Source organism: Erinaceus europaeus, chromosome 3 (assembly GCF_950295315.1).
Source record: "Erinaceus europaeus chromosome 3, mEriEur2.1, whole genome shotgun sequence".
Classification (NCBI taxonomy): Eukaryota; Metazoa; Chordata; class Mammalia; order Eulipotyphla; family Erinaceidae; genus Erinaceus; species Erinaceus europaeus.
Genome location: NC_080164.1, coordinates 129,487,862 through 129,559,950, shown reverse-complemented (window position 1 = coordinate 129,559,950; position 72,089 = coordinate 129,487,862). Strand labels below are relative to the sequence as shown.

At 40.1% G+C, this 72,089-nt stretch overlaps 1 protein-coding gene across 2 annotated transcripts; it reads right to left on the bottom strand.

Moving 5' to 3' along the window:
• Nucleotides 1–25,430: 25,430 nt before the first annotated feature.
• Nucleotides 25,431–50,677, bottom strand: FGF5 (fibroblast growth factor 5). 2 transcript variants are annotated; one of them, XM_007518502.2, is made up of 3 exons: nucleotides 50,193–50,677; nucleotides 42,615–42,718; nucleotides 25,431–27,858 (listed from the first exon to the last, which is right to left on the bottom strand). In XM_007518502.2, exons 1-3 carry the CDS (start codon nucleotides 50,530–50,532, stop codon nucleotides 27,511–27,513), a joined length of 792 nt encoding a protein of 263 aa, XP_007518564.1. In that variant the 5' UTR covers nucleotides 50,533–50,677; the 3' UTR covers nucleotides 25,431–27,510. The 2 variants fall into 2 exon arrangements, with proteins under 2 accessions (XP_007518564.1, XP_060043908.1); XM_060187925.1 differs by lacking the exon at nucleotides 42,615–42,718 and having other exon boundaries at nucleotides 27,696–27,858.
• Nucleotides 50,678–72,089: the final 21,412 nt, after the last annotated feature.

Genomic DNA, 72,089 nt, shown 5'->3' with positions numbered 1-72,089 from the left:
TAAAAGGAGTAATACAATAGGAAATTTTAACACAATACTTGGCTCATAGTAAATTCTCAACCAGACCTTAAAAATTTCCAATTTAGCGTATTTATCTGCAAGGCTTAACTAATAGTTTATATGATGCTCACATTTAATACTTGAGAGGCAATAGGAATCCATTATCCTAGTTTTTTCTCTATTTTTGGGCTATCTCTAAGACCAAAATTAAGAAAAATTAAGAAAAAAATTTTGACTAAAATTAAGAAAATTTTGTTGTGACACATATAGGTGATACTGTATATATGTATTTATATATTGAGGCCTATCAAAAGCATTTGAATGCAAATTAGTACTTCTAGATTAACCTATGCTGCAACATAAATTAAAAAATTCACAGGAGACTCATGAGATTTTCTTACTTAATGATACTTAAATACATGAGAGAGTAAAAGAGAAGAAAAGTAGGAAGAACAAGGAGTGGGAAAAGAAAGAAATGTTTTATGGTACAAAGAAAGAAATATTTACATCATTAAAATATAAGAAGGGTAGAGTCAGGAGTGATAAAGATAGAAGCTATGTCTGTCTCCTTTTTAAGTACTCAATTTAGAATCTGATCCCAGTATGGCTTCCAAAGCCAGCAGTTGAAATCAACCATGATGAATGGACCGTAATAATTGTGTGATACGCTTCATATGGTACCTCTCAGAATCACATACTGTCTGGAGCATCATTTATGAGAGGAGAGAAATGTGGTGCAGCCAAGCCCTTTTCAGTCTTCATTTGTAAGTTGGCTTCATCATAAAAAAGAATCATGAAATCAAATGTAAGCAGAGCTAACAGTCATCTGAAAGGAAAAAAAAAAAAAAAAAAAGCAGCCAAAGAAACCTTACTTCTTTTCAGCCAATTCCATGTCTTTCATGAAAATGTGTTTCTTTTGTTGTTGTTGCTGTGACTTCACCAGCCAGGATCAACTTTGGGGTGGGGGGAGAAAGAGAGAGAAAGAATAGTACTGAATCTTTCCCTCATCTTCCCCTCACCCACGTGACAGGGGCTGGATTGGAACTGGGTCCTACAGACATTCTTTTGGTGAGTAACCTCAAAATGTGGTTTTTACAGGTAACTCAATGATAACATCTAGTGTCTAATATGATTTTACAGTTGGAAAAGATAAAGTGAACATTTTTAACTCATAGTGTGAACACAATTCTGTCAATTCCTACATTTCTCTTTTCAGCCAATCAATCACAATGAGGTTGATAAATTAGCATTTCTAGATTCACCTATGCTGCAACATAAATAAAAATTCACAGGAGACTTGTGAGATTTTTTTTGTTTAATAATACTTGGAGATATGCTAGAGTTAAAGAGAGAGAGGAAAAGTAGGAAGAACAAGGAGTGAGAAAATAAAGAAACCTTTCATGTTACAAGAAAGAAATATTTACATCATTAAAATGTAAGAAGGATAGAATCAAACTCACTTATCAAAAAGTGAAAGGTTATCTTGAATAAATGGAAAGGTGCTGTCCAGTGGTCCCAGTTCAACAGTTGGCACTATGTGTACCAGAGTGGTACTCTGACGTCTCTTTCTGTCTCATGGGAAGCCTACTTCCCATATATAATGAATTTAAAAAATAAACAAATAAAAAAATCAATAACTGAAAAACTAAATGAAACAGGACTAAAGGATTGAGATCAGTATGCACTGTATTATGTTATCTCTTAATATATAAATGTATACATAGCCACTTTCTAAGAGGAGACTGAATAAAGCTTTTCTTTAGAGCTGGGAGAAACATATTGAACACAACTCAAAAGGTAACAGGTGCAGAACATTTCAGGTACTTGACCTAATGAGCTTTGCAATTGACACTTTCCCCCTCACACTGAAGACTACTGCAAAAGGGACAGGGGTCTTGGTTTCAAGGTATAAATGCTATGTGAGTATAGGCCCAGAAGCTCTGGGAAAGTTGATAAAAGATCTTAATAGGGACAGGGGCAGTCACTTTGTGATCTAGGGTCTCGTTGTCACAGAAGCTCTGATAGTACCACTAAATGGTTGCTCTTATCACTCACTGCTCAACTAAATTAAATCTCACAATGAAGAACTGTCAATGAAGTTTCTTTCTCCCTCATTTAAAAGTTTACAGGGTTCCAAACTCTACAGCAGTGATTCTCAACCCAGACCATAACTTTAGAATCATAAGGAGCTCTTAAAATTATGTAAGCCTGGAGCCCGCACTTTAAGACAATGAAATCAGAATCCAGGAGAAAAACCAAAGTAGGGGGTCTTACTGTTGAAACTGTTAAAAACCACCTTGGGGTGCAATCTTTTAAAATGCTCCCAAATGAGCCAACTATGCAGCCAGCACTGAGAATTCCCAGGATCTCCCACATCCAATCCTTCACATGCACCACCCGCAGGAACAACTGCACTGGGACAGACCAGAATCACAAAAAATCTCAGGTAAATATACCTTTGAACCTTTGTTTTCTCATTTTTTTCTTTAGAAAAAATAACTCTAAGCCATAAACTTCTAGTTCATCAGACTCCCTCAAAAGGCTTGCTTTAATACTTCTCTGGGACCCAGCCTAGGGTTCTTTTTTCTGTAGGTCCTGGCCTGTGACCAGAGACTTTGCATTTCTCAGGTTATATGTTGATGCCAGTCCAGGGACTACACTTTGAGATCCGTTACTCTGAGCACTTGCTAGAAGCTTACCAGGTCCCTTTTTCCCCCACAAGAAGATTCTTCACGTATACTCCCCAACCCCCTCCTGATTGAATGCTCTAGCAAGCATTCTCTCTCACTAGCATTAAAAAGCCTCTAGCAGATTTAGCTAGCTAGATTCTGTCACTTGCTTTTAGTTCTTAAAGAGCAACCAACCTTCTTCTCCTTAGAAATGTCAGATGCACTTTAACAGAGTGATTTTATAAAGACATGCAATTTTCCCCCTAAATGAGGTACAGCACAACTGTATTTACACTCTGATGCTGCTCATCTTTACCATGAAGATATGAGAGGACACACGTGTGTTACAGTTTGCTGCTTCTCACAAGACAAATACATGCATAAAAATCTGAATTTCCTCCTTGTGAATCAACTGATGCCAAATATATAATGAACCTGCTGCTAAGTAAATGGAAACTGGTGCCCAAAATCTAGGAATGCCAGGATAAACCCAATCAGAAAAAAAGAGAGAGAGTGTTTAAAATCTAGAATTAAAAAAAAGGATTTAATATTTACTGAATGCCTTCTACTGGCCAGAACATTACACACTCTTAATTCACAAGACACCAATCTGTGTCTCTCAGCAAGGCTTCCAGGTAATTCTTAGCCAGACTAGCATTTATTTCAGAACAATAAGACAATAAGAATTACAATTACTAAGGAAGTAGATATTTAACTGCTTATTTTTCTGAAATGAAAATAATTTAATGGTAATGAAAAACATTTTAATAAGGAGGAAAGTGAATGTAATCTTGGGGATAATAAAGGCCTGGGGTGGAGGGAGGCAATATACAGTGAAAAAATGCAGCCCCCAAAATAATTTTGATCCATACTCTCAGTGGGGGAGGGGGGGGATGACCAGAGGGCTCAGAACTCTAACTCCATCAAGAGCAGGAGAGAGGAGGAAAAATGGAGGGATATTTGGATATAGAAATAGGTATATACATGACTTGGAACAGATAGGAAGATGGAACTTTAAAAAATGGACAAATATATACAAATATAAACAGTTGTAGAAATAATAGTTAACATGTATCTGCAACTTTTGGAGAACTGCTGTAACTTCCAATGGAGGGACTGGGAAATTCAGAACTCTGGTGGTGGGAACAGTGTAGAATTGTATCCCTATTATCTTGTAATTTTGTAAATAAAAATTAAATCACAAATAAAAGAAAGAGAGAGAGAGAGAGAAGGAAATGCAGTAGTTGCCTGCCCCAAACAGGGATCTCTGTTACTCTGCTATGGGGTGCCCAAGCAGGATACAATAGGGAACCCCTTCTGGAGGGGTAGGAAAGAAATGTTTCAGAGACACAAAAGTTGAATGGATGACTTCCAGAATCTTTTCTCAACCAAGGGATTCTAGCCTTCTGGATGCTCACAGGATTGCCTCACAAGTGTGTCAGAAACAGAAGTGGGTTTACAGATGAAGTTAAGGAGAAATAATAAGCCGGGTTTGCAGGAGTGGGAGCAAGCAGGAGAGACAGCTCCCTGGGTCAGACAGATCTCAGCTTATTTCTTACAGTCACTTCCTAGCTGGTGATCTCAGGAAAATTGCTTAATCTAGCTCAGATTGTGTCCTTATCTACCAAAGGGGATAATTCATACCTACCTCAGAGAATTGTTGTGAGGATTAAGAGATAATGATGTGCTTGGCACCCAGTAGGAACTCAACTGTCCAAAGGCAGCTGGCAGGTTGGCTCTCCCTCAGGCATAATGGAAGTAGTCCTACTTTTTTTTTTTTTTTTTGGTAAGTAGAAGCTGTTCTAGATGAGCTGTTGCCTTTCATTGTCTGCTTTGTTCCAACAGGAATGATGAGAGAGAGAGGGAGAGAGGCGGGGGCGGGGGGACCTATAGAGGTCCTTGTCCTCCGCTGAGAGGAGTTGGGAACTGGTTCTGTATCAACCAGGTTCTCTCTTGCACACTACTCCCTAGCCTTCCAGTCTTTTGCCTCCAGAGCCTGTGTGGGTGCAGTGGGGTGCCGCCACTGGTGTGTTTATGTACTCCTCCAACTCTCAACTCTCTGCTTGGAGAGTCAGCCTTAATTAGTTACCTAGCATAACTCAGCATATCTGCGTTTTTAAGAAGTATCCTCTATCAACTTTAATGTCTCCTTTTCCCATTAAAACCAAACAACAGCAAACAGAGCTGAAAAAGACTGATTATTCAGGATGTAGGAGACTTAGGTCTCTCTCTCTCTCTTTCTCTCTCTCTCTCTCTCTCTCTCTCTCTCTCTCTCTCTCTTTTTCCCCCTTCAACTTGTCTGGTTAGAATTCTGAAAGCAACTGCTAAAGATACAAAGATGAACTCTCCATGCCAGTCATCTGTCAAGTGTAGCTAGGACTCAGCCAGCTACCGCATTAGGTTTTGGTTTCAAGCCACTCTAAATGATTTATTGTTTTTAAATTATTTACATGGCATTATTCCTTTCTTGTAAAATGCAAAAGTGCTGTCAGGAACAGCACAGCAGCAAGGTTATGAATGGTACTACAAGTAAATCAAGGTAATTAGAGGCTTCAAGTTGCAACTACTGACAAGTTCTCCACCAGCCACCACTTCACTGATGATAATAAAATTTGCATGATTTCCTGACATTATACTCACCACATATTTTCACTGCATGCTCACTGTAATTACTTAGGGCATGATCTCACGCTCATGGCAAGCAGAACTCTCACTGAACCCAGCATGGCTATTACAGATGCTTAGAAATGAAGCGATGGAATTAAGGGAAGAGTTCCCTAAATAGCTTTAGGGATCTGTGATGTATCAACTGAATTTTGACAGCTAGGAATAAGGGAAATATTCTCAACTACTCCTAGGCTACCATCAGATGGAATTAAAATGAGAGTAAAGTGTCTCGAGGAGTGTTTGCACTCTGAGTTTTTGACAACTGATTTTTGTCATTTCTTTTCTGCTTTTTTTTTGTTGTTGTTAAAAAACAAAATGTCAAAGGGGATTTAAATCCCTGTTATAAAAGTACATGTAGGCATAACTCTAGGCAAAACTATGAGAAGAAAAATTCTGTGTTGTTCTTCCAAGATCCATTTGAACAAGCAAAAAAAAAAAAAGAAAAGAAAAAAAAAAGAACTCTGGTGGTCACATCTATAAGTACAGGGTAATGAGTGTAGTAAGATTAGAAATATGTAATCTATACTCAACCTCCCATTTTATCGACTGCTTGGCGTAACTCATTCACACCCCCATGTAACTTTATACATTCCTCATGTGCAGGCTGAGCAAGCCAGATTTACATCTGATCATTTGTTCTTTTCTAATCCCTACAGCACCTTCATTACTGTATCAATAGAGAAGGGAAAGTTTCCATTTTGAAACAGTTAGCAGATAACAGGAGGTGAAAGGCATGCATACCATATAAATTAAAACTTGGGAGAGGGGAAAATATGAATTTGATTTTCAGTTCTCAGTTCTACTATGCGAAGATTTATATGACCTCTCTGTTTAGTTTTACCACTCTAAAAAGGAGGTTTATGGGTGGTTACTCTTTGCCACCTCTTGGTTGGGAATGCTGAAGAGATAAGGTGAATGGTCTCTGCCCATCACCTTCCATTTAAAGAGGAATGTTCAAGTGCAGGGGAACAGCATAATGGTTATGCAAAAAAAAAAAAAAAAAGACTCTCATGCTCAAGGCTCCAGAGTTTCAGGTTCAATCCTCTAGCCACACAGAAAAGGTAATGTCTTAATTAAGAGAAATTTAGGTATGAGAAAGACAAGGAACTTTACTTTCCAGAATTTAAGAGCACTTTATGAGGTCTGAACAGAGAAAGGATTTTTGGAATGAATCATCTCCCCACCACTACCACCGTGAAAAGCAGTTTGTAGCATCAAAATAAAAGCATCCTGAGGCCGTCAAATCCTGGGCAATGGGAGTTCCTGCTTCAACTCATAGTACTTCTAACCCAGTGCTATCTGCCTATATGTCCTGAAAGTAATGAATTTAGTAAGGATGCCCAGATCTTAGCCTGGCACTAGTCAGTTACAACTACAGTTACTGGATCTAACTGCTGAAGAAGTGTACAAGACAGATATCTCCTTTCTTTGTATGACTGCATTACAGAGTGGGGTCATGTTTGTAATGGTAAGGTATATGAACTTGTAGTAACATATATGCAGTCTTTACAAAAGTAGAATAAAAGTCCATTGTAAATAGTTTGTGTTAATTACACTAAAAGATTACATCAAGCTCTGCGGTAGGTTTACTCATCTTTAATTATATCCATTTTTAGACCAGTAGTAACTTCTGGAATGTGTTTAGTAATCCACTGAGGAGACTGACTCAGAGTCATAGAAGAAAGATATCCAGTGTGTCCAATTGTTGTGACTGTTAACTTCTATCATTTGTCACCCACACTTTAACATGAATAGGGAAGGCTTCAAAAGCACATAGTTCAAATGGCACAACTGCAAGCCTGAAGCGATTATGTAGATGTGACATGTTTTATGTTGAATCACACGAGTGGTCATAACTTCTGCTAAAAAATATGCGTCATTTTTCTTGAAGTGCCCTTTCCTTTGCCTCCTACTATATTTGAAAGACAAAACAGACTTTGTAGAATGTAGCACACTTTTGGTCTGCACATTTTCTTGTTGATAACAGAAGTGTTCTCATTTTTCCCACTCAAGATATGTGGAAAATTAGTGTTAATCCTCTCAGAGACTAGACCACAAGCTCTCAGAACATGGACCTCACTACTAAATGGATGCCTTATCCCCAAAAGATCTCAATACATCTTAAGGGCAGTTCCCATGCGGGCTATTCCCGTGATCCTCCTCTCTAGTGAACTGCCCCTGAGGCTACAGACTATGACCCACATAGTCAATGACTGCCACCTCTCCAGATTCAAAGGAGGTCTCGAAACTTTACATCAGGCTCAACCTGACGCTGTTAACTGGCTACAGAAGAAGGGCAAATGCTGAAGAAGAAGAAGAAGAAGAAGGAGGAGGAGGAGGAGGAGGAGGAGGAGGAGGAGGAGGAGGAGGAGGAGAAGGAGAAGAAGAAGTGAGAATTGGCACACACACATGAGTGCAAATACAAATACTGTCAGAGCTTATCACATCTAGTGAACATGATCCCATCTAGTAAGTCTTATGTATTTATTAAAATCCTTAATTATGAACGGTGCCTTAGAAACTATTTAATCAAACTTCCTATGAATCTAATAGTGCTTGAAAGTTTTGGTCCTCAATTAGGGTAATCTTTGGCATGAAGTGATGTTAACAAGAACCGTGAGAGCTGTCCTGCACAAAGGAAAATAAATGTTTTCTAACTTTTCAACTGCTTAGTAACTTTGTTTATTAAAGTAATCAGGCCTTACTGGTATGTCTTCTTTTCCCTCCCTGTCTGTTCCAGTAGCCTATAAATATTAAATAGGTCACATCTGAATGTGCCATATTCGAAGTATCAAGAACTCTGGCTTATTCCTATTTATTTCCTGTGCCCTTTATAAAAGGAGCTTGCAGAGGTCTATGGAGTTTAGTTTTGGAAGAAGCAAAAGAAGCAAAGGAATTCCTGATATCATTCAAAGTTTGTATTATACAGATGGTTGCATTCTTGCCCCCCCCCCCCAGCACTACTCAACTCTGGCTTATGGTAGTGCTGGGGATGGAACATAGGAACTTTGATGCCTCAGGAGTGACTCTTTTTGCATAACCATTACGTTATCTCCCTGGCCCTAGTTACATTCTAAATGCAGCCAATTAGGAAACTGGACTGAAGAAGCAGTAGAAAACTCCGCCAAGATGGTTCATTATTTTATGTTTCAAGATGACTGGACTAAGGAATGCCCAAAAAAACTGGTTAAACATTATCTCTGAGTGTGTCTGAGAGTGGATTTCCAGAGGAAATTAGCATTTGAGCATTAAAGATCACCCTATCCCATAGAAGAAAAAAACTATTCATCGAACAAACAAACAAACAAAAAATCTCTATTTGATCTGAAGCAGCCAATCCATCTTCTCCTTCTCTTGCTTATGATTACTCCTGGTTCTCAGACCTGTGAACTCTGATTGAGTGATAGAGATGGATTTCCCTGGTGTCCCACTTACAGAAAGAAGGTTGTGGGACTTCTCAGTTTCCATCGTTGACTAAGCCAATCCTTACAATAAATATCCTTGAATAGATAAACAGACAGAAAAGGAGATAGTTCTACTGGTTCTGTTTCTTTGGAGAATCACGACTAATATGCCAGCTCCCCGTGCTTGGAAACATTTCTAGCTAAACAAAGAAGCCCCATTAGGAAGTTCCACTGAGTGATCAGGGAGGTGACTCAATTTCAATCTCTGGCACCACAGGTATCAAAGCAGTATTCTGGCCTTTGGCCCCTCCCTTTCCTCCTCCTCTTCCTCTCACTCCTCCTCCTCCTCCTTCTTCTCTCTCTCTCTCTGTGTCTCTCTCTCCCTCTTATAAGACAATCTTTAAAAATGTTGCTCAGGTTCTTACAATTAATTCATGGTGGAACTGTGGCTAAGACACAGACTCCCATCTGTGAGTCTTGGCTCTTTCTACTGGAGAAAAAGAGACAGTATGTATGAAACTGCTAAAGGAAAAAATAAGACTTCTTTATCATTTTCACATATCTGCACATAGATCATGTTTGACAAATATCTGTTAATAGAATGCATGGTTTCTGGTGCCTAGTGGTGGCTCACCAGTAAGGTGCACATGTCATATATACAAAGACCTGGGTTCTAGCTTCCAGTTCCCAGCTGCAGGCAGGAAGCTCCAAGAGCAGTGAAACAGTGCTAGAGGTGTCTCTTTCCCTCTCTACTTCCCCCTTCTTAATTTCTCTCTGTCTCTATCCCAATTAAATAAATAAATAATAATAAATAAAATAGTTGTTAAATGCCCTTTACAATGAAAGCAGAAATAAATGTATAAATAAAAAGATTGAGGGAGTCAAGTGGTAGCACAGCGGGTTAAGTGCATGTGGCGTGAAGCACAAGGACAGGCTTAAGGATCCTGGTTAGAGCCCCCGGCTCCCCACCTACAGGGGAGTCACTTCACAAGCGGTGAAGCAGGTCTGCAGGTGTCTATCTTTTTCTCCTCCTCTCTGTCTTCCCCTTCTCTCTCCATTTCTCTGTCCTATCCAACAATGACATCAACAACAACAACAATAATTACAACAATAAAACAACAAAAGAAACAAAAGGGAATAAATAAAAGAAAGGATTGCATGATTTCTTAAGCATAAGTAAATAATTGTTTATATATTAATTAATCTATTTTATTATTTGCTATTAACTTCTGTGATTTGAAACTAGTATTTTTTTTTAATTTTTTATTATATTTATTTTATTTATTGGCTAGAGACAGCCAGAAGTCTAGAAGGAAGGGGTGATACAGAGGGAGAAACAGAAAGACACCTACAACATTGCTTCACCATTCACAAAGCTTTCCTCCTGCAGGTGGGGACTGGGGCTTGGACCCGGGTCCTTGCACATTGTTGCACGTGTGTTCAACCAGAGGTGCAACCACCTGGTCCCAAAACTAGTATTATTTAATAAGCTAATGTATACATTTCCAGTGGTACCATTTAATATTTCAATCTATACATCACTCTCAGGGACAGACTTTGGGTTTAAATTAACTAAGCCACTAAGCCCTACCCTTATAAGGGTAAATATAAGGCAAATACTTCCACACACTGACAATTTGCTTTGCAAATGAACAGGTAAAGAGAAATGATTATTATAAGGAGATGCAAGACAAATGTGTCTGACACAGAAAAGGGAGCTTTGTGATTTATGCTAATTGCTTCATTTGTTAAATAAGGATAATTTTTTCTAACCTTGTTTGTGTGAAGAGACAAGGTTAATTTATTTTAAAATAACACAACACATATTTATTTTTGGTGGGTGGGGGGAGGAACAGACTGACAGACCAGAACGAAGGCCTAAACCAGGGTTTGATGTATGCAAGTCCTATTCTTTACACACTGAGCCAATTCTCCAAGACTAATTTCTACTCTAAGACAATAAGCATTTCCACGAATCATTGTAATATGTAACACTGCATGATCAAACCCACAGATTTATGAGAAAACGGGTTATGAAAACAGTAGTCAAAAGTGTATTCGTGACATTTAGAAGACAGGAACCTGGTAAAATGACGTTTTTCTCATGTCAGTTAACTATATATATATATATATACATATAAACACTACAATGCAATATTTTAACTTTTAAGAGGTCTTATGTTTGCTTGTTCCCAGTGTAAAAAAGAAAAAGAAAAATGTGAAACAAAATCCTTATCCTAGAAGAGAAATAAAGAGGGTCAACAAAATAACTCTCCTGGATAGTGCCTCTGCTTTGTCATACACTCATCCAAGTTTAGAACTTGGCCTCACTGCATTGGGGGAAGCTTCAGTGCTGAAGTGCCCCCTCCACTTCTCAACAGCCAAAAGAAAGTCACTCTAAAGCCTGGAAGTCCTAGCAAGGACCAAAAGGGGTGAATAAAGAAGAAAGCAACAGAGGACAGAGATGGAAAGCACACACAAGCTTAGAGGATAGATGGTAAACTAAGGAGAGAGGCTCTGGGCTGAGTGCTGAGGGTGGGGCATTCTGAACTGGTGGGGGCATGTGAATAATTGTAGTTTGCCATTATTGTCAAGTGGTTTATATTAGCCTGCTTAGGTTGCCATAACAAAACACTGCAGGCTGGGTGACTTAAACAAGAGAAATTCATTTGCTCACAATTCTGTGGTTCCAATAAATTCAATTTCTGCTGAGGACTCTCTCCCTGGATTGCAGATGGCTGTGCTCTCTGTGTGTCCTCACACAGCCTTTTCATTGTGTGTGGGGTGGGGTGAGGGGGATTGCAGAAAGTTGGGGAGCTCAGACCTTGATGTCCTCTCCTCTTATAAGGATGCTCACTGATCCTTCTGGATTTGGACCGCTGTTACCTCACTTAAATTCATCATCTCTTTAGAGCCCTTGTCTCCAAAAATACCAGAAGTCAGTGGTCTAGCATATGGATTTGGTCACTAGATTACATTTTGCAGAAGGGTGAGTTGAACTTAAATATGAAGGTGCAGCACCACAGAATTAATGTGCTCACTGCAAGCAAGAAGAGTGTGTGTGTGTGTGTGTGGTGTGTGTGTGTGATTGATGTCAGGAATTTTCTTTCTTTCAATGATGCGGAGAGAGGGAGAGAGAGGGGGGAGGGGAGGAGAGGGGGGAGAGGGAGAGAGAGAGAACAACTGCGAAACTTTATTCAACATGGGTAGGGGCTGGACTCAAACCAGGACCATGCACATGGCAGAGCAGCCTATTCAGTGCGCCATTTTGCAAGCCCTATGTTGTGAACTCCTACACAACTTCATTCAGCTAAGATTCTCAGTATTTCTTGTGGATGAAATTGCATATAAACATACACAAAACTCCCATTATGTTTACAAGGTTCCTTTCTATATTAATGGAGCTTCAGTAAAACATTGCTTTCAGAACAAGTTTTCCAGTGTCGGGAAATTGTGAGGAGCTTCACAAAGCACCCTGAATTCCTGATACTATGGCTTATCTACATAATCATTGTTTTGCCTGAAAGATCCCCACCCATTCCATTCCTTTGATCTATCTTCTTTCTACCCTTGAGACCCTCCCTACCTGCAGGGTAATATTAATCCTACCAGTTAAAACCCTCACAACAGTTGCTAAGGAAGTTTCTACCTTCCCAGCCCCCTTTTGCCTTTATCTGCCCCTTTCCTAGCAATTTCCATTTACCACTTCTGGGTCTGCTCTTTAAAAAGCCTGGGCTCTCTGATCAATATATACATTGCATTGTCTCACCACCACATGTCTGTTCCTGAGTCATCTCTCTCGCATAATTGAGTGAGTAGCAGCTCAGGCTGGCTCCAGTCGAGTTCTCTCCAACCCAGAGAGCATGTACCTGGGAAGAGGCACCCCCACGCTAGCCCAGCATTCCAGCACCATTAACAGTGTCCTTTCATTTAGTCAAGGGCCTCCTGTGAGCCGGTCCCTTTGCTTGGTACCAGTGACACTGCTGTGAAGATGGCAAACAAGGTGGCTGTTCTCTGGAGGTCATTTACATTCTGTTGGGGCAACGTGTAAACCCCCAAATAGCAAGGGGACCAAGTTATGTGAAAAATCCTCTAAAGAGCCTAAACAGGGATAAAATGGGGCAACTTGGGAGAAAGCTTTGAAACAGAGTCATCAGAGAAGGCATCTCTGAAAAGAGAGAAGCTAAGTTGGTGATGAACATTCCAGACCATGTGGTGATAGCAGAATGAGTGAGGGTGAAGAATATGAGGTATGATAAGGGAGTAAGACAAGTTCCATTCTAGTGGGCTGGGGGAGCTACCAAAGGGTCCTGAGAGGGCCTGGGTGGTGGTGCACCTGGTTAAGCACACACACATTACTATACTCAAGGACTCCAGTTCAAGCCCCCAGCCCCCACCTGCAAGGGTGAAGCTTCACAAGTAGTGAAGCAGAGCTATAGATGTCTTTCTTTCTCCCACTTTATTCCCCCTTCTTTCTCAATTTCTCACTGTCTCTATCAAATAATAAATATAATTTTAAAAATAAATAAAAACAGTTAAAAAGCAAAATAAAACAAAGGATCCTGAGCAGGACAGTGATGTGACTTAATAATACATTTACAGTATCATTCTGATTTCTCTGTAAAATCCACCCCAGTGGGAAGAAGGGAGCCCTGTTTATTACTTTGTGGAAGTCTTACAGTAGTTCAACCAGTTTGGGAGCAAGAGTTGGACTTTGGACATGTGGGGTCGGAAATTCATGTTAGATATCTAAGCAGCAGAGTAGAGTTGGCAGGTGACTGTGTGAACTTGAACTCTGGAGAGGTTGAGTTTATAGACATAAATTTAGGAGTCATCAGCATGCAGGTGGAGTTGAAAGCAAAGGTGAGGTACTGGGAAGTAGCACACCTCATTAAGCACAAGGACAAAGACCCAGGCTCAAGACCCCAGTCCCCACCTGCAGGAGGGAAGCTTCATTTATATCCTTCCCCTCTCAATTTCTCTCTGTCCTATCAAATAAAATCCTTTTTAAATGCAAAAAAAATAAAGATAAAGCAAAAATGAGATCACATAGAAAGTGACAGCAGAGAAGATCCAAACACTGGGCCCCAGAGTCCTTCATGGTTTAGAGGGCAGATTAAGAGCCAGTCAAGGAGCAGCCTCTAAGTCAGCAGAAAGGGCACAGCTATGTGCTTCTTTGGGGGGAAAAAAAAGGATGCTTCATGGGGGCCAGGAGATAGATAACTCACTGAGTAGAGCACATGGCTTGCCTTATGTGGGCTCCTGGTTCTAGCGCCAGTGTCACAAGGGAACTATATGGACTATGCTAGGGCAGTTCCAGAGGTGGTGGACAGACTCTATAGTGTCTCTCCTCTCCATCTGTTTCTCCCTCCCTTCTCTGTATCTCTAAAGTAGATTAATTAGAAAATTGACCTGACCAGAAGTGCTAGATTTATCATGCAGGCATTAAGCCCTAAAAATAACTGTAGTGCAAAAATTGAAAGAGAGACAGAGAAAGAAAGAAAATAAGAAAGAAGGAAGGGAGGGAGGGAGGGAGGGAGGGAGGGAGGGAGGGAGGGATGAAAAAGAAAAGAGAATTACCTTGGGGAAGGCCACTGAGCGAACTTAAGTCTTCATTAAAAAAGGAGGGAGTTGTCAACTTTTTAAAGTACTGTCAGAAATGTTGGCATTAATAGAAAAATTATCTCATTCCCTCTGTAATTTAGGAAAATATACTTTATTAGGCTTTTGTATGATATACACAAACATAAACACATGGCTAATACCTTAGATAGAGGACTGAAAAGTTAATGCCTCAGATCACACTTTGGAGAAATGGCATTTTCTTTTTCTTTTTCCTTTTTAAAATTTTTATTTATTAATTTTTTAATTGATTCATTATCGGATAGAGAGAAATTGAGAGCAGAGGGGGATATAGTGAGGGAAAAAGAGAGATACCTTCAGATCTGCTTCATCAGGTTTTCCTTTAAAATTATTATTTTCTTTTTAGAAATCTTTCTCTAGTTAGGGCAAACACTTTAGGTAAATACTCAATAAATAATTCACTATTTAGAATGTTACTAATTAACTAATATTAATTAATAAATGGAAGCAAGGTTTTGTCATTTAAAGGCATCCCCTCCTTATCTTGCAAGGTCTTTCCTAACTCTCAGATGCCTCAAATGTAGGTATATACTTCAAATCCCACCCCCATTCACCTCAGGCACTACTGCAATGTGAAGTCTTCATATGAATGTCTGTGAATTTAGTCTTTTGCTCTGGCTAATCTGATGTTAATTTGTCTGCTCCTCACAACAGAGGAAAATGCAGAGGGGTGGGAAATTTTCCTCCTTGCAATGACAGTACATAAAGGTCTTTATGTCCATGGGAACGCAAACATATTGATATGGCCCCCTAATGTGAAGGGTAGATAGGCTTTTTTCTTTCTTTTTTGTTTGTTTGTTTGTTTATTTATTTATTTATTGGATAGAGGCAGCCAGAAATAGAGGGGGAAGGGGGTGATAGAGAGGGAGAGAGACAGAGAGACACCTGCAACACTGCTTCATCACTTGTGAAGTTTTCCCCCTGCAGGTGGGGACTGGGGGCTTGAACCAGGGTCCTTGTGTAATGTAACATGTGCATTCAACCAGGTGCACCACCACCCAGCCCAGAAAGGCTTTTTCTTTTGTCTTATTTTTCTTTCTTTCTTTCTTTCTTTCTTTCTTTCTTTCTTTCTTTCTTTCTTTCTTTTTTTCTTTCTCTATTTCTTTCTTTCTTTCAATTGTTATTATATTTTATTAGTAGTTTACAAGATTATAAGATAATGGGGTATAATTCTTTTTTTATTTTTTTATTTATAAAAAGAAACACTGACCAAAACCATAGGATAAGAGGGGTACAACTCCACACAATTCCTACCACCAGAACTCCATATCCCATCCCATCCCATCCCTGATAGCTTTCCTATTCTTTAACCCTCTGGGAATGGACCAAGGGACATTACGGGGTGCAGAAGGTGGATAGTCTGGCTTCTGTAATTGCTTCCCTACTGAACATGGGCATTGACAAGTTGATCCGTACTCCCAGCCTGTCTCTCTCTTTCCTTAGTGGGGCAGGGCTCTTGGGAAGTGGGGCTCCAGGACACATTGGTGGGGTCGTCTGCCTAGGGAAGTCAGATTGGCATTTGGAACCCGGTGGCTGAAAGAAGAGTTAACATATAAAGCCAAACAAGTTGTTGACTAATCATGAACCTAAAGGTTGGAATATTGCAGATGAAGATATGGGGTCTCCATTTTGAAGATAGCTAGTAGGCCTATTTTAGTTATATTCCAAAGGGTCCATGACTATACTAGTTTTTTCTGAGCCTGACTTCTGATGTGCAGGTGGACCCAAATTATTGTCTGGGGAGATAATGTCGTGGCTGGAAAAAGAACCAGAAAGCTGGATCAGGGAAGAAAGTAGCTCCCAAATATGGGAAAGGGGTATAAATATTGTTGACTGTAAATCACAATGATTTTATGTGATCTGGGGCCCATATTCAGCTTAGGAGCCTGTGTAACCTCTGTATCCCTTTCATCCGCTTTTCTGTTTTGGGTTTTTTTTGTTGTTGTTGTTGTTGTTTGCTTCTTTTTGGATAGAGACAAATTGAGATGAGAGGGGGAGATAGAAAGGGAGAGAGGAGAAAGACGGTCAACTTCACCACTTGTGAAGCTTCCCCCCAGCAGGTGAGGACTGGAGTCTTGAACCCAGGTCACATTGTAACATGTGCACTCAAATTGGTGTGTCATCCAACCCCTCTTTTCTTTTCCTTTCTTTTCTCTCTCTTTCTCTCTCTCTCTCTCTCTCTCCCCCTCTCTTCCTTTTTCTGTCACCAGGATTTTCTCTGGGGTTCCACATTTGCATGATGCCTCTACTCTCAGCAGACATTTTTTTTATTTATTATCATTTTTTTCTTTCTCTTTAAAAATAAGAAAGAAAGAAATTGAGTTGAGAGGGAGCTAGAGAGATGACTGCAGCACTGCTTCAGTGCTCATATAGCTTCCCCCGCACACATACAGATTGGGACCATGGATTTGAATCTTGGTCTTTGTACCTAGCAATGTACATGCTCAACGGGGTATGCTACAGCTCATCTGTAGACATTTTGTTTTTGAGATAAAGGGTGAGAACAGAGAGTGAAGGAGTGATAGAGGAGAGGTGCAAGGGACTTGAACCCAGGTTCTTACACAGAGTAGTAAAGCAGTAGGTGCCCAGAGAAAAACAGGACATGGCTGTCACCCTCAAGATGCTTCTAGTCTGGATAGGAAGACAGTGTCAAACCAACAAGCCCTATCCGGGCTATAGTGGAGGGCGGTAGGGCTTGTGCTCTGTAAGCAACCATATTAGTTTTAGTAGCATGGTTATAGGAATTACTGCTCTCACCTTACAGGTGCACAGCACTTCTAAGAGCTCTTGAAGTTGTGGCACTGACACTTTGGCTACCATGGGTCTTCATGCAGATTGCCACTCCAGTGCACTTGAACTTCTCAACCATACATTCTGAACCCAAACTAAAAACATCAACCACTTGCAAACTGGACGTAAGTACTCTGACAAGTTTCCCCAATTTGCTGGACTCACAGCTACTACGTGCCATTCCCTGGGCCATGTAGAGCGGCCTGTCCAAGAATACACCCACTCCCAGGGCACTGGGATGCTAACGGCTGGCTGATTCAAATACAGGGGATGCTGCCACGATTTGCTATGGAAATGCAGGGCTCTGTTAACTTCAGTATCAGCTGAGGTTCTTTACAAAGCACTGGCTGGAACCACTGCTAGGGTGCCTGTATAACACCAGAGGTAGACACTGCAGCGTTTGTCAACCCCCTCTGTCCTGTTTTTCTCTGGGAACCTACTGCATTAATAATCTGTACCTACTTTGCAAAACAGCTAGACTTACCCTCCATTAGGGTGGAAGAAAACATACTAGAACCCAAAGCCAATGTGAGACCATATTTTCTTCTCTCTTATTTTCTATAGTGACATGAAAAATAGCACTACCCTTCTTAACCTTTTGAGCCTGTTTATTAAGCAATTAGAAACCTGACTCTGAATCCACTCAGTTCATTATTATTTACTTAGTGTGTTACTATTTTGACGCAAGATTTGTGATAGGTTTTTAAGGAGTTTAAGAGGCAACAGCCCTTTCTGATTTGGGTCCTTGCCTCTTGGAAAGTTTAAGTTTGAGTGTCTCAAAAGTAGGTGACTTTTTTTATAGCTTTATTTACCCCCTGTATTATTGGAATGGGGAAGTTAATAGTTTACAACTTGGGTGCTGATACATGGGTAAAGTTTCTTATCTCTGTGGTAGGTGTCTGTAGAACATTCTCACCCCCAGCTTAGGTCCTTTCTCATCGTTATACATCAAGACCCCAAGGGCCTCACATACTCCCCTCCCAGGACATGCCCTTCTGCATTGCCTTGCTATGGAAGTCTAGTGGGAAGGACAGGAGGTCTCTAGTGTTCTCTGAACCTTCAGCCTCACCTCTTATGAATGTTTCCTTCCATTAACCCTTGGGTGAGTCACGCTGATGCTTGATGATAATCCTCTGGTGGGCATGCTTCTCCTCTCTGAATGAGTGTTGACATGAAGAAGTTTCCAGATCCCCTACAGCCAAGCCAGGGATCCCAAATCTGAACCTCATTGGATCTTCCCTGAAGCCCTGCCTCTGGCTCCACACCCACCTGGACGCCCACGGCCTAAAGCTGTGACCACAGAAGCAGACACTCACAGGGTGGTCCTCTGAGCATGCCCTCGGGGAAAGATACATGAAACATTTATTGACTGCAGGCCAACCTTACAGGAGCACTGGCTGGGACCACTGCTAGGGTGCCTGAATAACACCAGAGGTAGACACTACAGCGTTTGCCAGCCCCCTCATAATGTCCCAGGGGAGGTTCACTTGCCTTAATCCTAGCAGCCCCCAAACCAGCAGCTGTTCTCAGAAGGAGCCTGATATAATCCTTGCTCTAAGACCCAGGGTGGGAGAAAGGCTTTCATTTCAAAAATGTGCTAAATTGTTAACAAATAGAAAATAGAGCTGGACTGGGAAACTGAGAACCATGTTCTTGTCTAGATTTAAACAAACAAACAAACAAAGAACTGTTTGTTCATGTAAGAGGGTTGAACTCAGAACCTCACACTTGAGAGTTTGGGACCCCTCCCAAACCCACACACTTATTTCTGTGCTCTGGACAGCTTTGCCTTGGGACGCATAAGTCAGTTTTCCCTGTTTCTGAGAAACCCTAAAATCAAGATGCTCATTGATCATCCAATCCCACCCAGCTATCACGTTATTGCAGAAAGAATTTGAGGTCTCCCTGGAAAAGCATTCATACCATTTTCCTAGCCTCTTTGGGGCCCCTAATTGTCTTTTAATGAGCATAGAATCATCTTTCATCTTAGTCAATAACCAGTGGAAAACATTCTACAAATTCCCAAAGGGAACAGTAAAGGAATTTGTGAAGTGCTTCCAATATGTAATAGAACCTACAGCAACAGCATCCTATATTAAATTTCTTTGGCAAGAATGTGCCATTTTTAACTGACAAAGAACTTGATATATCACTTAAAATGTATGATATATTGTCTTGATAATATAAGCAAGAATGTGAGTCCCCACCCACACATACATACACATGCTGTGCTTAATTCTAAGCCTAGAACCCCAGTGCAATTGCTGGTAGAGCATAAGGGCTTAACTGAACAATGATTGTTTAATCATTAGAGATTTTTGCCTCAAATTACTAGGGTCAAGAAATCATTTCTCTTTCATTTTGCATAGGACTTTGGAGCTTGCTATACCAAGTTAATTTCATAGCATTAGATATTGAAGTCCTTTGACTAATAGAGTGAACTGGTGGTTTCTGTTCTGCCTAGCATGCTGGTCTCTGCATGTTTTTGTTGTTGTTGTTTGTTTGTTTGTTTTTAATAGTTTATTTTCTTATTTGGTCTCTTGATCTTCAGACAGTAAAAGTTGAGAATCTTAGGAAACATGATTTCTAAGGTGAAAATAAATGATCACTCAGAGTTGACCTAGTTTACAGCAGTCATTGTGTCTCATTTGGCCACAGGTTAAACAAAAAACCTCTTTCCACCATTTTGTAATATAGCCTTTAAGCAAAGAAGGAGAAGAAACTGAGAAGGTACAGCTTTTATGCTGCTTTTTGTTTCAAAAATTTTAAACTCATTCTGCCACATGCCTCCTTCAAAATGATGTCTCTTAGGGAAGTCCTTGTTTCTGTTTGTCCACTGAATATTCTATATGCAGTTGCACTTGCTCTCAGGGGACTTTCACTGAGGAGAATGTAGGACAACTAGACAGCATTAAAAAATGTAAATATTACGCCTGTGTGGGAGTCTGGAAGCATTTACAGAATGTGTGCATCCCACAAAGAGAGCCCTATGGTCAAATGAAGCACTGCTAGGGCAGCACAGCCATAATTGCACTCCAGAGACTAAGAGACATTGCATTGCCTCCTCAGCAGAAACTCACCTCCCTGTATGAAAATCCGATAAACTTTCCAGTTTCCCACAGAGGGAACAACAGAGAATTTAATGAGAAACACACTGGAGCTGGACCTGTCACTGTGTGATTATGCATCCAGTAATCTCTCAGTAGGGTACAGAGAAAAGTCGGTCTTCTCTGAAAGAATCTGTCTGAGGAAAGGTGAAAAATAGATCTCAAAACAAATTATTGAGAAGAAATGTCTTCACTCTCCCACTGATACCTACTGATATCCCACTGGATGTCTGTTTGACCTACAAACAGCAAAATTATTGGGACTGGGATTATGTGGTAACCTATCTTTATGAATGCCAGTGAAATCGAACAATGACTAATTTATACATACTTAAGGCTAGTTTGCAAATACTTGGTGTTTTAAGTTTGAATTCAGAAGTTATGGTTGAGAAGTTCAAGTGCAGCAAGATGGAGCAACTCAATGTTCTAATTCTCACAAGAACTATTTTTTTATTTTTTAAGTATTTATTTTATTTATTTACTCCCTTTTGTTGCCCTTATTGTTTTATTGTTGTAGTTATTATTGTTGTTGTCGTTGTTGGACAGGACAGAGAAATGGAGAGAGGAGGGGAAGACAGAGAGGAGGAGAGAAAGATAGACACCTGCAGACCTGCTTCACCGCCTGTGAAGCAACTCCCCTGCAGGTGGGGAGCTGGGGTTTGAACCGGGATCCTTATGCCAGTCCTTGTGCTTTGCGCCACCTGCGCTTAACCCGCTGCGCTACAGTCCGACTCCCAAGAACTATTTTCTTATCTCTAGTAAAATATTCTTAATCAGCATGGGTTTTATCAAATAAATCTTAAGTATCTATATCCATTTCTTTAAGCATTTCTGTGCACCTACATGCAAGTATAACATACTGGTATGAAATATAATTATGTATAATTGCTATTGTTATATATAATTATATATTGCTTTTAATGTAAGGATATAATGTATATATAATTATATACCAAGTCCTGTGACTAAGTAGACTATTTAATAACCTCCATGAAGTATTTAAGTGTTTAAAAAAGTGTTAAATAAGTGTTAAGTTTAAGAGAGATATATCAAATTCAAAATTGCTATCAACTAAGAGCACTTTTTAAGTTTTATTTATTAATCTGAATTTAAGTTGGATAGTATGCAATAAGAGCAGGTATATTCCCTCCAGAAAGTCAAAATATGAGTCAGCAATGCATCCACAAAGAACATGCTGAAGAAGCAGTGTTTTATTAGTTGAGTTCCTTGTGCAAATCAGGATCTCAAGAAATACAGGATTATTAGGAAACTAAGTGAATGGTCATGTGAAGCTATGCCGTATGTAAGGCTTATTGGCAGGAGTAGTGTGAAAACAAAATTATTCATCTTCATGGATTTCTAGAAAACTTCATAAGGGAGGCAAGACTTCAGGACAGGGGGGAAGATGTTTAGAAACTACATGCTAAATTAAGATGTATGGAAGTAGAGGCTATTATGCTTAGCAAAATAAGAGGTGAAAGACAACTACCAAATGGTTTCATTCATATGTGGAATTTAGAGAACTGAAACACATAAACTTGTAAATAAATAAATAAATAAATAAATAAAGTAGAAGCAAACAAACTAACTCTAAGATTTTGTGAGAACTATGATAGTTATTGCAGGGAGAGTGGGGACCCAGAAACTTATGTGGTGGGTTCAATGTGGAACTATACCCTGTAATCTTACAATATTATAAACCACCATTAATCACAAACTAAAAAAAAAATAGTTTGAATGAAAGAAAGAGAAATATTTGCTAGATTAAAATCTTGGATGATTGTAATTGTACCCCTTGTCCCACAATTTTTTCAGTCATTATTAAATCACTAGTAAAATAATTTTTAAAAAAATCAACAATGACAATACTCTGAACTTTACCTTCTGGGTCCATTCAAATTTGCCAAACACCTAATAAAATGCTAACCCACTATTCTGTTAATTTTTTTGTCTAAAGTCACACCCAATTTTTTAAATCTAAGACAAAGCCTTTAAAAATATCGCTATATTTTATTGACAACTTTTTTCATGTAGTTGTCTGTTTTTACATGGACATGGACTTCAAGCTTCTTGCGAAGAAGAATTATGTCCTTCCTCAACATTTGAAACTTAGGCAGTCTCCTATGACAAAGGTGTAAATTAGTTAAACATCATATGGTGGAGGGATGAAATGAGACCTAAAGATAAATTAATAAACTAAAAATTATATAAAAATCCTTTATCATATAAAATTGCTTTAATACTAGCAAATGTTTTCTGGCTCAACTGCTGATGGTATGTCTGAATGTTATATGTGACTCTTAGATGTAAATCTGTCTCCATGGGCTCAGTTCAGGCTGAGTTCTCCTCCCTTATATTCCTGGAGTTTCAGTTAGGACAGAAAGTAAGATGAAATGAGATGGGATAGGTGACTTTACCTTGACTAGCACTAATCAAATCGAAATGACAGAGTCATTTTATTTCAAAACTGGCTAGTATGACTGAATTGATTACCAAAAAGAAAAATAAAAGTTATATTCACTTATCTGAAAGTTTCTTTCAAAGTTTTTAATGAATCATTGACTTAACATTAGACTTTATTGGGCAGGGGAGACAGCAAAAGACTTTCATGCCTGAGGCTCCAAGATCTCAGGTTCAATCCCTGGCATCATCATAAACCAGAGCTGAACAGTGCTCTGATCTATCTATCTTTGATTAAAATAAATACAAAGAAAAGGAAGGGTTCTGTAAATTCCCTGAAAAGATTACTTTAAAAAACTAGACTTTATAGATCAGTGAAATAGCTTACTTAGTGTGCAGCCAAGCTTTATAGGCAACTAAGGTCTTAACACAGCCCCTACCACATTGAAGGAGAGCTCAGTACTACGGTCCCCCCATGACTCTCTGCTTTTGTCTCTCTTTCTCCTTCCTCCCTCCCTTCCTTCCTTCCTTCCTTCCTTCCTTCCTTCCTTCCTTCCTTCCTCCCTCCCTCCCTCCCTCCCTCCCTCCCTCTCTCTCTTTTTCTTTCTTTCTGCCTCCAGGGTTATCATTGGGGCTCAATGCCTGAACTACGAATCCACTGCTCCTGGAGGCTGTTTTTTCCCTTTTGTTGCCCTTGTTGTTTATCATTATTGTTGTTGTTGCTGCTGTTATTGTTGTTGGATAGGGCAGAGAAATGGAGAGAGGAGGGGAAGACAGAGGGGGACAGAAAGATAGACACCTGCAGACCTGCTACACAACCTGTGAAGCGACTCCCCTGTAGGTGGGGAGCCGGACGCTCAAACTGCAATCCTTCCTCCAGTCCTTGTACTTCTTTGTCTCTGTCTTAAGAAGACTATATGATAAAATTTTGTTTATATTTTATTTATATATCTATTTATTTATTTATTTATTTATTTGCCTTCAAGGTTATTGCTGGGGCTTGGTGCCTGCCCTATGAATCCACTGCTCCTGGAGGCTATTTTTTCTTCTTTTGCTGCCCTTATCATTGTTATTATTATTGTTGTTATTGCTGTCAAAGCTGTTGGATAGGACAGAGAGAAATCGAGAGATGAGGGGAAGACAGAGAGGGGGAGAGAAAGATAGACACCTGCAGATCTTCTTCACCGCTTGTGAAGCGACCCCCTCTGCAGGTGGGGAGCCTCAGCTCTAACCTGGATCCTGACCAGGTCCTTGAGCTTCCTTGAGCTTCTTCCCACCGTGTGCACTTAACCTGCTGCAGTACTGCTGGGCGGAGATAAAATTTTAGATGTGTTAACAGAACAAATCTTAAAAGGAGGTGTATAATTCCTTCAACAAATGATATTTGTTTCTTGTTGCACCAGTACTTGTAATATTTTGGTTGCTTAAAAATGAGATGTATAAGCAATTTTCTACAATTGTTAAAATGGTGCCATAATTCAAATTTTGTTTTGTTTACTGAAATAGTAGAAGGTAATGGCTGGATTCTTCATCACAAGACGAATGTGAGAAAATTATTGTCTTCTATTTCAAGATCATTTTATAGAAGATTCATTGCACAAAACAGGGAAATAACTGGGAAAACATCAGGCTTGCATGCCTGAGGTTTCTAGTTCAATCCATGGATAAACACAAAAAAAGAAAAAGAAAGAAAGAAAAGAAAAAGAAAAAAATAATCTCTCAGATCTGTGCTACTTTCTTTTTTTAGTTTCAAGAAATAAAAGCACATATGACAATATAACTACTAAATTTAGAAGTAACTTTTGTCAGTGTCCTGTGCTATTTTCAGTTAATTTTGAGCAGCTCAGCTATGATAACAGAAAGAACTAAAGTAAAATATGTAGACATAGACTCTCAAATTTGTTTCTTGGAAGGGAATGATGTTGGACAAGGAAGTAACTCAGCATTAGAGCACAGTACCTACATGGATGAGGTCCCAGAGTTCAACCCCTGGTACCACTATGCCAGAGCTGAATGGCACTCTGTTCTCTCATGTGCTTGTGCTTGATCTCTCCCTCTCTCTCCACCATCTCTCTCCTTCTCTCTCTCTCATAAAAAAATAATTGTTAAAATAAACTGATACTATATTTTCTAAAATAAAAATCAGTGTTACCTTTTATTGTAAATCTCCATTTACTATTAAAAATGCTTCAAGTAGAGAAAATCTTAAATTTAACATAAAACTGAGTATCAGTTAATGTGTTTGTCATCTACCTTCTAGGAAAATTATGTTCCTAAATTTTAATGTAAAATCTACTGACTTGCAATGAATATAGTAATTACAACCAAGCAACTTTATTTTATGTTAGGTGGGCCGTTACTGAAAAATCATCAAAAAGACCCTCTTAAAAAGTGGGAGGTATTTATACAAAATCATAACTGTTTTCAGTACATGAGTTAGGTCAATTAATTAATTTATACTTAAGTGAACCTTAATTAAATGTAATTGTGTATGTCGAGTAAACTAAAGATAAGTATAATTTAAATTTTCTTTTTTTTAATTTTAGCTTGGCTTTAAATTTTTTAATTAATGAGTCCTGGATTGTATAACATATAGTTCATAGAAACCTTTTAAAATCAATACCTAATCAAAGCAAACTGGAAGTATAAGATAAGCTATTATTTTTTTTTTTGTCTAACAACCAGCAGCATTAGTCTAATACAATACATACATTGACTTAATTTATTGTTAATCAATTTTAAAATCACCTTTCCCTTATCCATTTAAAAATACATTATCTGCTATTCTTCCTGTTTCACAAATTCAATTTTTCATTTTTACTAAGAACATGATAAACAGTGCACAATTCTTAACAATATATTAGAATAGATCAGAGGATGATTTTTAGTTTTATCATGTTGTATAAAGTGATATTCCAGTCGAATAAGGATTGAATATAACTTTGTTTGCAAAAGTACATTGCTTCATTTAACATAGCACTTTAGTATACAAGTTAATCAAAACTGTAGTCACATTTTAATTAATATTTTAAATCATACATTAAATGTAAACAATATCTAATTATATTACTGACTTTAGTAGCTAGAATATATCATGATGTTTTAGTTGATTAATGGGTGATATATATTATACATAATATATGTGTATAGTTTGTTTCCATTAAAATGAAAACATTTGTTTAATGAGTATTAGCTTCAAGTCCAATAAATTTCCAATTTGCATTTATGCACCAAAAAATAATACATACTTTGTTTTAAGAAAAAAGTGTTTATCATTGTTTTTTAGAAGGAAAAAAGCATGTTTACGTACAAATCACAAACTTTCTGTGAATGCTTTTGCTATTCCTGGAAAAGACACACTTCTTTGTAAGTGTTGGCTATATCTTTTTATTGCCACATTTCTGAAGATAAGCACTTATATTTCATAGAACTCTGTAAAAATGACTACCCAAGAAAGAAATTAAGTCATGAACTGCCATAGGGTAAATTCTCTGTGACATATGCCCACTATTCAATGTTTGAGTTGAGGATTAAGTGCCATTCTTATTTATCAAATTACAAATTTAAATTTCCCATATTGCATCATCAGCTTTATATATATATCTATATATATATTCATCAGAGAGTTTCCTTACAAAAGACAGTTCTATTACTGGAATTATTACCTTTACGGTTGGAAGTTCAAAGAGTGTTTGAGTAATAAGAATATGTTTTACAATGGAATTTGACACAGATAGCTGCATAATTTATCACCTTCAGTTCTCCATGGTGTTCCACAAAGTGGGTAACCCATGGGCCTGTACAGTAGGGATAACAGAGGGTCAAGGTATTTTTAAGCACTGCACTTTCATAGGGTATATTTGATGGGCAGAAAAAAGTGTATACTTCCCACTGTTTAAGAAAGAGGGCAAAGGACAGATAAAAGAAGAAGTGAGGACAAGGCAGAATGAAATTCTAATGAATGGTACAAATTTAATACACATGTATCTCAAATCCTTATCTTATCTCTGACTACTACTTCCAGCCAGAAAATTCTTGGATTTTCTTCTTATTTGTAGCCCACTATAGCCCATCTATAAAGGGGTAAGATTCTACATACATGCAGACGAACACGCACACGCACACACAACACACACACATACCACACACACATACTCATGAGCACCCAAGCTGAGCCTCTGGTGCTGTTGAAGAGAATTCAAACTTTTTAAGATGAAGAACTAAACGTACATTGCCTGAGGTATAGTTGAAACAATACAAATCAAAAGTGCAATGAATAAGTAAAATGAAAAAGAAATGCACATATTACAAATAGTTTATAAACACATTTATAATTCTTAAATTGCAGTAAATTGTTGTCATTAAAATAATAAAAATAGGAAAATATGTTCAATGCAGAGATACTTTTAAAAATAACACCAGAAACCAAAAATTAATAAAATATTTTATCTGCATCAAAATATTCTTTAAAAAAAAAACAAAAAATAAAATGTATCATGTATGTTCTTTCAGGTTGTTCTGTGAAAGTCAGAAAAATGTATTGTCCACACTATTTCACATCCTGAAAATACAGAATGCTAGTCTGCACCAAGCATCAAGCAAAAAAAAGGCTTTATGTCTTCATAAACTGTACCTAAATTGGTACAAAGATTTCCAGTTCAGTTCCTGTCAAAAATGTTTTTGGTTCAGGCAAACTGAAACAACGACCTGATTTCCATACAGTGTAGTACAGCTGAAGCTGTGTCCAAAAAAAAAGTTTCTTCACAGCTCTAAAGACACCTATCATCTCCTGAGGGAAAAGCATGGTTTTTCACAAGGCCAAGGTGAATTTTATCCAAAGCGAAACTTGAGTCTGTATTTGACTGTGTTGGGACTTTTCCGAGGCGCAGAGAGGGGAACCTTTGGCTTGATAGGATTCGGTGGCTTTTTCTTCTCAGGGACGGTCACCGTGAAAGAAAGTTCTGGCTGTTCGGACTGCTTGAACCTTGGCAGAAAGTGGGTAGAGATGTGCTGGGGTTTGACCCGGGGGCTGCAGCCTCGCTTAGCTTTCCCTCGCTTGTTCAGGGCCACGTACCACTCCCGCCCCGTTTTCTCAGTTCTGTGTACTGCCGAAGCATACGTATTATAGCTGTTTTCCTGAAATCGTTCCCTGAACTTGCAGTCATCTGTGAATTTGGCCTAAGGGGGAAAAAGAAGAAGAAATCTAAGTACTAATATTTTCAGCATGAGGTTGTACTATAAAGAATTTCACTGACCCAACTTCCCTACTCCATTCTATTTTTTAAACACCCAATTACATCTTTTAAAGTTGTTTTAAAAGTACTGAATAATATCCTTCTTTCTATATGTCTACTTTCTTCATTAGTGTAGCACTAATTTCTGGTTACTACACACTTAATGAAATAATAGCAATGTATATAAAAGTGTTAGCAGGTACCCAATAGATTTAAACACAGTTTAAAGATTACCCTCAAATTTGTGATCTTAAAAAATTGTACATAAAGGTATTTTTTTCCCTCTTAAACTATCACGAAAATAAATAGAACTATAACATGAAGAAACAATTATCTGGTAAAACACAAATTCATGTTTGGAGAAATGGGGTCATATTCCTTTGAGACAAGAATATGTTTCTCAGTGTTATCAGTGTGATTCATGGTGCTGAGAGAGGGGAAACATATGGCCCTATCAATATTGCATGTGCTCCAGTTCTTCTGGAAAAAAAACCCAAAAAAAACCACTGTTCATACAGTCATATAGGGTTAGCTAGTACACACACACACACACACACATATCCTTGAAATTTTCACAGGATAGTTGAGAAAACAGACAAGAACATGCCCATCAGGGTGCTGCTTGATAGAATTTTAACAACATTATGCAGAAAGCACAATGGTAGAATTGAGGAAGGCATCTAAGAGGACAAAGGTGAAGAGGGCAGGAAAGGCTTCCTAAGAAATGTGACATTTGAGTTGAGTCTTCAAGGACTAGACATGAGGAAGGCAGGTGATGTGAGGAAAGATTTGCAGGGAGCAGGGACATTTTGCTCATAGCCCAGCATGGCATTAATAGAATAATTACTAGTTCAGCGTGATTTCCACTTAGGATGCATGGGAGAAGTAGAGAGAGAGAGAGAGAGAGAGAGAGAGAGAGAGAGGGAGAGAGAGAGAGGGAGAGAGAGAGAGAGAGAACTGACCAGTAGGGGGAGTCGGGCTGTAGCACAACGGGTTAAGCGCAGGTGGCGCTAAGCTCAAGGACTGGTGTCAGGATCCCAGTTCGAGCCCCCGGCTCCCCACCTGCAGGCAGGTCCCTTCACAGGCGGTGAAGCAGGTCTGTAGGTGTCTGTCTTTCTCTCCCCCTCTCTGTCTTCCCCTCCTCTCTCCATTTCTCTCTGTCCTATCCAACAACAATGACATCAATAATAACTACAACAATAAAACAACAAGGGCAACAAAAGGGAATAAATAAATAAAATAAAATATAAAAAGAAATTTTAAAAAACTGACCAGTAGGAGCTCTGGTACTACTCAAACAGCTTAGTTTGTCATGTTGGGGAAAAGAAGCAATAGGGCAAAGGTGAAGAGAATGACAGAATCAGAAATGTGCGATCAAATGTCAATTCTTCCAGTTAAGTTCTTAACCTCAGGCTCCTTTGCCACAATGCTTACATTGTATAGTTATTGTGAAAGTCAGAGATTTTTTTATAGGGAAGGGCTCTGTAGCTGTCATTAAACACAAGTTTCTGTAACCCCTAAAGAATTAGAATTCTTATTCTATACCAGATCACCAGGTTCCATAATTTCAGAAAGCACTATTTTTATGAAATTCCTGAACATGGGAATGTCAAATATTTTAATGCATGTAAATAAAAACACTTTATGTATACAAACATAGATACTGTATTTTATAATCTAAATCAACCTGCCCATTCTTCTAACATACTTGGCATACTTTCTATATCAGACCAAAAAGCAAAAGGTTCTCTGCTGGAGCGAAAAGTCCTTTTCCCTTGCTTGATCTAATTAATAAAGGTGATCTTTTATCTAGAGTGCAGATTGCAACACAGTATATGGTCTGAAAGCCTGAACATTGTAAACTTCTACATAGATATACTGCTGACAACCACAGGAAAATTTTGACTTGCTCAAAGTAGACAATATCAGAAGACAACCAATTCCTGAGCATTTCCAACAATGCATTAGCTTTAATACACAATAGTTCATCCAAATTATTTGCATTTAAAATTAATTCAATAAATAAATATCTTTTTACTTATTTTAATTTTTCCCCCAGGGTTATTACTGGGGCTCGGTGCCTGCACTACGAATCCATTGCTCCTGGAGGCCATTTTTTCCCTTCTGTTGCCCTTGTTGTTTATCGGTGTTGTAGTTACCATTATTGTTGTTGTTGTTGTTGGATAGGACAGAGAGAAACCGAGAGAAGAGGGGAAGACAGAGAGGGGGAGAGAAAGACAGACACCTGCAGACCCGCTTCACCTCCTGTGAAGTGACTCCCCTGCAGGTGGGGAGCTGGGGGCTTGAACTGGGATCCTTATGCTGGTCCTTGTGCCCTGCATCACGTGCACTTAACCCGCTGTGCTACTGCCCGGCCCCCTATTTTAATTTTTTAATATTTTGCATTGCCATTAAGTTTATACCTGTACAATGAATCCATTTCTACTAGCAGCCATTTGTTGGTTTTTTTCCCTTTCTTTTTTATTAGATAGGACAGAAATAAGTTGGGTGAGGATATGGATAGAAAGGGAAAGAGAAAGAGACATCTGCAGACTTGCTTCACTGCTCATGAAGCTTCTCCCCTGCAGGTGGAGAATGGGGGGGCGGTTTGAACCCTGGTCCTCATGCACAGTAATGTGTGCACTCAAACAGATGTGCCACTGTCTGACTACCTCAAAACAATAGTTATTATTTGTGGGGAGGTCATGGGTATATCTACACCTTCCTCAAATATACTATTGATCTTCTGGGCCTGATATCTATGCAGGAAGTAGACAGGATGCATTCCTCTCATCCCTTGCTAACTAAACTATATCCCCACCAACAGTGCTGTGCTAACATCAATTTCCAAGAACACACAGACATTGCTTCTTTTTATTGGATTAAAGAGTTTTAAGGCAAGTCAAGTATAGATATAAATTGCTTACTGCTTAATAAGACTTAAATGCCCTCCTACTTTTTTGACACAACCCCAAAGCTAGAGCCATTTAGAAAGTTTTGTGCTAAACAAAAAGATACACATTTAGGATGGTCGTGAAGTTCATCAAAAATAGAAGAAAGTCTGGGATGGGGGGTTGGGGGTAAGAGTTCAGGTCCTGAAACAAAATGGACCTAGTGGGGGTTGAATGGTTATGTGGGAAACTGGGAAATGTTACACATGTACAAACTGTATTTGCCGTCAACTGTAAAACATTAATCCCCCAATAATAAAGAAAAAATAGAAGAAAGACTCCACCTTCAGAGAGAAACTTCAAAAGTAGTGGAATAATACTGCAGATATCTTTTCTCTGTTTTTCTCCTGTCCTCCATCTCTCTCTCACTATCAAAAAATAAATATATTTAGGAAGTATATTTACTTTGCCTTTGCTTTTTTCTAAAAATGTACTCCATAAACATTAATCACACCATGACCTAACTTCTACCTTTTATTTTTGCAAAGAAAGAGATTACTGTATTCATTTTGGAAGTTTTTTTTCAGTAAATACATTATTTAAGCTTTTCTTCTTGAAAGTATCAAAGACATTTTTCTATTTGTTGGCTCACCTACACACATATTGCACCAGGTTATTATACCTACAGCAAGTCCATCTGAGGGACTAAAATAATTCTATCTAAACTATTCTTTCTAAAAACTTATCTTCTGCCCCCTTGAGATTCATGTTCTAAAGTTTTTCCTTAATGGGATTTTTTAAGGAGATGACTTCCAATTCTAGATTACTGTCATACTTAACAGATTTTCTCAAAAATTTGAGGACACTCACACATTACTTGATGGTCCTCAGTCGTTCCAAATGCTACACTAACATAAAAGTCAAGCCAGGCAGACTGTTTCAGCTGTTCTTAATTTGTTTCCAATTTAATGTTTTATCTGAAAAATTCCTTGTTGTGCAAACTACATACTTTTAAAATAATGGAACTACATTACTCATCTAGAAAATGTGACATAGACGTGGGCTAGCAGTAGCGCAATGGGTTAATTGTACTTGGTGAAAAGTGCAAGGACCTGCGTAAAGATCTGAGTTTGAGCCCCCGGCTACCCACCAGCATGGGGGGGGGTCACTTCAAATGTGGTGAAGCATGTCTGCAGGTGTCTATTTTTCTTTCCTCCACTCTGTCTTCCCCACCTCTCTTGATTTTTCTCTGTCCTATCCAATAACAACAACAGCTATAACAATAACAACCACAACAAGGGCAACAAAATGGGAAAAGCAGTCTCCAGGAGCAGTGGATTCATAGAGCAGGCACCGAGCCTCAGTGATAACCCTGGAGGCAAGAAAAGAAAAAAGAAAAGAAAAGAAAAGAAAAGAAAAGAAAAGAAAAGAAAAAGAAAATAAAAGAAAATATGGCATGGACATAAAGACTTTTCTACAGTTAGGATGTAGAGAGGTGGGGGGGGCTCACCCAGTTGAGGACATTTATCTTTTTTTTTTTTTTTTTTTTGCATCTAGGGTTTTGCTGGGCCTCGGTGTCTGCACCACCATTCCACTGCTCCTGAAGGAATTTTTTTAATTTAATTTTTAAACTATTTATTCATTTTCCCTTTTTTTGTTGTTGCCCTTGTTTTTATCATTGTGGTGGTTATTATTATTATTATTTTTATTGATGTCGTTGTTGCCAGAGAGAAATGAAGAGAGGAGAAGATGGGGAGCGGGGGGCAGGAAGAAAGATAGACACCTGCAGACCTGCTTCACCACTTGTGAAGTGACTCCCCTGCAGGTGGGGAGCCGGGGAATCAAACTCAGGATCCTTACGCAGGTCCTTGCACTTTGTGCCATGTGAGCTTAAGCCACTGCGCTACCGCCTGACCTCACATTTATCATTTATTACCACACACAAGCACCTGGGTTTATGCCCTGATTCCCCATCCCCACCCCCAATTTCTCTTGTTTTGTCAAATAAAATTGTAAAACAAAAAAGGAAAAACAGCCACTTGGATCAGTGGATTCATCATGCAGGTACTGACCCCTAGCAAAAACCCTGATGGCAATAAAAAAAAAGTCGTTAAAAAATGTAGATAGGTGAGTCATACTTCAAATTACTGAAATCAATATCTCATCACCTCATTGCTCCCCTCCCAACAAGCTCCACAACAAAACCCATCATTAAAATACCTAATAAGAACCATCTCTCAGTTTCAAATTATTTTTCTTGTATGAATTGATTCAACAGGTGACTTCACACCCCATTTATGGCAATGTTATAGTGACTAGTTTTACAATGATAAACCATCTAGACATAGTCCTGTTCATGATTTTTGTTGACTTCATTTACCTCTTTTTCTCTACATTGTCTTTCTCTGTAATCCTGCAGTCGTGAGAATAAAGTCCAATTATCAAGACTACATATGAAATTCAAGATAAAATGGTCAAGTCAGTTCATTTCAGTGTGAGTATAGTCACAATCAACAAAATCCATGAAACGAGTACACACAACTACATTTACTTGACTGACCAACTCATTCAGAGGTAGGAGAGTGCAGAGTGTTTAAGGAACAACAAAAACTTGTCGAAAGATCCTTCCCTTCCTTTAACTCTCCTCATTTCTTCACACACCGTGAGGGCACACGGTGAGAAAGAAGTGTTGAGAAGAAAGGACTAATTTGATTCAAGGGAAATGAAATTTAGATTAGGGTGGGTATTTCAGAAAAAATTCATTCTGCATAAACGAAATCTGAGGGTCAATAAAACCAAATACAACATTCTTTCTGAATGGCATTTTAAAAAATTGAAAATTACTCTTAAGCAATCATGTATTTATTAGAAAGAGAACAAGAACAATACTTAGGCATGTACCCTGCTGATGATATCACTCAAGCTGAGCGCCGGTGCCTCACCACTGAGCCACTCAACCTCTTAACATATGATCGTTTTCATCCTTGGTAAATATCGCCTTATGTGATGATTGAGGATATTATTAGCAATATATCAAGGTTATACAAACAAGTAGCAATTGTCATGCCAATATAGATAACTAAATATATGTGTAAGAGGGAGAGAGGAGGGAGTCAGGTGGTGGTGCACCTGCTAAGCACACACATTACAGCATAGCAAGGACTGGGTTCGAGCCTCTGGTCCCCACATGCAGGGCAAAAGCTTCACCAGTGTTAAAGCAAGGCAGCAGGTGTCTCTCTGTGTCTTTCCCTCTCTATCTCCCACCCCCTCAATTTCTCTCTGTCTCTATCCAATAATAGAAGAAAAATTTAAAAAGAATACTAAGGGGAAAAAAAAAGAGGGAGAGAGGAAGAGAATTTCACTAACATCCATGTAAACTTAAGGCACATTGTGGAGTATTTAATCAATTGTAGTGCTCCCCTACCACCACTTTTTTCCCCCAGGGCTGGAGCCTCACACACGCACAATTTCAATACTCGTGGCTGAATCTTTTTAATTCAGATTCAGAGAGAGAAGGACAGAGACCACAGCATGAGAGCCATCCCTGGTACCTCAGCACTTCCATGGAGTGCTGAGTGCAAACCTGAGCAGCGTGCAAAGCATGCATCCTACCCGGTGCAATAGCTCTCTGCCTCTCAATCTGAGCTCTTTACTTCACTTTGTTTTCTTTGATTTTCCTTTTTTTCTCTTGATAACCATATAAAGTTGAGAAATAATCAAGCAAACAGAAATCTTTAAAATGCTGTTGTAAACTTAGTAAATTACAGAGCAAAAAGAGCTGAAAGCAATGTCTTCCAGTGTGGTGAGGGCTGGGCTTGAGACTTACGTCACAAACATGGCAAAGCAGCCCCCTCTCAGGTGAACTATCTATCTGGCCCCTCCTCTAAGCCTTTTTTTATTAAGATAGAGATACAGAGAGGCAGAGAGAGAAGGCAAGAAATCAGAGTACCCAAATTCCCTTCAATATGAAAGTGAGTTGTTTTGCTGGCCTCCTCCATACTTTCTGAACTCACTTAAAATATCTCAAGGAGCTGGTGCAAAATGCAGATTTACCCTCATCATGACTCAAAAGAGTGTTTTGATGAATGAGAAGAGAGATTCTGAATTTGCATCCTTAACCAGCATCCTATGTGAGCTTTAAAGATATTAACTTTTATGACTAGGAAAGTGGCAAGAACTGGGACATCACTCAGGTATATTTGGTTCTAGGAAATCAAACCCACAAGTCATGTGAATAGTCCTGTGCTCCACCCACTGAGCCACTTCCCTGGCCACCCAGGTGATTCGGATGCTCCTCAGGTGCGGGTGGTATGGTCTGAGATAAGGCATTTCTTACGGTTGCTCTTAATAACTCAGCCAAACTGTACTTTTCAGGGCTAGTGTATATAAGGTGTTTGACACATATTATTTTACTCTCACCACACTTCCACAACTGTTTGGATGTCACTGCCTGATTTTCCAATCAGAGCAGCAAAGGACGTAATTTACCTAAGGCCCACTGTTACCAAGTTCCAGAGGATCTCAGTGACATAATCTCAGATTAAAGCTCTTTCAATAGCAGGAAACACACTGAGACTATCTCTAGGCTTTTATAGGGTCTAACCTACCCTGGAATTGCCTTCTTGTTAAATTTTTAATGAAAAACAGGTGTCGAGCAATCATGGACCCAAAGCTTGGAAAAGTGGAGAGGAAGTATTAGGGAGGTACTCACTGCAAACTCTAGTATACTTCTGCTTTCTTACTTTGGTGCCATACTCCAAACTCAGTCAATTTCTGCTTTGCGTTTCTACTTCTTTTTTTTTTTTTTACATGCATAACATTCCCCAGATTCCCATTTAGCAATACAACCCCCACTATTTCATTCATCATTTTTCATGGACCTGTATTCTCCCCACCCACCCACCCACCCCAGAGTCTTTTACTTTGGTGTAATACTCCAATTCCATTTCAGGTTCGACTTGTGTTTTCTTTTCTAATCTTGTTTTTCAACTTCGCCGGCCAGACTTCCCTGGATTGAAGACACCACCAATGTGTCCTGGAGCTCAGCTTCCCCAGAGACCCATCCTACTAGGGAAAGAGAGAGGCAGACTGGGAGTATGGACCGACCAGTCAACGCCCATGTTCAGCGAGGAAGCAATTACAGAAGCCAGACCTTCTACCTTCTGCAACCCACAATGACCCTGGGTCCATGCTCCCAGAGGGATAGAGAATGGGAAAGCTATCGGGGGAGGGGGTGGGATATGGAGATTGGGCGGTGGGAATTGTGTGGAGTTGTACCCCTCCTACCCTATGGTTTTGTTAATTAATCCTTTCTTTAATAAAAATTAAAAAATAAAAAAAGAAAAAAAGAAAAAAAAAAAGAAAAACAGGTGTCACTCTCCATACAGAGCCAGATCTCATTTTATACTAAAGGGGGTCCCAGGGTCTAGTTTTCGATACATCACAGTCAATATTTTTTAATGAACTAGGTCAGAATTGCATAATGTAAAATGAAAACGGGCCTGTACTGGAAAAGCAGTCTGAGAACTATTGTTGTGTCAAAATGACTAGATGTTTGCTTTTACTCAGTAGATCCAAAACCCTAGGAAATCAAGGGAAGCTTCTCTTCAAATATCTCTGTTGAGCTCTTGGGCCTGCCAACTTGACAGTCAACACTCTCAGTCACTCTTTGCTGAGCAGGAGAGTGGAATGCTTACTGACTTATTATTCCTCTTTTAATGATGATAACTATTGCTTAAGCTCCCATTTCTCCTCTCAGTCAACAGGCCCAGTGCTAGGGGCTGCAGACTCCCCCTCACTCTGCCCCCAGCACAGGAAGTCCAGTCCAGACGGCCTTCCCAGCCAAGCCAGCTGGCACCTCTAAAACCAGGAAAGGAGGAAGCTCTAGTCCTCGCTCAGGGCCGATCAAGCGCACATTCCATGCCTGTTTCGTAAACTCTGCAATTAGCTTTCCTTCCAAACATGATCCCCTAAAACCCTGAGAAACAAAAATAATTCCAGCACATGCTTCTCTCTGGACCTGGAAGTCAAAAGGCGGCAAGCTATTGGGCATTCTTTGTGAAAAGACTGCAGAAGACATTACAACCACCTTCTCCAGAATTCACATTTTTTTTTAAAGGAAAGAACAAGATATAAGACAGAGCTCTGAAAGAATTTTGAGATTATGACCATACCAAAGTTTAGTTACTTAAGGGCATGAGCCTGGCCAGTCTACTCCCAAATTATGCTTCCTGGACAAATCCAGGAGATAGAGGGCGACTGCTGCACAAAATAGCTTGGACCCAAAGAAAAATAGTCAGTGAGAAGTGGGGTTGGTCTACATATCTGAGGGGGTCACATCTGCCTGGTCCCTAAATCAGAAATTCTTCTAAGAAGACTGAGGATCACCAAGCAGCTGCCTGAGAGCACAACCAGGAAGACCTTTTAACAGTAAATGCTGAGTGGGGGCTCTGAGTGGGGGTGTTGTAGTATCATCTCATTTAAAACTCTCAACTCTCACAACGTACTGCTACTTTCCTCTTTCTCTTTTTACAGGTGATAAAACCAAGGATTTAAAAGATGAAAAGTGCATGGAGTGGAGAGAGGGCTCGGGCAGTAGAACTATGGTCTGAACCACTTATCCAAGGTCTTTCATTCTTTGATCTGGACCCACTTTAGGTAAGTCCAGAAAGGCTGTCTTTGGAACCTCCTGTACAGAGGACAGAATGGTGCTCCATCCTATGAGCCTCACCTGAGAAGGAGTTGAGAAAGAAAAGAGAGGTCATGGTGAAAGCTGACTAAACTTTATGGCTCTTTGGGAAGCAATTACCTACTCCTACTCTTAATGAGTGTCAGCAATTTTTGAGAAGGAAAACATCATCCACCTTCATCCTGGTAAAATGTTGAAAAGCCAAGGGTGAGAACTTGGCTGTGCTGTCACTTACAGAATACTAGCAAAAGTGAGAAGGCGAGCTGCTCTGGCTTAGTGTGCTTGTGTACAGCGAGTGAGTGCAGCGCAAAGTGCACACCATGATTCAAGTAATTCAGTGGAAACTTCTCTAACTGAGCTAAGATATTTAGCGCAAGTGCACACATGCACACACGCACACTAGAAAGCAGCAGCATTAGTGTTGCTTAAGTCTAGCCTTTCTGGACAGTTTCTGTTTGCCATGTTTATGTCCACTGACAATAAAGCATTTTCTTCTTTTTAAAAAATAAAATATTATATTTCATAGGAAAGGGAAAAATTGCCTAAACACTGTCCCTCTGCTGGCTCTAGGAAAGGGAAAAATTTGAGAGGGAGAAGGGATGCAGAGGGAGAGAGAAAGAGAGACATCTGCAGCACTGTTTCACCACTAGTAAAACTTCACCCATGTAGGTGAGAACTTGGGGCTTGAACCCATGTCCTTGTCATAGTAGTGTGTGTGTTCAACCAGGTACACCACCACCCAACCCCAGTAAAGCGCTTTCTAAGTGAAGATTTTCAGTATAAACAGACTATTCAAAACAAATATTTTCCCTGTTTCAAAAGTAAAATTATACACATACACACACACACACACACACACACACACACACATATAGTGGTTTTTTTGTTTGTTTTTTTCTGACAGGACCTCATGCCTCCATGATTCCAAGTTTTCCTCCCAGCTGTTTTTTTTTTCTTTCTTTTTCTTTCCTTTTTCAACTTCAGATGGTTGAGGGCAAGAAGAAAGGGGAGGGGGGAGAAAGAGAAGAGGGCCATCAGACCATTATCCACTACTCAAGAAGCTTCCCTTAGTGCCAGGCATGACACTTCCATTTGTGCCAAGGGCTTAAATCCAGGTCCTCATGCACGATGCAGTGTGTGCTTTGTCAAGTGACCTATCTCCTGAACGTTCATCCTGAGAGGTGTTCCCTGTGTAACACATCATTATATTGAAGAATCATCATTAGCAAAATTTTGTGAATGGTCTGTATGTAGTGGACATATCAGCTCTTTCCTAGACTTTAAAATCACAGAAGTGCATGGTGGAAAGACAATTCCCTCACTCTCCCCTCCCCCATAAAAAGAGCTTTGAAATGAGACTCTGAGAATTAGAATATTCTAAGGATATATATGGCTTTTTTTTAATGTTTGAAAACACTGTTTTAAAGGTTTACTTACTTAATGGGAGAAAGACCAGAGTATCACTTTGTTATATGAGGTGCCAAGAACTGAACCTAGGGCCTCACATGTGCAAGTCTTGCACTGTAACCACTAGGCAACCTCTCCTGTAAGCTGAAAACAATGTTGAGACTTGCGAGTTTACATTCTTGTAAGATAATACATAAAAATAATGTTATTGGTTGCAAACAAAGCTCAATGTCTTCTTTCAAATTATTTTTACCTGCCAAGCACTGCAGCATTTGAGTAGGAAGAGAGAATTTTTAAATGATGTAGTTCTGGTTCAATCACATGTTGTTGTGTTATCTTACATTTTCTTTGAGACTAATCACTCGCCCATGTAACATTATAATGTGTGAAAGTGCTTTGAAACTTTATGCAGTGGCTTCAGGACACGACATGTGGAAAATCATAGGACTTGCAACTATGAGGTCCTGAATTCGATCCCTAGCACCTTAACTATCAGTGATGCTCTAGTTCTTGCTTGCTTTCAATAACTAAGTAAGTATTTAAAAAGCAAAACTAAAATACTGCAAACATACTATCTCCATTTAGGAATAGATTTTTGATATTATGGCTGTTACTATAAAAATGAAGTTGTAGGGAGTCGGGCAGTAGCACAGCGGGTTAAGTGTATGTGGTGCAAAGCACAAGGACCAGCATAAGGATCCCGGTTCGAGCCCCTGGCTCCCCACCTTCAGGGGAGTCACTTCACAGGCGGTGAAGCAGTTTTGTGGGTGTCTATCTGTCTCTCACCCTCTTTGTCTTCCCTATCTCTCTCCATTTCTCTCTGTCCTATCTAACAACAATGACAACAATAACACCAACAATAATAACTACAACAACAATAAAACAAGGGCAACAAAAGGGAAAATAAATAAATATCAAAAAATTATTTAAAAAAATGAAGTTGTAGATGTATGCGTTTCCGTCTAATATGTTTTAGTTCACTTTTACTTTACTGATAAACCTAAAAACTAGTCTACTAATTTTCTCAATTTTATCCAAGACACAATTGACATGGTCATTATGTGTGTTCAAGATGGACAATACAATGATTTAGCATACATATTTATTGTAAAATGATTACAAAAGTTCTCTATAAATGCTGCACAGTTATTAATGTAAATTGACTCAAGAATTACACTTTAAATTAAAAAATATATGCAAAAAATACCTTGTGAGAACTATGGTGCTTATCATGGGGCCAGCAGGGCATAGAACTTTAGCAGTGGGTATAGTATGGAACTATTCCCATGTAATCTTATAATCTGTAAATAACTATTAAATCACTAGTAGAAATTGTTTAAAAGATAGAATGAGAAAAAATAAAATGAATCCTAAAAGTATAACCAGCTTCTAGCTTTTCTGATTTTATTAAAAAGCCAAGGTTAAATCAATTTATGTTTGAAGTCACAAAAACAACTTTTTGACATGTGTAACTAGAAACTGAAAACAAGAGAGACAACATTTTGGCATAAAACTGATAATTGCTGGGATTAATATAGTTCCTAAATTCAGCTTTTTTAAAAATAAATCACCGTATAATTTAATTAAGTTTTCATCTAGAGAAAAAAAAAGTGCTAGTAAAGTTCAGGTAAGAGAGAGTAGGCTTGGACAATTGGTTTAGAAAAACCCCATATAATCGGAGGGCTTAATTTTTTATCTACAATTCAGCTCAAAGTCATCAGAATGACTTTTATATCAAAGAGCCTCAATGAGTGACAAGAGCAAGACTTGCTTTGTACTGTTAGAAAGTCATTATTCCATGAAATAACTTTAGCCTGCCAAAAGAGGAAAGAATAACAGATGCTGTTTTTGCATTATCTGCATTATTTCAACCAGCCACCCTTAGACATTTGGGTCAAATTTCTAGAAATTTGTTACTTGCAGTTGACAGAGGAATCATGTATCCTAACCTTTCAGCTTGACCTTCCTAATTGGCATCCATTTGTAATACTTCTTTTTTTTTTTTCTGGCAATTATCCTTAAGCTGGCCTAACTCTAGTCTATTTTTTGCAAGTACTAAGGCATGAATCAGAATATTTGAAAAATTAAGAGTCTTACCTAAGACAAATAAAGGTACACTTCTTTACATGAAGTGCATATTCTTATAGTGCTTACATTTTATAAGGCATTTTGATTCCCATATATTCAACTGAGGAAAAGTTAATGTATTCAGATATGTTTTATTATTGTTTTCTAGTCTGTGTGTATTTTCTAAAAATCAAATATTACTTTTAACAAAAAGAGATTTCTTTCCAGAACGAGGCAGAACCTAGACCTTCTAATAGATAATAAAGAACAAGCCACTGTTTTGTGAATATTATATTAAAAACTGCTAGATCATAATAACACGTTTGGAAAACAAAAGAAGTAGATGATGTATAATTCTTTCAACAGGTAGTTAAATAGAATAAGAACAGTCCTTGTTTATTTTAATGCACTTAAATAAATAACAGCTTATGCTTTGACTACTATATGATACAGATATTCATTAAACGCAAGTGCCAATTACTATTCTAAAAGTGCCATCTGTATTATCTCATTTAATCATCAAATAACTGTATAAATAGCTTGAATTCTACTTTCTTCTCTAAAACATATTAACATAACTTTTAATTGCTAGAGAAAGGAAAACTGGCAAAGTAGGATCTCATCAATTTATCTAATAAGAATGAAAAGAAGTCCCACATACAGGGGAGAAGTTTCACCAGTGGTGAAGCAGTGTTGCAGGTGTCTATCACACTCTCTTTATCACCCCCTTCCCCTCAATTTTTGGCTGTCTCTATCCAATAAATAAATAAAGATAATAAAAATTTTTTAATGAAAGGAAGTAAAATCGAGGAATTAAGATCGAAGAGTAATTCACCTTTAAAACACTTGAAATCATCAACTACAGAAAAAGCATACCACACTTGTATTATTTATTTGTACTGGCAGAGATAAACAGGCTCTGTGAGTAGAAAAATTAAGCAAAACATATTTGCTATCTTTAAAATGTCATAATGCCTCCAACTAATGAAAAATTTAAGGAAAAACAGAAACCTATAATTTATATATTGATAAAATAGAAATGGTCTGAAGAAAACTCTGAAAGCAAAATTATTCTCTGAAGTTTTTAAAAGTCATTTTTTCATGCAACAAAAATGAAAGGAAGCCCTCAAAAGAATCACATAAATATTCTCTGTGAAAATTTAAAGTCTTCTATGTATTGACTTCTTCCAGTCATACTTATTAGCAGAAACTGTGTTGTATACTATCAGAACCAATTTTTAGCATCATGAATAACCTGTAAAATAAAAAAGAGCCTGGATCTACTAAATATACATATACTCACCAAAATAAATAAGTCTAGAATACTGTATTTCTCTACAGCATTTCTCTTCACTTAGATTATTCTTGGGGAATAATAATGGTAATCACTTTGACAATGCTATTTTCAAATACACTTATCATTAATTAAAACTTTGTGTTCTCTATGTTATCATTTTTTGTAAATGCAACCTCTAAATAATGAGTAATAAAAATTCATACAGATCTCTTGGTTAAGTTTACATATATTTTATTTTAAAAAGTTCTCTGGGAATATTGTCTTTAGAGATCAATTGCAAAATCACTTAAATCTATTACAAATGCAAAATCTCTATAACACTTTATCCAATATAAAGTGGTTCTACTTACACTTGCATGGAGTTTTCCTTTTTTTGACATCGCTAAAAATTTGTTGCTGAAAACTCCTCGTATTCCTACAATCCCCTGAGACACAGCAAATATTTCCAAAATACCTAGGATGACAGAAATCCCAAAATAAAACACAGGCTCCTCTATATAACAATGTGAAAAACTAAACTTTTACATAGATTCTTTCAAATCTTTATCACTGTGAACTTAAAAAAAAAAATCACTATTTAACACTTATTTTTCTTTATGACGTTCTTTATGTAAGGAAAGACTAGCACTCAAGTGTCATTTAAAATAACACATTTCAAGATTCAGAAAATTTGTTTTACTTCATCAGTACTTATTAATTTTATTTCACAAATTATGCCACTTTTGAAAACAATGTTTGACAATAGTATCCTTTTAAGTTACATAGGAATTTCAAAGATGTTTTTCAAAATAATCCTCATGCATTATTTCACTATCAATGAAGATACACTCCTTTAAATACTAAAGCACATAAAGTCTACTTAAGACTTGTGTAGACATCTAAAAGCCTTGGAAAGAATGCTTATTTACATAAAATAAATCCCTCTACTCAAATTATGATAATTATAAACATACAAATCAATATACTGCATACTCAGTCATACTCACAATTAGTGACTCATATGTCACTAATTAAGGACACATAACAAGCTACTGAAAGCATTATAAATAATTTGGGATTACTGGATCAATGAAGTGTTTAATGGCCATGGTAAGAGACATCTTGTATTTTGAATGACTTCTGGAAGAAAAGTTTAATGAGGTATTTTATTACATTATTGTTTATGGTGAGTATTTGTATTTCATAATTAGTATTATCAAGCCAGTGCTCCTCTATCTTCTATAATAGTTTGAAAGTCCACATTGACTAAGTCAAGGGACTCATACAACACAGTTCTAGAGTATTTGAAGAAAGTAAAATTCTTGGTTTGTGTACAGCAGACTCTCATACCAGCTGTATGAGTATATGTGTCATGTATGGTGATATATGAACTTGAGAGAAGCATAATACTTTTTGGTAATTGTCAGCATCTTTACTGGACCCTTATGCTTCACACATGAATGAAGTAAGTGGGTACTTGTAGAAAAACTGTTACTTATTCAATGGTATTAAACAGAAAAAAAAAAACTTCATCAGACAGTTTGTAAAGGGAGGCATAGCAGAAGAATTGTATTTTATAGACACCTTTAACGTGCCGTAAATAAAATACTTCTCAGAAAACTTCAATGGTCCATTATTAGTGGGTACTTCTTTGAAAGGAAAAGAAAAAACTAAAAGCAGAAGTTTTGAAAGAAAGGAACTCATTTTTGTTTTAGAAGAACTTTCATCTCATAAATTATTTTTTCAAAATGTTATTTACAACAGCCTTTCTATGTAAATTATTTGACTATGATGCATACCTGAGGGTTTAGAATTGTCATTATATGAAATAGTAACAAATCACAGAGAGTGCATCAAAAAAATTAAATACACTGCACAACAAAGTATGTTGCAATAATATTACTGGTATAACATGGATAGTACATCTGATATAAGTCTATATTTCTATCAGAATTATAGAATGATGCTGCAAAAATTAATGATTTTAGGTAGACTGGAGGTAGAGATATAATTATAAATATATGTGAACCCAATTTTTAAAAAAAGGGTAAGTGATATTATGTGTGATGTTAGATACAAAAGAGATGATATAGACTTGGTAAAAATAAAAAAGGAGCTCACGTTCAGCTGAGAAATAATTACAGAAGCCAGACCTTCCACCTTCTGCACCCCATAATGACCCTGAGTCCATACTCCCAGAAGGATAAAGAATAGGAAAGCTTCCAGTGGTGGGTATACTGAACTCTGGGGATGGGAATTGTACCCCTCTTATCCTATGGTCTTGTTGATCATTATTATATCAATAATAAATAAATAAGGAGATTTGGTTATTTGTTTTCCTATCATTTATTCATGGCTCTACATTATTAGAGGTTTTTAATGCCATTCTCTGAGAAATTATCTGGCATTACAAATGCAATCTTTTTTTTTGCATTAGTGAAAAATACATGGTAGCATAAAAGACAAACTCTCATTTAGTGTATGTGTCTACTGGCTAATAGTCACTACGTCAGTGAAAAAAAGTCCATAAGCATTTGTCTGATGGGAATACTATTCTGTGAATATAAACTACTGGTTTTTGACAATTAGAATTTCTGTTTTTAAGACCCATTTTTGTACTCATTAAACTCTATAAAATTTGCATTGTAATGAAATTTAAACAGAAGGAAGATAAATATATGTAAATATGGTATCATTTTATTACAATTTGCATAGTTTCTTTTATATGCCCTAATATTAAAAAGATGTATTTCCTGAGAATTAAACTAACTTGAGGCTTTTAAGAAGGTTGTATATGAGGGCTTATAATATTTGTTGCTTGGTCTTCACTACCTCAAGACAACTTTTTCATGTAGAAAGAAAGAAATAGAGACAGAGAGGGAAAGATACCACAGCACTGAGATGCTTACTTCAAGGCCATGGGGCTGGACTCAAACTTTCATGCATATGACAAAGCAAGTTCACTATCCAAGAAAATCTTTCTGGCCCTTAACATTTTATATTAAATTATGAGGAATGTAGCAAAGAAAAAAAAATTGAGGTTGGGTGAAATAATTACTTTTCATATAATCCTTCTAAACCTTACTGTAATTATGGCATACTTTTGAGAATTCTGTTCAGGCAATAATAAGGTAGTTTCTAAAATAATTTTGACAGTTAATCTACAATATTTTTTTTTCTAGAATGTTGGAACAGATTCTACAAGCCTCATAATTTAACTTCCTTTGCTTCACAAGAGACCACAGACCTATAGATTTTTATCATGCTAAATCTCAGTAACTTACTAAAGAATTCTACATAATATTTTAAACCTATGTGCACTGTAGTATTATTACACACACACATATATATATGTGTGTGTGTATTCCAGAAAAATGGATATTTTTCACTTGTAATTTCCTGACCTCTATATCACTAAAAATAGGTAATAACTTTGATGACAACTTACATGCCACAGTATGGATGCAAGATGATATCTCCAAGTAAAGCTGCATAAGGCTAAATGCGAACATAGACTGTCAATGACTGTTTGGTAAACTGAATAGTTTGCTTTGACCTTTTCATTACCCATCTTTTTCCCCTTTTCTTGTGTGGACACATGTTTTAGTACTTTGCTGCTACTTTGCCTTCTTCTGCTTGGGAGAAGAGGGCAGAAAAGAGGATGAGTATAAATCAATTCACATTAAACTGCTAATGACAGAGTATTATCTTTCCCAGGGTGTTCACATTCAGTAGGATCAAAAGAAAAGGGCAATGTTCAACAAAAGGTCTTTCTCTTTTTTTGAGCTTGACAAGTCTTGGTAAGTGGTTAAATGAGGCAAGAGTTAGGTGTCTCTCAGATACCACAGGCTGTTTAAGCCTGTTACAATTATAGACATGAATTATGAAATACATCTGACTTTTAAGAAAAATATATATCCAGATGTATGTTTATTTCATTCCTTCCATATTTTAATGCAATAAAGCTCTATTAGTAATAGTTAATATAACTACATAGCCATCTCCTTTTTCTTTTTTTTAAATATTTTTTTATTTATTAATGAGGAAGATAGGAGGAGAGAGAAAGAACCAGACATCACTATCGCACATGGGAATCGAACTCAGGACCTCATGCTTGAGAGTCCAAAGCTTTATCACTGTGCCACCTCCCGGACCACCATCTCCTTTTTCTGAATAAATAGAAGGACATATTTTATGTATTTTTAAGCATCTAACAACCTATTTGAAATATCTCCAGAGAAAAACTATTTAAAACTGAAGTTTCTCTACTTGCATGCACATAAATATGTTATGTCTTTATCAGATCTAAGTCTTAAATTATCTACGTGAGTAGTATTCTTTGATTAAACTATTGTTTAGCAATAGTCTAGTAATAGTAAAGAAAATGTCCAGTTGAGTCGGAAGATATAGACAATGATTTATCCAGACTTGATCGATTATACAAAAACTGACTCTGTGTGACATGAAAACCGATAGTGAATTCAGATTTTTTATTTATTTATTTTTTTCCTCCTCCAGGGTTATTGCTGGGCTCGGTGCCTGCTCCATGAATCCACCGCTCCTGGAGGCCATTTTTTCCCTCTTTTGTTGCCCTTGTTGTAGCTTCATTGTGGTTATTATTATTGCCCTTGTTGACGCAATTCGTTGTTGGATAGGACAGAGAGGAATGGAGAGAGGAGGGGAAGACAGAGAAGAGGAGAGAAAGACAGACACCTGCAGACCTGCTTCACCGCCTGTGAAGCGACTCCCCTGCAGGTGGGGAGCCGGGGGCTGGAACCCGGATCCTTACGCCGGTCCTTGCGCTTTGCGCCACATGCGCTTAACCCACTGCGCCACCGCCCGACCCCCGAATTCAGATTTTTTAAAAATAAGTAACATTGTGGATTCTATATTGCCAAAATCTATTATTGCAATTTTATGTGAAAACTTTTATTTTATTTAATTATAGCCTTAAACATTTGCTTTCCTTTTATTGATAGTTACCTGATTGTCTATTCTTCAATAATTCAAGAAAAGTAAATAGAAATGTTGTATTAAAATTGAGCTTGAAACATTAAAGTGTTCCTATACACTAGAAGAACCCCATCAACTGGCTGCCAGTACCCATCTTTCTTCACTCTCCTCTAGTAATTTTTCATAATGAGAGTTTATGTGCAATAAACTTATTCCTTTTCTGTCTTAAAAACATAGAAACTATTGTATAAAAAAACTAAGAACATGCCAATTGCCATGTATTAACTATACAAAATATGTTTCACTAATTATGTTTTTTCTATCGTAACACAGATATAGTACTATTAGATCTGAAGTAAGACTCTGATGCATCCTCTGTGGTCCTCGACATAGGTTTCTAAGTGTATTTGTTACAGTCAGACAAAAGTCCATGACCAATGTCTTGGTTTATGTATGTGTCAAGAAACTTTCAAGTGTTACTTTCAAAAAAGCATACACCAACAGATATTAGCAAGTTTCTGTTTCTCTTTCACAGCTACTTAAAGGGAGACCAACTTCAAATTTCCAAATGATATACCACCTTACTAAACATGACTTATTGTATAAACTCTTCAGTGATTGATGTTAGCTAAACCATACAAAACATTACTGTGCATTCTAGACCTTATGTGAGAAACACACACACACACACACACACACACACACACACACACACACACACACACACACACACATCCAATAGTAACCAAAACATCAGGATTCATTAAGTGCTTATCTTATTCTTTACTGGGTGTAATGAATGAATAAATCAGTGAATGATCAAAAATCATCTTGAAAAATATCAAATAGTGAATGTTAATTGTAAACTGGAATGAATTAAGAAAGGTTAGTTAAATTAAGCTTTATTTAGGTACTGTTTAGGAAACACTTCTGTCCTTTTGTAGATATTTTTACATGGATTTTTGTAAAATAATTTTTACTTTAGAACTAACCACTACAGACCAATGTCTTCTCTGACTGAAAATACTCATTGGTGTTTTGTTCTTTTTTATTTTTCTTATTATGGTTCTCTATGATTTCCTCTCTGGCAAGACCTAAACTGCAAAAATCTCTTTCTCATGATTTTCTCCAAGAAAGGATGGCTAATATCTTGGGAATGACTCTGGTTTTCAGGAATCTTTGCACAACAAAACCCATCCCAGACATATCCATTCACCCTTGTAGGGTCCCACCTCCTGCCTACTGCTAGCTAGATCTGAGTCCTCCCCAGGGGATGGAGAGTGCCTTCTGTTGGTGCTGATTTCCTGGACAAACCGTAAGAACTGAGTAGAAATGGTTTTCATCTAAAAAAAAAAGGAAGACAGGTTGTTGGAGATGGAGAGTAACTTCTTATGGAGTAGAGAGTTGGGTGGCACAAAATGAAGAGGACATGGTAACATTGAAATAGACCTCTCTCCCAGATTCCCCTTCACTCTTTGTCACCAAATAAAGGAGTTATTTGCTAAGAATGTAACTAAGATGAAAACTTGCCCCAGGGACAATTGCAAAGGGCCCTTTCTTGGGTTAGGTGCTTTGGACTGTCTTGCTGCAGACATAGCCACTAGCTGGATAGGGTCTAGGGGTCAGAATGCAAAGGTTCCTTTTGTAGTGCAAACAGTCAGATTTTCCACTGCCCACCTCCAGAACCCCTGGAATGTAGTTCGCCTGCATGACCTAGGAGCCTCCAACCAAGCTCCAAAGGCAGCAGCTACCTGGCAACTCTGGCACCTGCACTCCTCCAGAGGCCAAAGGTTCAAGTTCATTACACCTGGGAGCTACTAGCCTGACTCAGGGCTTAAGACCATGCACAGAGTGCTGTCTCTGGCCAGTTCTGCTCTTCCAGTAGCCCCAGCTGTGGTCCTATCTGGTGAACTGATCCTGGTGAACTGATCTGGTGAACTGCATGAGAGATGCTGCTCTGCCTTTGAATTACCCTCTCTCCAAATCAATCTAGTACAAACATTTAAATCTTCTCTCCCCTTAGCTGCCCTGACGTCTGGAAACTGCCATGAAGGTCTGCTGAAAGTGAAGAAATGAGAAAAAAAGTGAAAGAGGAAGCTCAGAAGAAGAAAAAATAATAATTTGATTTAAAAACCAATTATACAATTTGCACTTGTGTCAAATTGAATATCCCCCTGAGTTTTTCTAAAAGAAAGAACTTCCCCTCTCTAATTGTCCTTAGAGACCAAAAAGTATGGTTACTTTTTCCCAAACCAGTTTTCATGATCTCAAGATACTGAAATGTTGCTAAGCCCAACTCTGGAGTTCAGAATTCAAATGTCCATCACGTCTCCCTCTCTAAACGTGTCCAGTTTTCCAGATCAGTCTCCCAAGCAGGGCTTCTCTGATCTTCCCTAAATGTGAATATCTACCGTGAGAGCGAGTATTTATGCATGCACAATAGCCACACACACACACACACACACACACACACACACACACACACACACACGTGTCTATACATAGATAATGTTTGTGTGGGGCTATGAGTTAGAGGTTGTGAAATTTAATCCTAAGAAAAGAAAAGAAAAAAATCCCATTCAGTTATGAGCAGGTTAAATGATACCTTTTGGTGTCTAATGAAAAATGCCAGCCTAACACTTAAGCAGTATGTAAACAGAAATTAGAGAAGGAGGACAGCGGGTTTCTTTTCTTTCTTTTTTCTCCCTGAGGTTCCTCTTTGGGACTAGAAACAGGGCACCTGGCTGTGCAGCCTCCTGGTAACCTGCACCCCGGGAGTACAGTGCCTCAAACCCAGGAGAGGGGCGCGTGCGAGAGCGCTGTCTCCTCTGCTCCGCCCCGCCGGGTGGCGGCCCCGCTGCGTCCGGCGCCCGGCTCCGAGGCGAGCCAGTGCCCGGTCCCGAGCAGAGCTCACCGGCTGAGGCTCCAGATTCTCCCGCCGCCCGCCCGCATCGGACGGGCGTTGCAACAGAGACACATACAGAAGAGCAACTTACTTAGCATGTTAGCTTCGTGGGAACCATTGACTTTGCCATCAGGGTAGATCTGCAGATGGAAACCGATGCCCACCCTGCAGTAGAGGCTGCCAGTGCGGCGCCCCGAGGGGCTCCACTGGAAGCTGCTCTGCTCCGCGCCGCTGGCCGGGCCGCCCTGCGGGGCCGCAGGGGAGGCGGGGGCAGAGGACGACGTCCGGCCGCTACTGCTGGCACCTCCTGGGCTCCTGTCAGTGGCAGTGGGTCCGGGGTGCCCTCTGGGGGCGAGGCGCTTCTCACCGTGAGTCCAGGCACTGAGGATCAGGTGGCTGAGGAAGAGCAGGAGGAGGAAGGACAAGCTCATTCTTCCAGCCGCGGGGGTCCGAAGTGCATCTTGTAGGGCTGGCTCCGGGCTCTGTAGCCCCCACGCGGCTGCGTGCCTCTGACGCTGCCCCCCTGGCTGCACCGGGTGGACATAGCCTCGGGGAAGAGTGAGGGAGAGGGGAGAGAGAGAGAGAGAGGCCACCGGAGCGGATCTCGGCGCTGGCACTGGGATATTTATAACGCCAGTGATCTCACTGCTCCGTGCACGCCTGCGGAGCTTCCCCTCACCCGCGGCTTTGTGTCCTCCCGGGTCTGTGCGGGGAGGGAGGCTCCGGGTCCCGGAGTCGGGGGGTGTGGAGGAGGGAGGGAAAGGCAGAGAGTGAGTGGGAGGAGAAGCCGGGCCCAGAGAAGCTGCACCCCGATGCTGGGCGCGCCCACAACCGGGCCACGCTCCCCAGCTGTTCTCAAGAGCAGCGCGACCACCCTCTGGCCAGAGCCACCCGGCCTAGCGAGAGGGGTCCTCCGGGGGCGGGGGGTAGAGAAGTCGTACTCTTTTTCCCTTCCCAGGACCCTACTTCTAGCCTCCCTTCCCTTTGCCAAGCACAGCGGAGTCACCATCACCGCTCCTCCTGGGGGAACCCTTCGGGGACTGTGTCCCTCAGAGAAGCTGCCACCTCTGCCACCCGCGGTGGCCGCTTGAGGACCCGCAGCCAACTTGTGGAGGCTTTTGTGTGGCGCGATGAGAGGAGATGGATGTGATTTTGCGCCTGCTGAATGACTGGAGGAGTGGGCTTAGTCAACAACCTCAGGGAGCCCCCCCCCCAACTTTTACGCCACATATCACTATCTGAAAAGTGTTAGGTGGGTGCTCTAAACTGGAATTCGGTTTTCCTTCTATGGAGGTCTCGATCTGTGCCCAAGGGGGACAACCAGCCCGCACCCCTGGGCCTAAGCTCCCGGGAGGATTGTGTCTGGGTCTGACTGACTGTCCTCTTGTCCTCTCGCCTCCCAGGACCTCCTTGGCAGGAAATATTAACTAGAGGTTTGGCCATTGACTGAAGGGCTGACCTTCAGGAATGATGGATGCTGTGCGCCCTGGGTTTCAGGAAACCTGAGAAGCCAGCTTTACACCTGGTTCTGTACCTCTATGATCCTTTATCTTAGAATATACCTGACTTGCATTCTTGGAATACTTCTGTCTGAAAACATATCTCAAGCTTTAAACTATGCTTTCACATATTATTTATTGGTAATGTTAATGAAAAGTCCTGGCTATTGACTGATAAACTCCATTCACTTAACCTAAGTGGATTCTATGATAAAGCCTTATCTGTTATTGAGTATCCATTTAAGAATCTCCATCCCAGAAATAAACATAAACACACATAGATTTTTCAGGATTGGGCATCTCACAAGGCAATTATAAAGTAGAAAGGCACCGGGAGTCGGGTGGTGGCGCAGCAGGTTAAGCGCGCACGTGGCCCAAAGCACAAGGACCAGTGGAAGGATCCTGGTTCCAGCCCCCGGCTCCCCACCTGCCGGGGAGTCACTTCACAAGTGGTGAAGTAGGTCTGCAGGTGTCTATCTTTCTCTTGCCCCTCTGCCTTCCCCTCTTCTCTCCATTTCTCTCTGTCCTATCCAACAATGATGACATCAATAACCACAACAATGTTAAACAACAAGGGCAACAAAAGGGAAAAAATAAATATAAACAAAAAAAAGTAGATAGGCACCTGGATAGAGAGTGAAACCACTGAGAGGGAGAGAACACACACCACCTGTGGGTATCAGACATTTTCTCAGAGACTATTCTGGCCGGAGCACCGCTGCTCCCCCTCACACCCCAATCTCCAGGCTTCTTGCTTAACTAGTGGGTTAACAGACCCTAAAAGGCAGCCCTGAAAGTGGACATTGAGAACAGACACAGAGTCTGAATGGTGCACTTGACTGAAGCTGCTTCTTTCCGGTGTGAATGGGTGTGGGATGCTGAGTCTGGGCACTGTGCCCAATGCTTGCTCTGTCCTTTGGTCTGTGCCAAAGCTGTCCATGTTTAAGGCCCTGCATGCTGCTGGATGCCACCAGTAAGTCCTCCTTCCTGTCTTACAGTCTGCTACCCATCTTGAAGTGCCAAAGCTTTGCAAAGCCAAGCCAGTGAGTACTTTCTCTTCCTACTTTTTCTGAAGGAGGTTAGTGACTCCCTCCATCAGAAACACACTCACCACCCAGGCAGCCCTCTCCTCTCAAAGAGAGGTCCAGATCACTCAGGGCCAAGATTCCTGAGCTGAGATCCCTTTCAGCTGCTCAAGCCCCGCCTCCACTGAAATGACCTTTCCTGGAATCCCTCTTGCAGTTGGCCAGATCCCACCCAGTTTGGAATCAAACTTTTGTCCAGGAATGACTCATGATGCCTAGGCCACCTCAGCCTGGAAGAAAGCGATCCTCATTCTGTGTGTGAGAATTGAGAACAACGAGCCATCATTCCCTAACAGAAACCACTGGCTCTAGTAGGCAGGGACTGAGTTTGGCAAATCAGATCCCAGGTTCCTTCTCAATTCTCCTCCATACTAAAGGGGAATAAATAAATAGCAATGAGCAGACTTAGAACCCTATTCTTATGGCATGCATAAGTAAGTAAGGTGAGTGTCATTTGGGTCATTTAAAAAGCAAACCTGGAGCTTTATGGTGATGCACCTGGTAGAGTGCACGTATTAGCACGGGCAAGGAAGCAGGTTCGAACCCCTAGCCCTCACCTGCAACAGGGGGAAGTTTCATGAGCAATAAAGCAGTGCTGCAGGTCTCTCTTCCTCTCTCACTATCTCCCCTTTCCCTCTCAGTTTCTCTCTGTATCCAATAAATGAAAATAAATATATACCCATACCCATCAGCAAAGCTTGAACAAGTGAGCGGCAGCCCACTAGTCAGTGCACAGAGCCCCCTCCTCCGCGCTCGCCACCCTGCGGCGCCTGCGGTGTCTGCGCCCTGCCCAACCCCTGTCCTCCTCAAAGCTCCAGTTCCTCCCTGCAAGCATGAGGGCAGAAAGATTCTCATTTCTTTGTCCGCCCGTTGCCCAGGGCTCTACCCTGTCCCTCCCCCACCAGCCCAACAAACAGACACACACACACTCGAAACAGCCTAAGCCTGTTTCATTTTCTCTGGTGCCTCCGAGGAAAGACGACAGTCCGCAGGCCTGGCCAGGGGACCTGCGTGCTGTCAAGGTCGCTGGGGGCGCAGGGGACGCCGCTCTTGGCTGCTGGTTCCTAGTTCCCGCGCTCTCCCGTCCGGGAAGCGCGGCTGCCGAGGCGCATGCGCCTGGCTACCTACAGGCATGGAGCGAAAGGTCCTCGGAGATTCTGCCAGCTGTCAGGGGACCGAAAAGCTAGCCAACAGGTGAGTGGGGGCCACCAGCCACCCGGGCGCCAGGTCCTGAGTGCGCGTGCGTCAGCTGTGGTCCTCACCCACTCGGTTCGGGTTCGCCTCTCAGACTCCAGCCTCAGGGATCCCTCTTCCACAATGAACTACCCTGAGCCTCGGAGTGCAGCCCTGCAACCTCAGGCGTCCACTTCCCAGCTCCTGGACCTTTCCTCCATACCTTCCCTGGATATTTTGTCGGAGGATGGGGGGCTGGGAGACGGAGGTCTGGAGGTGAATTTCTCCTGTGTCTCCTGCTGCTTTAGGTAGAATCCTGTGACTTGCAACAGCAATGAATTCAAAGACTTATGCCCTCAGGCTGGCATCCCAAAGCCAAATGAGGGGGCAGGGGACGGGGAGAAGGCTGTTCAAGCCTCTCTTGCCTGAGGGACAAGCTCACTGTATACTGCCTTCCTCTGGTTGTAAGCCAAGGTCAGTGGCCGCTGGCTTAGGCGATGCCAGCTGAGGCCAGAGTTAGTACACCCACCAGAGTATCAACATCGTGCTGGCTGGGGTGGAGAGAAGGCCTAGAAGTAGGTGGTGGAGTGGGGCGAACAAATCTGGGCGCCACAATCCAGAGTTCTGGGATGCCTTCCAACCCAGGAGCCAGGCTGCCAGCATCATCCTGATCTGCACAGGCCTCTGTTCAGAGAGTGGTCTGTCAGTCCAGCCAAATCTCCTTCTGTTTGCAGATGCCCGCCTGCTGGGAAGCTTGCCTGCTCTGATGTTCCAGTGGAAGGCAGGGACTGACCCTCATTAAATCAAACAGATAAAAACTTCAGGTTCTCATGTTTTCCTAGGCTAGCTGCTTGAACCTGCTAGCCTAAAGGACTCTGTGGATCTCCCAACACACACCCTTGCACACACTTAGAGGTTGGATCCAAAAAGCAGCTCCATATTTTCAAACCAGAGCCCTGTGTATGACCCCACAGTGACTTCCTGTTCCTCTCCACTACCCTCTCCCCCGACTTCACTTCCTCCAGTACTGCTTAACTCTGCTGGGGATTCAAGCTGGGGACCTGGGAGCTTCAGGCATGAAAACCATTTGCATAACCTCCCAGTCCATCTTTCCCACTTTTAAGGGAGTTACAGTAGCATTGTGGAAGGAGGCAGGAGCTAACCCTGTTGGGGTCCTCAGTCCACAATGTTTCCAAGACCCTCTGTTCCTTCCAGTCCTGGCTTCTCACCAGTCCTGTTGGCAGCCTCATTTTGCCAGTGGCTATAGGCACTAAGCAGGTTGAGCAGGGTGGGAAAAGGGGAATTGTGAAGGAAACAAAGATTAACAGCGGTGGCAGTGTACTGCTCAGAGGTTAGATCTTTTCCTTTCTCTTTCCTCTGAGAAGGCCACACTTTTGAAGCAATCATCTGCAGCTGGTCTTCCATGCTATCTGTGGAGTCAGAAAGCAAAGCAACCTTTGCTAGTAGGAAGGTCTTTGGTAATGTGAACAGACCCTATGAAATCCATGACTGTTGTTAAAATTTTCGGAGGCTCTTGCCGGGCGGGTCTAGCTTCATGGCGGGTAACAGAGACGCAGAGGCAATGGCTGGGCAGGGAAGCTGTATTTCTTTATTCAGGAACAACGATTCATAAACTAAGACAAACTAATCACCAAACAGAACTCCGCTGTCTCTTTGCGGCGGCACAAGCACTCCCTCTTACTCTGTAACTCGGGAACTCTCCAACTCTGGAACTCTGGAACTCTCGTACTGGGGAACCCTCTGAAACTCTTCCACTGAGGAACTCTCTCTTACTCTGTAACTCTGAAACTCTCGAACTCAGGAACTCTGGAACCCTCCAACTCTGGCACTCTCGAACTCAGGAACCCTCTCTTACTCTCGAACTCAGGAACTCTCGTACTCAGGAACCCTCTGAAACTCTGGCACTCTGGAACTCTGGCGGGTTTCCTTGGGGCAGGGCCAAGTGGGCCAGCGAAATTAGCAGGACTGATCCAATTCTCTTGGCGGGGGAGGGCTAGAACAAACCAATGTAAAGCATACGACCTACATCTTCCCACCCGAGCATGGCATTCCTCTAAAACATTTAAGCCTGCTCCATTTTTCTTTACTGTGTCCATTTAGATATAAAGGGATAGGAGGAGATGTTGCTGAGGACTTATTCTGATGCAGTCTCGGCCCCCAAGTTTTTCTATGCCCCGCTAAATCCTAGAGTGCCCCCTTTCAACCAATCCTGGCTCCGCCCCCAGGTTTTCTATGCCCCGCTAAATCCTAGAGTGCCCCCTTTCAACCAATCCTGGCCCTACACCCTACAACCTTTCAACCAATCCTGGCCCTACAACCCCTGGTTGTCGCCCAATAAAAAGCCCCCTCACCTCTCCTCTCGATCTCTGGGCTCTCGGCTCTCCCTCTCTGAGGTCTCGCTCCCTGCTCTCCCCCTGTGGTCGGCCATTGCCGGCTGGCTCCACGTGGTCTGAACCAAACCTCCCCCCCATCCTATAATAAAGATTTGTGTACCCCTTTGCTCTGGACGTCCGCTATCTTCTCTGTGGTGCAGCCCGACACCAGACCACCGCAACAACACATGACATTTCCCTTAAAAGCTCAACTCCAGTGCCTTTAAGCTATCCTAGTGGCTGTTTTTGTTTTTAACTTCTGGCCCATTCATTCATGCAAGGAGTCACAAAACACCACAGGCCCTCGTTATCTCAGCACACATTATCCAGTCAGTGAGAAAAGATTGCTTTTGCAGTACAGATCCAGTCTCTGCTCAGCCGTAGATGATGGAGGATAAAGAGCCTTGTGCCTGATATGAAGCTTGATGTGAGGTCACTGCCCAATGACACAAAGAAGCCAAGCACTGTCACATTAGCTTTTGCTTAAGAGAGAAGGCCTACTTGTTGCTTTTATAACATGCAGAAGGAGGCAAGAGTGATGTTCAGATGGCTCCAAAAAGGTCAGCCCCTGCTTCCTCCAACAAAGCTATTGTGCCTCCATTAAAATGGGAGAACAGGAAGTCACTATGATGTCACCCACAGGACCCTGAGTTACAAGTGGTGGAACTTCTTTCTGCCCCCTACCTCAGAACATGTGGAAGGGTGGGAGGGCCACAAAGCCCTGTAGGGTCAAAGTTCCCACTCATTTGTCTGGTAAGAGCTGGGAGCTAGAAAACTAGGAGGTGGGTTCCAAGACAAACAGGATGGGTACCTGGGGATAGCAAGTCTTCCCTCCTCTTGAACCATGTTCTGCAAATTTCTTCCTACAACAGTTTCTTCATGCTTCTCATAATTCTAAAAGGACCATGTCAAAGACGCAAGAGGGTAGATGGAGGGAGGTGTCTCTGACATTGTCTTTCTGTTTTCTAAATTCAGTTTTTACCATCTTCATTGTACCTTGGTTTACTGAGAGTTATTATCTTTGTCTAATCTAATCTGTTAACTTCAGATACCTTTTCTTCTTGCCCTGTCTTCTGGGGGGTCACCATCACAGTTACATTTGAGTGTGAAAATCATGATTGGAGACCTTGTTACCATGCCCCATATAGCATGCAGCTATAATTCTTGTGGGAAACTAGGCCCTAGACAGTCTTGCCTCTCCACACATGTTCTGATGTCATCGTTATTAAATAGGACAGAGAGAAATGGAGAGAGGACGAGAAAACAGAAAGGGGGAGAGAAAGATAGACACCAGCAGACCTGCTTCACCACCTATGAAGCAACTCTCCTGCAGGTGGGGAGCCGGGGGCTTGAACCGGGATCCTTCTGCCAGTCCTTGCACTTCATGCCACATGTGCTTAACCTGCTGCATTATGGGCAAACGCTAGAAGAAGAAGAAGAAGACCGCACAAACCAAAAGTTATTTTTTATTGATTTACAAAATTGTAAGAATAGGGGTATAATTCAATATGGTTCCCACTACCAGAGTTCTGTGTCCCCATCTTCTTTATTGGGAACTGCTATCATTCTCTCAAGATCACTGATATGGGTTGATTCTATAACTATCTATCTACATCTAAGTAAATATAAATATATATATATATATATCCTATTTTTTCAATGGTCCTGCTTTCATTTCCTTTATAAGTCACCCCATATAAGTATTACTACGTCCAAGTGTCTTTCCCCTTTACCTCTTTTCTCTCAGATAAGAGAAACAGTGCCTGGCTTCCTCTGGTGTTTTCCAGATTTATTTCCCTTTCATTTATGGCATGAAAGCAAGACTCCTGGTGACAAATGCTTTGGGTCCTGGTGGAAGAGGGGTACAGAACCCCCCTTTTATTTATTTATTCCCTTTTGTTGCCCTTGTTTTATTGTTATTGTTGTTATTTTATTGTTATTATTGTTGTTCTTGATGTCATAGTTGTTAGATAGGACAGACAGAAATGGAGAGAGGAGGGGAAGACAGAGAGAGTGAGAGAAGGTAGACACCTGCAGACCTGTTTCACTGCCTGTGAAGTGACTCCCCTGCAGGTGGGGAGCCGGGGGCTCGAACTGGGATCCTTACACTGGTCCTTGTGCTTTGCACCACCTGCACCCGACTCCCTGGACCCCCAATTTTCTATTCTCCCTATCATTTGCCCCTCTGGGAGTATGAACCAAATTGTTTCTGGAGTGCATAAGGAAGGAGTTCTGGCTTCTTAATTGCTTCTCTGATGGGCGTGGGTTTTATCAGGTTGATCTATACCCCCAGCCTGTTTCAACCTTTCCCTGGTGGGGTGGGGTTCTGAAAAGGTGAGATTACAGAAAGCACTGGTGATGTAATCTACCCAGGAGGGAAGTCAGGGTGGAATCATTGTAACATCTGCAACTTGGTGGCTGAAAGGCAGTAAGGTAAAAAGTAGGACAAAATGTTTAATAAACAAGAACCACAAAGTAGGAGTAGAGCAGATGAAAGTACAAACTTTAGGGTGGAAGGAAGCTAGGAAGTCTATTTAAGCTAGGTGCCTATGTCTTAGTAATCTTTGCTGGAGCTTGATAGCTAACAAGGGGATGAACTAGAAGTATTGCCTAGGAAGGTGGTGTCATTGTTGAGACTAGAACTAGGAAGCAGGGTTAGGGCAGAGAGTTGTTCATAAAGTTATAGGAAATATATAAATTCAATGTACTGTTTACTACATTAGTCTAACCCAGGGCCTATTCACATTTAGCACAGGAACCTATACAACCGCCAAGTCCCTGTCAGTATGAACTCACAGTCCATGATCGTATCTGGGAACATTCCATGCTGCACTCACTTCAGAAGCAGTCTTCCTTGAGCGGCAAAATAATTAGGTCTCAACCAAAAGTTATTTTTTTAAAAGCATTCCTTTTCTGTAGCCTGAAGAAAGGGAACAATTTGTAAATAAGTACTTTTTAGTTCCTTCAATTTGTTTCCTTAAAAAAAAAAAATCTGACAAAACATTCTAGATCCATAGCCACAGAATAGAAGACATTCAATAATCACAGCATACAGTATCTAATAGCTAGAATTAAATTACCCTTATGCTTTCCTACTCAGCTCACAAGAAAGATGAATGGAGGGACATAAATATATTTATTTTAAATATTATGATTATATATGGGTAATATAAAAGTCATTTTGATAAAGTCCTTTTTATTTCTGTTCAATATTACCGTTCTACTAAAGTGTTTGCAGCCTTGCCTATGGCTCATATTTCCCTTTGCTTATTTTTTTTTTCCATGATGGGACTTCATTGCTGTTACTTAATTTTTCAGATAGAGAAAGACAGAGATATAGACCAAGAGAGCAGAGAATGAGGGAAAGAGAAAGCCACTACCACAATGGGAACTGGACTTTAACCTGAGTTGCTCACATGGCAAAACATGTACACTATCCAATTGGGATATTATGCCAGCCCTCCCTTTGCTTTTCATTTTAGTGGCTGGCTCAGACTAATGAGAAGATCCTTAGATCTTCAAAATTGAGTAAACTAGAATAAACAAAGCAATCCTCAGAAGAATTAAAAAAAAAAAAAAGAAGCATCGTACTTCTTGACTTCACACTATTGTGTAGTAGCAAAAACAATCACACAGATCAATGGATTAGAATTGAGACCTAGACATAAACCCTCACACATGCAGGTAATTTAGAATGTAGTAACCCAGAACATTACATGGGTAAAGGAGAATCTATTCAAAATTAGTGTTGAAAAAACTGGGTAACTAGGTACATGCAGAAGAATGAAAATAGGATCATTTCACCATCCATAAAAATTAACTCAAAATGGATGAAAGGTTTAGATGTTAAGCTGAAAATTATCAAATATATAGACAAAAAACATCTGTAGAATGTTCCACAGTGATTGTTATGGAGATATCTCTGAAGGCTTGAGCTAACAGCAAACGAAACAAAGGCAAAAATAAACCAATGGGGTTACATTGAATTGAAATGATTCTGCACAGAAAAAGGAACCATCACATAAACAAACAAAATAACAGTCTGATGAATGGGAGAAGATACTTACATGTTATACACTAAAGAGCAAATAACCAAAATATATAAATAAATCACAAGACTTAGCACAACAAAAACTATTTTTAATGGGAGAGAAGATCTGAATGGGCTTTTCACCAAAGAATATATGCATATAGTCAACAGACATATGAAAAAAAGCTAGGTCACTGCTGACCAGAGAAATACAAATCATGACAACAATGAGACAAAACCTCATACCTATGAGAATGTTGCACATCAAAAATGATAAAAATAACAAATAATAGAGAAGATATGTGGAAATTTTTTTCTGTTATAGTTTCCTTGAATGTATTTTTTGCTCCTCTCTCTCTTCCTTGTCCTCAGGTAACCCAATATCTCTCACATTCATTTTTCTGATGGAGTCTGCCATTTCAGAGAGTATTGCTTCATTTTTCATAAATCTTTCCTCTCCAACAGCTTTGAACTCACAGAGTGATTTTATTTTCTAATTGGTTTTCTCATATTCTCTCCTCAGCCTGACTAGTCTATTTACTGGGCCTTTTATGTAATCCTTAATGCCATCCAGGGTTTAGAAATAACCCATGTCTAATGAAAGAGGAGTAGTTAAGGAAATTGTGAAAGTGTGTGTGTGTGTGTGTGTGTGTGTGTGTGTGTGTGTTATAAGAAAAGAGGGAGGAGATCTTTTCTTTTGCATAGGTGGAACTGGAAGGAATCACTTTATATGAAATATTTAACAATATATATTTATGTATATTTTCTAGATCAGTACATTCAGTTTTTAACTTGTTTTTTTTCTTCACAAACAGAAGAACTCCTACAATAGTAGACTTTCTAAAATAAATACTAGTAAAATAGAGTTCAAAATAAATATTCTATACAAAGGAAACCTTCTGTGGTAACTTTTGTTGTGGGGTGGGTGAGAAGGGGGCTAACGTTATATGAAATAAGCTAGAAAAAGGACTGGGGGCCAGGCAGTGGTGTACCTGGTTAAGTGCACATAGTACTAAGTGCAAGGACCTGCACAAGGATCTGTGTTCGAGCCCCTGGCTTTTCTCCTGCAAGAGGGACACTTAATGAGCATTGAAGCAGTCTACAGGTATCTTTCTCTCTCCCTTTCTATTTCCCCCTCCTCTCTCCATTTCTCCCTGTCCTATCCAATAAAATAGAAAAAAATGGCTTCCAGGATCAGTGGATTCATAGTGCTGGCACTGAGCCCCAGTAATAATCCTGAAAATAAAAGAAGGAAGGAAGGGAAGAAGGGAGGAAGGAAGGAAGGAAGGAAGGAAGGAAGGAAGGAAGGAAGGAAAGAAGGAAGGAAAGAAAGGAGGAACCAATACTGTATGTTCTTTCTCATAGGTGGAACTTATAAAACAAAGAAAGGGAAAATATAGGATAAAACTTCAATTAGCTATAGTTTATTCCAGAAGGTTCAATGACTTGAAAGGAAGAAGCAGGAGGAAAGGGGGTCGGGCAGTGGTGCAGTGGGTTAAGCGCACATGGCACAAAGCGCAGGGACTGGCTTAAGGATCACGGTTCGAGCCCCCGGCTCCCCGCCTGCAGGGGAGTCACTTCATAGGCGGTGAAGCAGGTCTGCAGGTGTCTATCTTTCTCTCCCCCTCTCTCTATGTCTTCCCCTCCTCTCTCCATTTCTCTCTGTCCTATCCAACAACAAAGCAACGTCAACAATGGCAATAATAACCGCAACGAGGCTGCAACAACTAGGGCAACAAAAAAGGGGGAAAATGGCCTCCAGGAGCGGTGGATTCATGGTGCAGGCACCGAGCCCAGCAATAACCCTGGAGGAAAAAAAAAAAAGAAGCAGGAGGAAGTTGAAAGGGAGTGTGATGGAAGAAGACATCAATTTGTGGAGAGTAAAGTGTGGGGAGATGTGAAACTGTACCCTTGCTATGACAGTATCTTTCTGACCTCAATAAAGTAATTGGAAGACTAGAGAGATAGCTTACCAGGTAGGTTGCATGCCTTGTCATGTTTGTGACAACCTAAGTTTGAGTCCAGTACCACAGAAGAGGTGCCATGATGATATCTTTCCCCCTATCATTCTGTTTCTCTCTGTGTGTTTTCAGCATATTATCTAGAGTTCTGAAATTGTATTTTGAGAAAGAAGAATGTATATGGTTATGGGGATATATCTCAGTGGTGAAGCACAGGTCTTCTATATATGAGGTAGTGTTTCAATTCCCAACACCATATGCCACAGGTCCCCCCACCACACACACATACACACAAATAGATATACAAATTTTTTTTATTTAAGAACTATGTACCTTGCATAAACCACTCTGCTCTCTGCCCAGTCTTGTAAATTCCTGTCTCATCCTAGAGGGAAATTATGGGAAGTGGGCCCACTGTCCAGGAAGTCCAGGCAATTTTTTCCATGAGAGTCTGAGCAGGTAGACCCCAAGTTCTCCCCCTTCCAGGTAGAGACAATGGCAGGTCCCCCTGACCTTGTGAACTAATGATGGATGGCTTCTCCGGACGGGGGCTACCTTTCTGTACATGCCACTCTGTCCCCTTAAAACAAAGGCCATGAATACCTGTGTATTGTGTATGGCCAACTTGAAAACCACCGCCACAAATGTCCTGATCTTACTCAGTTTCTCCCCCCATCCCCGCCCTGAAGTGTCTGTAATTTACCCCCAGAGAAAACTGTGTTGTTGAGCTCATGCCCAAGCCTTGTACAGTAACTTTCCAGTTGTGATAAAATACTTTGTAGGTCAAGATGTAACTATGCATTATGTTGCATTGTGTTGGGTAATGTTTACCTCAACCTTCTTTCTGGGCTATGGGTATATCTGCTTGCTTGAATCCCCCTAATAAATGAATTGTCCCTCTGAGGCTTCTCCCATAGCTGGATGAGACTGGCGTGGCTTCTTTCTCTCTACGCACATCACCCTCGACACTAGAGCCACCTTGTGACGCCCCCAGGGGCCATTCTGATCCCCCACTGCAGCTGGCCAGGGAGATGGAGGACTTAGAGTGACCCGCAGGAAGTACTGAGTAAGACACATGCACTTATTACCATCAAGGTTTTTCATAGATGCAAAGGAAGCAATTTCCTGCCAGCAGCAACAGGGTCAGACAGTGGAGTCTAGGGCTGTAATGTGGGCATCATCAAGTATAATGTGATTTGATTGTTGCTTAGATAGTTCACTTTTTCTTAGGGTTCTCAAGTCAGTCATAAGCCCCTTACAGGCAGTATCCCTCCTACCCCATCACCCCTAGAGCGTGCAATAGTAAGAATTATAAATGAAGATTCTTATGAGGAATGGCTTCAGAAGATGGCTCAACAATCATTCCATTGTTCCGCCCAAACAGGAATTGAGATTTTTAGCATTTAAAGCTTTGTGCTAGTGCTGGGTGGTATGGGGTCTGTCATTTCCACTTCCACTGTGGAAGGTGGATATAGGATATGGGAAAGTGGGAGCATGAGCATGGATGTGTTTTGATCATTTGCATTACCATAACTCTTAATTACAGTAATCATTTCTGCAAATGGGCTTTGTTTTCCACTCTGGCTCCTTGGCTTTTTGGCAGGCTGCACCAGGCAAACACCTGTTGTCTGGAGATACAGAGAAACACCTGTCAGTGTAGCACTAAGTACTAACACCGGGGCTGTCATTTGGGATCTGGGGAACCTTTGCTTTCTCAGAAGAAAAGAAGGAGCACCTGCTTAGGGTCCCAGAGGGCTGAATGATAGCTTGTTGACTTCTGAGAAGATGTCCATATCCACTCCTCATCCTCTGCCTACTCCAGGAGAAATATTGCCTGGCGCTGCAACATCTGCTGAGTGAATGACTGTGGTGAGATTTGAGGAAAATCCCTTTTAAAATCAGGCAATGGCTTAACAGATATTTTGAGGCCTCACACTTTCAGTGGCACTTAGGGATGATAAGAATGGAGGAAGGGAAGGAAAAAGAAAATAGGGAGTGGAAAAGAAATATCGGGAGAGCACCAAAAATGGAACAAAGAAGACTATTTTCCACATGAGAACCTTCTTTAGTAAAAAAAAAAAAAAAAAAAAACACTTGGTGTGCATTGGTGATTCCAGGCGGAATTATGTAGAAATGGGTGCACCAATCTAATAGACCTCACTATAAAAGTCAGTATCAATTCCTAAAGTCATCAGTTATCCTTTGACAACTTAGGGACATAGGTATGACTAATCTCCACTTTTCTTTCACAACTCAGAGATGTATATGTGACTTATCTCCACACAGAAATGAAATGATAGCAAGGTCTGGGAAGGAGAAAGGAAATAAAAGTTTACATATTTTTTTCAAAGAGAGATTTCTCAGTACCAGTAATTTCTTTTCTGGATACCCCAACCTTTTGTTCACCATGTTTACATATACACAACAGTCCATGGTGGCTCCCTCATCCCATGTCTGATTACACATGGAGCCAGGGCTCTCTGTGGAAGGGCCATTGAGCTTCCAGCTGTAGCTCTTTCTAGTTGGAGAAGTTCTCTTTGGGGTTCTGGGGGTGGAGCTGCCATTTGAAATTCTTCCTACAGATGGATTTTATTCCCTCCTGTGCCCAGTCATCTCACAAAATCTCTTCTTTCCTTACAGTATGGCTACAAGCTAAACCTATGAGCGCTCCTGGCCTTGGACACAGAGAGGATATAGGGATGGATCGATGGATGGATGGATGGACGCACTTATAGGTAAGATGGTGGGCAGAAAAGAATCACTAAGAGTATCAGGGGAGGGGATGGGATACGGAGTCCTAGTGGCGGGAGTTGTGTAGAGTTGTACCTCTCTTATCCTATGATTTTGTCAATGTTTCCTTTTTATAAATAAAAAAGGAATCACTAAGAGAGCTTTTTTGCTAAATATTTATTTATTTATATATTCCCTTTTGTTGCCCTTGCTGTTTTATTGTTGTAGTTATTATTGTTGTCGTTGTTGTTGGATAGGACAGAGAGAAATGGAAAGAGATGGGGAAGACAGAGATGGGGAGAGAAAGATAGACACCTGCAGACCTGCTTCACTACTTGTGAAGCCACTCCCCTGCAGGTGGGGAGCCGGGGCCTGGAACCAGGATCCTTACTTGGGTTTTTGTGCTTTGCGCCACCTGCACTTAACCTGCTGCGCTATTGCCCGACTCCCTCTAAGAGAGATTTTAATCTCTGATTCATCCTTAGTTGTGTTCTTTACTTCACTCCATATAAGCAATCCATCCAGAACTCCTCTTGACCTTAAACTCTAAATATATCCTGAACCTACCAGAACACCACTGCAGAGCCCAGACCTAAACCACTGTCCCTTTTTATATGGATGACTGGTCTCCATGGTCTAGTCTTACCCATTTTATTTCTTCCCTCCCTCTTTCTCTTTCATTTATTTCTTTAACAATTACAAGGGCTTGACCACTCTGAGCTGAGTTTTTTTTTTTTAATATTTTTTATTTATAAAATGGAAGCATGAACAATACCATAGGATAAGAGGGGTGCAATTCCACAAAATTCCCACCACCAGAACTACATATCCCATTCCCTCCCCTGATAGCTTTCCTATTCTTTAACCCTCTGGGAGCATGGACACAGGGTTGTCATGGGGTGCAGGGGATGGAAAGTCTGGCTTCTGTAATTGCTTCCCTTTGAACATGGGCTTTGTCAGGTCCATCCATACTCCCAGCCTGCCTCTCTCCTTCCCTAGTGGGGCAGGGCTCTGGGGAAGCAGGGTTCTAGGATACATTGGTGAGTTCCTCTGCCCTGGGAAGTCAGGTTGATGTCATGGTAGCATCTGGAACCTGCTAGCTGAAGAAGAGTTAAGATATAAAGCAGAACAAATTGTTGACTACTCATGAACCTAAGGGCTGGAATATTGCAGATGAAGATTTGGGGTCTCCACTTTTTAAAAAGTTAGTAAGTTTAAGTATATTCCAAGGGACCTGTGACCCTACTAGTTTTAGCCTGCACCTGACATCTAATATGCAGGTGACCTAAGTTTTTGTCTGGGGGGATGGTGTCATAGTTGGAAGGACCAGAAAACTAAATCAAGGTTATCTTGTATTCTTTTTTTAACTTATCTTCCAAGTTCATTTAACATGTGTCTTTTCCTGATACTCTTTTTTTAAGTGTTTCTTTTCTTACTTTTTATATATTTTTTAATATTTATTTATTTTCCCTTTTGTTGCCCTTGTTTTTTTTTATTGTTGTAGTTATTGTTGTTGTTATTCATGTTGTCGTTGTTGGATAGGACAGAGAGAAAGGGAGAGGGGAGGGGAAGACAGAGAGGGGGAGAGAAAGATAGAAACCTGCAGACCTGCTTCACTTCTTGTGAAGCGACTCCCCTACAGGTGGGGGGCTGGGGGGGCTCTAACTGAGATCCATAAGGTGGTCCTTGTGCTTTGTGCCACGTGCGCTTAACCCACTGTGCTACCGCCCGACTCCCTTTCCTGATACTCTTATGGAAGGATAATGTCTTTGGGTAGTTTTCTAATATTTTACACTTTTTTCCTGTTGTCTTAAATTATAACTTTTGAAAGATTTTTTCCAGGTGGTGGTGCAAATGGTTGACAGCACACATTACAATATTTATGCTATGGAAAATAAATGAATAGAAACTAAAATCAAAATAATATTTTTCCTTTCTTTTATTGTGATGACAGAGATATTGAGAGAAGTAGGGGAGGTAAAGGTGGAGAGAAAAATGGAGACACCTGCAGCATTGCTCCACTAAACCTCCTCCCTCCAGTTGAAGTCTGAGGGCTTGAATCTGAGCTGACTTTTTAAGAGGGAGGGAGAGAGAGAGAGAGAGAGAGAGAGAGAGAGAGAGAGAAGACACAGTACCTATACTTTCTTTAGTGTGGTGGGATTCAGGCTTGAACCAGAGTCTTATGTGTGGTAAAGCAGTGCTTTATCCAAGTGAGCTATTGATATTTTTCCAGCACCAATTTATATTCACTGCAGCAAGGTAAGCTCTTAGTATCTCTCTTTAGTTGACAATAAAATAAAATATGAAGAGGCAAAGAAAAGTCTCTTAAAGGTATAAGCAGTCATTTCTATTCTGATATTCTGTGTTTTGAGAAATGGATAGGGACCTGTTACACTTGTAAGTTTGAAATCATCACACTCATAAATAGTGCATTAGTCATGTTAGTTTGCCAGAAGAATGTCCTCAAAAGTCCAAGATGTGAATACAGCAATGTTTTAATTGCTTTATCTTGCTTTTGGAGAAACACAGATAGTGAAACAAACAATCTGAATGCTCTCATATATCATCATTTGTGGCAGCAACTGTTGGTCCAGTAACTTCACAAGGTCGGGTTATGATTACCTATATATACTTTAGCAAGGCCAGCAAAATAATGTGCTGCCTTCCCACGTACACTGCCCAGGCTTGAGTCTGGCCCACACCCCATTGCAGGAAGCTTCTTTGATGTGGTTTCTTTCTCATTCTCTCTGCCTCTCTGTGTCTATCTGAAAAAATCAGCTTGTAATGGTGAAGTCCTGAAGATGACCAAGAAGGGAAAAAAAAATCAGTAACCAAAAGACAGTAATTCAAATGACTAGGTGTGAGTTCTAGGATAAACAGTATTTGTCTGACTTCTTCTATAAAACACTAAGGAAAACAAAGACAAAGTAAATAAGCCTATCTATACTTTTCAGTTCTTTTCTTCAAATAGCCATCCTTCTAGTTCCCAAAATGACATGCAAACAGCAAAAGCCACTAATCTTTCATCACTTTTATGACATTAAGCCTCTAACATGTTCAGCAGTTTAAAGAGTATGAGGTTCTGTCCATAAAACTTGTCCATCCTTTTTAAATAGAAGGGTTTCTCTTCAGATTTACATATAGGAAAGCCTATGTAGCAGATACCTGATGTCAGTGTGGTCAAAATTGTGTCTCAAATCAAATGAATAACTTTTCACTGAGTCAAATTATCTTCCTGGCTGAGAAGATCAATTGGGGGGGGGGGTCACTTCACAAGTTGTGAAACAGGTCTGCAGGTGTCTATCTTTTTCTACCTCTCTGTCTCCCCCTCCTCTCTCCATTTCTCTCTGTCCCATCCAACAACAATATGACAGCAATAACAACGACAATGATAAACAACAAGGGCAACAAAAGGAAAAAAAATAGCCTTCAGGTACAGTGGATTCCTCGTGCAGGTATAGACCTCCAGCAATAACCCTAGAGGCTAAAGAAGGAGAAGGAGAAGAAGAGGAAAAAGAGGAAGAAGGTCAATTAGAACAAGTTTTCTTTTTTCCATTAGTAAAACTTAGATACAAATTTAATCAGCTTCAAGAGTCTTTCTCATGTATTTAAGTTCTTTAGGAAGTATTATAGGGCTGACAAAATAGCTCACCTAGAGAGTGTGCTTGCTTTACCAGGTTGAGCTCGAACCCTAGCACACTGGAGGAAGCTTTGAGTCCACGCTGTCTTGTCTTTTCTGTCTCTCTCTATCTAAAAAGACAGCCTAGAATGTGAAACCTTGGTGGCAACAAAAAATTCTTATAGGACCCTAGTATTTAAGATTCATCTCTAATGTGCTAAAGTTTGTTTGGAAGAAGATGAGCAACAAGACAGTAAGTTGAATAGAAGAGAATATCACAGTGCAACTAGGTGGTTGTCTAATATTAAAACCTGAAAAGGCAAGTGTTTTAAGAAAAAAAAAAAACATAGAAGAGCTATCCGTTTACTTGGGAAAGACTACACCACAGTTGGCTTGTTGGAAGATGAGACATTTTAAAGCATTTTAAGTTGTTATCCATGATTACCTCTGTTTATTAATAAAGTATTGCACTTTCTAATTATTTCACACCTGATCTATTGCCACTGAAAGTGGGGCTTGTTACAGACGCAAAACACCGGGGGACACTTGGGTTATAATTCTTTGGTGCGGGGGAGGAGTCTCAGGAAACTGCCTTTTGTGTAAATGCTGGTATAGAGGGAATATTGAAGTCCTAGTATAAACAGACATGCAGTATAAGCATCCAGCAGAAGAACTTAGCACCACCCCTCGACTTCTCTTTGAAGGCTGCTTGGCTGGTGACTCAGCATCACTCCACCCCACAAGTACACCTGACCTTGGTGCACACTGTACGTAATTCCCTGTACACTGCCTGGCTCTGCAACCTCAAGCTGTTTTCTCATAAAAAAATAGATTAAATAAATGTGGAGAGAGAGAGAGAGAGAGAGAGAGAGAGAGAGAGAGAGAGAAGGACCAGAGTATTACCCTGGCATATTTAATGCCAGGGACTGGACTTGGGACTTCATACTTAAAAGTCAGGCCCTCTACCTGCTCTGCCCATGGAACAATTTTCTTAACCTCTCTAAGCCTTACTCTCCTCACTTATAAAGCAGAGTTACTAACAGTCTCTACCTATAAGTGTAGTTTTGGTCATTGATATGAAAATCATGGAACTGGTGCATGTAAATAGAGCAGCACTGCCTGTTCTTGGAGCATTGGATACCCCAATACACTTAACCAGCAAAATCCAATCCCTCCTTTTCCTCTCATGGATTTTGGAGAGAACTGTTTTGGAGGAGGAGGATTCACATTTTCATGTAAGTTGACAAAGACGTCTAAGTGGATTTCCTTTGCTAAGTCATATTTCCTCAAGTCTGTGAAAGGTAAAGGAAACATTATTTAGCCTGAGTGAAAAGAAAGAGAGAGAAAGAGAGAGAGAGAGAAAATGTAATAAGGAATCTCTTTGTAATAAATATCAGTGACACTACCAGCAAGAGGGCACATAGAGAAATGACGGGCCTCCAATTTAACAGTAACATTATACAAGTCTTACAGACTATGAAATTATGATTCTGCATGGCTTCTTCATATTACTGGAGTGATAGCACTCAGGAACCTCAATCATGTACTCTACCAGTGAGTGCAGCCGTATCTACTCTAGACTGCAGTGCCAAAACCAAGCCTTCCAATGGCACTCTCTATCAAATCAGTATCTTGCAAAATATATTTTTCTTCTGGGGGATTTTCATAGCCTACTTATTAAAGCCCTACTAAAGAGTTCTTTTGTAGGAAGCACAGTACAAGTGAACTAGACAGATGAAAACAGAAGCAAGCATTGTATTGTCAATGGGGAAGATTGAGGTTTCCACAAGCACACATAATTCTCTGCACAATTAATTAATTACATGTTGATTTTCAACATGAAGATGAAAGAATAGGTAGATGTTGGAAGTCAGCGATACAAGCTACTTACACATATATTTTATGTATTTCTGTCGTCTCTGGGACTTTAATCCTGGCTGATTTCTTCAGTGTGAGAGCTACAGAGACAAAGGGACAGAAGGAAAAAGGGAAGGACATGCATATCAGTAATTCAGTTCTTCAAAGGAAAACATGAAGTATGAGGGTAAATGTCACAGGAATAATATGTGAGCATCTACCTTCCAGAATGAATGCTTTACTGTGCAAAATTCTCCTTGATGGTTTTTCTTCTCTTTTATCCACTTTATAGTTAAATACCTCAACATCAATGCTGATTTCTCCCAACACCTTCTTTGACTCACACTTCTTGCCAAGCCTTGATCAGGTCCTCCCATGATGTGTTTTCAAACTAGTCCATGTTTTGTTTTTGTTTTTTTTTAAGTTTTATTTATAAAATGAAAATATTGACAAGACTATAGGATAAGAGGGTTACAAGTCCACACAATTCCTACCCCCAGAACTCCTTATCCTGTATCCTCCCTTGATAGCTTCCCTATTCTTTATCCCTCTGGGAGGTGCAGAAGGTAAAAGGTCTGGCTTCTGTAATTGCTTCCTGCTAAACATGGGCATTGGTAGGTTCATCCATACTTCCAACCTGTCTCTTTCTTTCTCTAGTGGGGCAGGGTGCTCCAGGACACATGGTGGGGTCATCTGCCCAGGGAAGTCAGGTTGGCATCGTGGTAGCATCTGGAACCTGGTGGCTCAAAAGGAGTTAAGATATAAAGCAGAACAAATTGTTGAGTGATCTTGAACCTAAAGGCCAGAATATTGCATATGAAGATTTGGGGTCTCCGTTTTGGAAAAAGCTAGTAGGTCTATTTTAGGTATATTCCAAGGAGCCTATGACTTTACTATTTTTTGCCTGAGCCTGACATCTGATATGCAGGTGGACTCATGTTATTGTCTGGGGAGATGGTGTCATAGTTGGAAAAGGACTAGAAAGCTAGATCAGGGAAGATCTACCACTGTTGTTATCTATGTAGCTTTCTTATTTTTTTTCCTGTGTTGCTTCCTTTCTGTATAATTTTTATGGGGCTATTAGTTTAATGTTTATCTCTCACATGGCTGAAGTAAAAATTTAAAAATTTAGTCTGTGATTATTTCTGTTAGTTTCTTCAATATGACATTGATTTCAACAAATTTTTGCAGGCAATAGGTTAAAATAAACCTAATTCTTAGTTACCCTGTATACCCTCTAATGATTAGCTAAAAGCTGTGCAAAGTAAGTCTCAAGATCAGCAGTGTTATTTAGAAAGTACACAAATGAAGTTAGACATACTGACTTTATTGAATATATCTGTTTCCAAACATCAAGTGGTATAAGACCTATCACCAAACTTATTTCTCCTAGAACTGGACCTAACAGTCAGTTACTAGTTAGTACTTTTTTTCTGGACAACTAGCTTATAGCCAGGCTTGTCCAGAATGGTTGATATGGGTTCTAAGGCTGGTAAGAAAGGCAGCTCAGCTCTCTGTCTTTCACTCTCCCTCTACTTCCTTCTTTCTTCCAATTTCTCTCTGTTCTATAAAATAAAATCATTAAATAAACTAGGAATGAGGAGAATTGGATGGTGGTGCACCTAGTTAAGTGTACATATT

Excerpts from the sequence above, each read along its gene's own strand:
- FGF5 (XM_007518502.2), bottom strand. The coding sequence starts at position 50,532 with ATGAGCTTGTCCTTCCTCCTCCTGCTCTTCCTCAGCCACCTGATCCTC. Across the intron at positions 42,719-50,192 it reads CCACGAAGCTAACATGCTAA|GTATTTTGGAAATATTTGCT; the intron begins GTAAGTTGCTCT and ends CTGTCATCCTAG. Across the intron at positions 27,859-42,614 it reads AAGGAAAACTCCATGCAAGT|GCCAAATTCACAGATGACTG; the intron begins GTAAGTAGAACC and ends TTTCCCCCTTAG.